The sequence below is a fragment of the Ischnura elegans genome, chromosome 13 (assembly GCF_921293095.1).
Source record: "Ischnura elegans chromosome 13, ioIscEleg1.1, whole genome shotgun sequence".
NCBI classification, from domain to species: Eukaryota; Metazoa; Arthropoda; class Insecta; order Odonata; family Coenagrionidae; genus Ischnura; species Ischnura elegans.
The window spans coordinates 8,015,680-8,087,768 of record NC_060258.1 but is presented as its reverse complement, the minus strand read 5'-3'; the positions used below and the strand labels follow the sequence as shown (position 1 = coordinate 8,087,768).

General features: G+C 38.7%; 1 protein-coding gene across 1 annotated transcript; it reads right to left on the bottom strand.

Annotated features, from left to right (window-relative positions):
- Window positions 1–12,374: 12,374 nt before the first annotated feature.
- Window positions 12,375–68,516, bottom strand: LOC124170151 (bax inhibitor 1). Its single transcript, XM_046548845.1, has 5 exons — window positions 68,318–68,516; window positions 48,788–49,035; window positions 43,164–43,390; window positions 26,311–26,481; window positions 12,375–12,914 (listed from the first exon to the last, which is right to left on the bottom strand). Exons 1-5 carry the CDS (start codon window positions 68,362–68,364, stop codon window positions 12,882–12,884), a joined length of 726 nt encoding a protein of 241 aa, XP_046404801.1. The 5' UTR covers window positions 68,365–68,516; the 3' UTR covers window positions 12,375–12,881.
- Between the last annotated feature and the right edge of the window lie 3,573 nt (window positions 68,517–72,089).

Sequence of the window (72,089 nt, the reverse complement as noted above, 5' to 3'; positions counted from 1 at the left end):
CCCCCCCTAGCATTAATTCCTAGCTGCGCCCCTGGATAGCACTAGATGCTGAAACCCAGGTCGTGCTATTTAAAATAAAGTGCGGAATAGAACCAAGATACAGTAATACCTCTTTACATCGTAATGGAGGGGACTAAAATTTGGGCAATTTGATGTATGGAGGTTCACTACAGAGAGGTTTCAGTGATGGGCACCATTTTTTCATACCCTTCGGAAATGAAAGGCACTATATTGTCTTTTAAACCATTACACTTATGTGTTTAAACACACATGCAAGCATAAGTGAACATATTTTTATTTAAACAGAAACCGAGTGCTATCGCATGATTTTTACTGTGATTCGAAAGAAAACGATGTGATCTCTCTTAATTCAACAGTCACTTGAAATGATAAGTATATTTGGATACCTTTTTTCTTATTTACTGTTAGGAATGCTCTCATATGGAACAAAATGGCCACAACTAATGACTAACGTGAAAATTACAGCATATTAAAGGTGTATAAAGAAAATAACTAATAAGGGTGAAACATTTATTGCTGAAAATGTCATTCCATGTACGTAATCACGGCTGCATTAATGGTCTCTCGTTGTCTCGGTAGGATTTGCAGAGGTAGTTAGGCAGTATCAGAAGTTGTCTCCTTGGTATGATAAGTGGAGGTTTTACGAATTAAAGAGGTTCACTACAAAGAAGTTTGCCCATAAATTTACGTGTAAATCTGACGGGACCGTATAAGGGGTGGTATGAAGTAAGGAGGTTTATGATGTAAAAAGGTTCACTACATAGAGGTTTTTACTGTAATTTATTTTATTTATTTTATTATGAAGCAGTTCCACAAAGTAACACCTGAGACCCTGTCTTATATTAAAAGAATGTTGACTTTTTAAATATGGTAAAACCTCTTTGCATCGTAATGAAGGGGACCAAAATTTGGGCATTTTGATGTATGGAGGTTCACTATAGAGAGGTTTCAGTGATAGGCACCATTTTTTTCATATCCTTTGGAAATGAAAGGCACTATATAGTCCATTAACACTGAAAATCTGTAAAATCTCATCTAAAAAAGAAAATCTGTAGATATCTATTTTGATGAAAAAAGTCACCATGAGTGGCCGTGGTTTTTCTGTATAACCATAGAGTAAGTATGTTCTTACTCTATGGTATAAATAAGTAAATATGTCTCTATGGATACCGTAAATAATAATGATAATCCAATGATTGTTTTCAACAAACAAAACGAAGGACGTACAGGTGCGTCTGCTGCACACAGTATTGGCAAAACTATGCAACCCGTGCCACGTGCGTTATGCAACCCGCTATTCAATCACTTTAATCACCCTTAATTCTCATCTAACATTCACATATTTCGACTTATTTTGCAAAGAGATAGATATATTTAATTTTTGGAGCATTTGAAAATGACAAAATTTTATTTATTAAATAGGGTAGTTTCCTTCATCAAAGAAAACGAAATGCATTGATTGCGATTCGTTACCCACCATTAGTGTATTCTTAATATACAAATTATTTGGTTTTGGAAATACCGGTTTAGACGAATGGCAATGGTCCATTGTTATCCTCATTTCAAAAAGGCCAGATTGGTGCCCATGCGATGCCACTCCACGTGACGTCACCCAGATTCTATGCGAGTAGATACCAGTTTTACATCATATGAGATTACCAATGCATGCGTGAGGCACAGAGTTCAGGGAAACATGTCTTAATAATCACTTATTAAAACTGGCTAAGGTCGGAAAGTTTTCTTCGTTTGATAAGGTATTAATAATCCTTATTTAAGCCAAGCACTACCAGCCAGCATGGTTCTCTGCTACCTGCTAGCATCCTGCGTCGTATCAGTGCTCAAAGCCTCGCCCCAAAGTCACCTCACTTGCGGCAGCGGGAACCAGAACGACATCACACGGCGTTTTCCCATCATTCCTACTTAGCTGTTGTGTTTTCGTGCGCTTGAAAAAATCACAAAAAATAGATATCGTCATTTAAAAATCTAAAAGTGTGAAATACGTACTCCAGGAGTATTAATGTTTCGATTTAGGCAATAAAAAATAATAGGAAACCACCCTATTCCTCAAGTTGGACGTTTAGCAATGATTTTATTATTTCATAGCCGTACTCTAACAAAGTTATGCATTTTCCATCTCTGGTATAGAATGAAAGAATGAATCATTATTATCTGAATAAAGTATATTCTCAACTTTAGGTGCTCGACTTTTTCTGGGTTGTGCAAAATAAAGGGATATAGAAAATTCTAGCATCGAACATGGGTCAATTACATGTATGTATTTCTTTTTCAAAGGATTTATCATCACTAAACGTAATATCTATTATGTATGTTCAAAAGAAGCAACCACGACAATTGTCCAAACCAGTGTCTTTGCACATTTTTGCTTCCTTCAGTTATATCTACACATTTCCACTGTTAATATACAAATAAACTATATATAACACTTTATTAGACAGAAATAACATTCAGCAGAGTTTTGAATGTGTACGAGACACATTTATCTCCGATTCCGAGACGATTAAGTTCAGAAAAATGAAAATACCATAAAAATTACGAAGAAATGCAAAAAAAAAAGATGAAAAAGTTGTTAGCTAAAAAATGAAAGGTGATTACTAGAAACGACAGCCAATACAGAATAGTACGGAATGTAATAGAGCAGCGAGAGGTTATTTGGAGTGCCCAGGACGTTCTCGGCTGATTCTGAGCGCATTTGAAAATGGGTGGTAGAAGGAAGGCAAACCTATTCACCGTGGTTATCAATGCGGCTAGTCCCGGGATACTTTAAACTAGTCTAGAGCGAACACCTCTTTGTGTTCTATGTCCGGGCCTGCTCTTCGGCTGTGGCGATGTGTGCACGATTTGGACTGCTTGTGGCATCATATGCTCTGCAGTCCAGCAACAACTTGTCCGGTAGTGTCCACAAGTATCCACAGGGAAGAATGACCCCTCGGTAGCTTAACTGGCTAAAGCACTCGACTGGAAATCGGGGGATCCGGGTTCGAATCCCGGTCAAGGCGAATGATTTTTTCTCTGTGGATTTTTCGCACAATGCGTTTTGTCGTTACAAACAACATTATCAAGTGTACACAGTTTTAAAGTTTTATTATTACACAACGCATTTTGTCATTACGTTTGTAAGGACGAAATGCGTTTTGTAATATTAAAACTCAGTAGAAATATCGCAATGTCTTATTTCAAAAATATTTTCACCTTTAGCATAAAATTTTAAGCGACTCTAATTCAGTGCATTAAAAATATTTCCGGAGAATATGAAGCATTAATAACGAAAGAAAACGAGTAACTGATCTGATACATTCATAATGAATGCAAACACTCTCATACCAAAAAATATGCGTGCAAGTGAGATTTTGAAAAATACCTTTCTTGTTGAAAGATGACATCAAAGGCCGCTTTCAGACGCGATGACTTTTCGGCGGCCGCCGTGATATCTAGAGAGATATATCATTATAAAGTGGCCTGAATTTCACAGCGCCGTTCTGTGAATGGCAGCCGGCGAAAAGCTGTCACATCTGAAAGTAGCCTCAAGGTAGCACTGCATGTATTTCACACCATAGACGGCACACCACCAGGCCGGATTGAAATGGACGCCTTGGTGACCGTCGACAACGCCATGCCGTCAACTGCACGATACGACTCGTTTGAAGACCAATGGTTGTTTGAAAGCACGGTTCCGTGCCGCTGTGGACGGCCTGAGCAAAGCCGGCTTGTCTGAAATCGGCATCAAGTGGCGGTGCGCTATCTATGCCGTGAAATATGCACGGTGCTACATTGAGGCAGCTTTCAGCCGAAACAACTTTTAGCCAGATGCCGTTTCCGGCACGATGCCGTGAAATTCAGGCCGCTTTCCGACGAGACGACTCTCTGGATTTCATGGCAATGTGCCGTGAACGGTGGCCCGTGGAAATTCGTCCCATAAGAAAGCGGCACATGCAGTAAAAAAAATTTACGATTTATTCTGTTACTTTAATACTCATGGTGCATCGGTTGCGATGGAGCAACTTCGAACACCGCAACTGGCTGGAAGGGAAGCGCTCTTATGTTTTATCGAAGTGCGTCTCGGTCGTGCCTTATAGATTTGTGTGGGCCTTCCGCATTCAAATGAACTCCCTCTTCGACATAAAATGGAGACATTTAATGGGCTGACGACAGGACCAAATATCTAAATTGGGTCAATTGGTCGCCAACTGAAGACCTGTGTGCAGCCACCTCTGGCGAAATTTCAGACGATTGATCTTGGTCTACCTGATCCTGAACTAGATTCATCACTCATCAGCACACACCAAAAATATTCACTGGACTTGGCTCGTATTATTCGAGACTCAAATCACCGATGGCGGCGCTGAAAGCAGTGACGTAATTTGCCAATATGGCTGGCGCATCGAGGTTATTGTTGTGATGATAACATAGGTGCAATAGGATGAATCGTCGAGCCACAGCGATAATTAAAGTAGAAATTATCAAAGAAGATTTTCTTGGCTTTGAGGAGATATTTCAATTCCCTCGGGCAACGACAAATAGCAGTTAAGTTTAAGGAATTAATAAATTTCAGTTGGAATACCCTCTACTATCTCACGGACATTACTCAAAGGGTTCCTAATGACCATAAATTAATTACTGCGATAAAAATTACATTATTCTCAGCCGACTAGAAAAGAAAAATTGCAATACGTCGGTTACCTCAAGTGCATTAAACAAACAAACCACCGTCCCAGTAAAAGATGAATTGTAGCAAAAAAATGGCAACTGAAAAGGCATTTCACAAGAATATGAATGCTTAAAATATATTACTTGCGACGTTATGATGGCTTAATAGCAAAAATATAATTGGAAAAATCAGTAAATTCCCAGAAATACCAATGATTTATCAACGTGGTTTCCTTAGGTATCCTCAGAGCTCTAATTCCTAATTCGGCCAATAGTTGGCGTATTGCTTGTCTGGATTCTCGAATTGCAAGAGGACAGATCCCACCAGAGCTGGCTGATCGCGATAATGGGGAAATGAATAACAGCAGATGGGGAACAATGGCCAACAGAGTGATCCGCGTTTAAATAGGAAGAAGACGACCAACAGTGGATTTGAAAACAATAACCAAGATTATCATGAAACTCTATATGGTTCACAATAAAGAAAAATTGGAAGATTACAGAAGGAGCAAAACATGTCCGGGAAATACTTACGAGTAAAAAATAACTCACATACGGGTGTATGCCGCGTGTCGTAAAGGAGATAGCCCCGACGTTTCGCGACCGACTGCTGGTCACTTTTTCAAGGGAATAAGGGACGTCGGGGCTATCTCCTTTACGACATGCGGCATACACCCGTACGTGAGTTATTTATTAATCATCATGAGCCGCGAAAGCTTCAATCAAGAAATACTTTTGAGAATAAAAAAGTACAGTTCTTGACAATTTCATTCAGAGCAAAGCGTTCTCCGCTCAACCAGAGAGCATCCTCATTGCAATGGTGAATGATGAAAGGGCCAAAGTGCGAAGAGTAGCCTTCATAAGGATAGTGCAGGCAAGAGAGACGTATTGGCCAGAGGAAGGCGTCAGGGCTTTCCACATCTCTGAGCAGTGCATTGACATTAGTTCATAGGCGGGCCATAGGGAGATGAGAAGATCCTTACTCTAGGATGAGAGATGGGAAAAGTGTTGTCCTATACAAACGGTAGGGTCATATTAGTGCAATCATGCCCATACAAGTACACCAAATTAAAATATATGCCATTAGTTAAGAAAATTTCAAAGTTTTTTACGTTTCTTTGCATTTTAATACAGGTTATTGTATAAAAAAGTGATTATTCTATCTATCTTGCTTACATCGACTATTTAAGACATGATTGGTGCAGAATCTGCTGAAAAAACCATTAAAATCACGACATTTATCGCTGAAATAGTGCAGAAAGCGGGCATGTGTTGCGGGTTGCCTAAGATCGACATCAATGGCCCTAGCGCCACTGTAGGATGTCAACCTACAGGGAAAAAACTATTTATCTGGATTGCTTCCATTTTGTAACACGGCCCTCAGTGTGTTGGCAACATGTATCATAATATATCTACATCAATAATAATATATAATCCAATGTATCATAATATAAAATGTACTCATGTAATTATAATAATGTAATTAAATAATAATGTAATTAATAATAATAATAATTTGTATTATAATAATGTAATTAATTCTCTTACGTAATTCCCCTCTACTTTTATATTGTTCATGTTTTTTCTTTCATAGCCCTGAGGATGATTTAAAATAAATCGAAACGTTGGCTATAAATTGTTTTACATTGACCTAGACTCCAAAAAATATTATAACATATATTAAACAAGATCAAGATAAGAAGAGAAAAAAAAAATACATAACCTACAGGAAATAAATTTTTTCTCTGTTCATTTGGTACCTCGGGCTACATTTCGACACATGTCGAACTATGAATTTCGGAAAAAAGTTGTTTTATGACCGCCTGTACTGTACAGGGAAACTGTATAGGAGGCCTAGGACTGAATGGAGACAAATTTGGTGTTTGGGACACCTGACAGTTAGAGCCATATTCAAACCAACATACATTTTATATTATGATATATTGGATTATATATTATTATCGATGTACATATACAATGGAACTTGGTTAGTACGTTCCTCCTTACTACGTTTTCCTCCTCAGTACGGCGATTTCTCCAAGTCCCGGTACCATCCGAACAAAATGTATAAAAATTTAGTCCAATTTTTATGATACTTAAAAACAACCAGTTGTCATACCCAGGGTTGATGTTATATTCTCCCAGTACGCTTTGAGAAAGAAGAAATGACTTAGCTTTACTTTCCTCTTTCTATAAATATATATAGGATAAATCACGGGAGATAGATGCCGTTTTCATGTAATTGTCTTCGGGAAATCTATGAAACATTGTGATTTTTACTCACATGGTATTGTTTTTCAATGTAGCGCACATTTTCTTCATTATAAAGATAAGAAAAGTTCAGGAAGGCGATCCTACGAGAACTACCGATAGTAATTTTAATTACGACATCTTTTCCACAGATTGCAATAACCACGACTGCTATTTTTTACTTTCCTCGTTAGCACGTTTTCCTGGTAAGTACGTTCATTTTTTGTGGTCCCTTCAGAAACGTACTAAACAAGTTCTACCGTATTATGATACATTTTGCCAACACACTGAGGGACGTGTTACAGAACGAAATCAATCCATACCAGGGGTAGCTATCCCTCAATCCTCGCTTAAAATGCTTATGGACTGTGTAAACCATGTATATGTTGTCACAGCATTTCAGCAACGTGTCACTGGAATCCACTGGGAGTAGCTGCAACGTAATGACTGCGTCTTAAAAGCCTCCAAACTTCCTCCCTATCGCATTTTGGCAACATCTTGTCAGAGTTATTGCAACGTGACACACTACATTATTGCAACACTCATGCAACCTTTAATGATTAGGGCCGTATTCTTAGTCGACCCTAAATATCCGTCCCTACATAACAAGAGGCCCCTACATGCGTTTCTCACAAGGGGAATACACGACCTTCGCATCGCCGATCGAGCTCAAATTTTGCGAATCGGTAGTTTATGGGTACAAATGTAATATGCCGAAGCGAGACGACGCACTTCTCGTAAAATTCCGAGAAAAAAGCAATGCAAGCAAGCAAGCCGTGGTCCCAAGGGGACCACGGCTTAACGTCCCATCCGACGGACGGTGTAATGCACAATTAGTGTAATCCACATTACACGCAGGGATTGAATTTAGGGATGCCCCTTAATTCTTTACCGATATTTGGATGTGGAAGGCCAGTACACTGCCTCACCACTCCAGTTAATCCTTTATTTACAATTTTCCGGATGGAACTCATCATAAAGACATGTAAAGCAAAGTGATTTGCGGCACCACGAACAAGCAGAAAAGGCTGATCTATCGGAATGTTGAACGCGTGGTTCGCAGCTAATATAATTTTTATCGATGAGCAGCTCCCAGCAATAGTGCCACGCACACGTTAACTCATCCGTAGGAATATCCAAGGATAGAGTCTCTATGTTCAAAAGAAGTGTGTACCACTAACGTATCAAAGCGATTAAACCAAAGGAAAATATCACTTGACACACTGTATCTTATGTACATTCACTCCAAGATGGCTCTCTGCCTAACAATCTACTATTTATCTCTCCTCACCATAGTATCAAATCAGCAAAAAAAATCAAAACAAAAACAAACATGCTCACAGACAAATAAAACACAACAAATAAACTCAAAAACAGAAAACAAACCAAACACATACAAAAGTGATTCCGGTCATAAATACACATACATCACCCCTTTCCGCTCATGCCCGTCGGCCGCGAAAAAGGGAAAAAATTTGCAAAACTTTCCCCAATTATTCGATTCTTCTATTACAGGTTAATCAAGTACCCACATAACATTATATGTTTCCGGGAAAATTATTGAACATGCATGTTTGCTTCGAAGCTCGCTGGCACGAGACAATTTTTCGTAAATGTAAATGACGTGTGTTTTCCTTCAAAAATTATGGACAGTCGTTGCAGTTGTGGAAAAAACGCCTTTTCTACTTGTTCGTGGTGCCGCAAATCACTTTGCTTTACATGTCTTTATGATGAGTTCCATCCTGAAAATTGTAAATAAAGGATTAACTGGAGTGGTGAGGCAGTGTACTGGCCTTCCACATCCAAATATCGGTAAAGAATTAAGGGGCATTCCTAAATTCAATCCCTGCGTGTAATGTGGATTACACTAGTTGTGCAGTACACCGTCCGTCGGATGGGACGTTAAGCCGTGGTCCCCTTGGCGCCTTTCGTTAAGAACAGGCTAATGCCGATGCCGGGTTTCTATCCACCCTTCATCCTCAGTTCCTAATCCCAAGCTGATCCATTCCTGATTTAAATATTTCAAAAAACTCTTAAAAATATATTCCATAGTAGTAACGAAGATAAGAAAACGAACTTTAAAAATTTAAACAAAAAAATTCTTAAAAATTAACACAAAAAAAGTCCCCAGAGCGAGCATCGATCTCGCTATCTTCACCTCCACAGTCGGACACCGTATCCACTGGGCTCTCACCCTATTGTTTAACATGGGCGTTCATAACAGCTTATATAGCGTACCTTCATTTTTAACGATTTTTAATTGCTTTTTTCTCGGAATTTTACGAGAAGTGCGTCGTCTAGCTTCGGCATATTACATTTGTACCCATAAACTACCGATTCGCAAAATTTGAGCTCCATCGGCGATGCGAAGGTCGTGTATTCCCCTTGTCAGTCGACCCTACATAAGTGGTGGGGGGGTGATTCCGTCGTCAAGTTCTCACAAATGACGTAGATGATGGCACAGTGCCAAGGTAGGTATTTTGAGGAGGCGACCGACAGCTGAGGTCATTTGCGCCAGGAGGGAAGGGTGAGGAAGGAAGGGTGGAGAGAAACCCGGCGTCGACATTAGGCTGCTCTTAACGAGGGGCGCCAAGGGGATCATGGATTGATGTCCCATCCGACGGACAGAGTGTTGCGCTTGAAATGTCCTCCACACAACACTCGAGCAGGGATCGGGCAGTCTTTGAAAATTCTCTGCCACTGCCGGGATTTGAACCCGAGCCCGCTGGGTGGGAAGCCAACACTCTAGCCACCACACCAACCCGATCCCCTGGCACAGTGCTAATTTTCCACTCTGGTGGCGTGTTGGGAACTAACTATGAAACTAAGAAAAGACGTCCGATAATTTTCAGATGTATCGTTAGGGCAACGGCTCAAGGTAAATTAACAATTGGTGTAGTCCGCCAGGTCGTGTCGGTACATCAATTATTGCCACAAATACTCTCATACGGAGCCAAAAATAGAATCATATTGTCTTCAAATTACTCCAAAAGCAGTCTGTACAAAATAGTAATACGTACGGAGCAAATATGATCATTGACGTGGGAACTTATGTTGCATCATCAAGGTTTGTCATTCGCTTTTACCTTCCATAGTTAAGTTTATTATGTGGCAAATAGTGGCATAAAAATACATTTTCTATAGTTATATGTAAACGTAGTATTGGTTTTCCAAAAGTATACCAAGTGCCAAACGTGAAAAATATTACTATATACTCGTAGAAACAAGGTGATGTATATCGCTATATTGTTCTTATTAGTTCAGTCAATTTTATAATTTATTTAACTTGGTGGTTATAAAGTGGTAGTATTATCACATTTCCGCTGTGTTACTATACATTTTAAAATGGTTCGTGTGCGATCCTCTCCCTTAATATCCATTGTAACGTAGATTCTTTAATCAAAGTGATCAGCAGACGATATTTAGCTGCCATGTTTTTGTAGGGTGTAGGGCTGGTTCGGGTACCCTACAGGCAGGTAATTAGGGCCCGTTTAGTTCCAAAATCGGCCAAATGTAGGGCTTGATTTGGCGTATGTAGGGCGAGATCGGTAAATGTAGGGGCTGATGACGTATCCAGGGTCGGTTGGCCCTACAGGGTCAACTAAGAATATGGGCATTTGTCTTTCACTTTATATTTTATCTGGTGATGGGTTGGTTTGATTCCTCGATTCTTCAATTCCTCGATTCTTGGCCAAGAACCGGAATCGAAAATGAGTACCCGCTAAGCTGAAAAATCGATTCTGATTCCAGTCGTACTTCCAACCACAAATTCATGCACGACCGCGACTCCAACAGTCATTTGTATTTTCGCACCACGTAATCGTAATAACAAAACACATTGCATATACAGTAAAACTTGGATTTTACGCACTTTGATTTTACATCCAGTCTCGTTTTTACGCAGCGACACTCAAGTCCGGCCGGAGAGCATAGGGGATTGCAATGGTGAAACTTCGATTTTACATCTTTTCTTGATTTTACGCAGTTTTTCGATTTTGCGCAGCATAACCCCAGCCCCAAAGAGGCCGCTAATCTTGATTTTACGCAGTTGTCTTTCGGCTTGTTTTACAAAATCCGACTGGAGCAATATGAAGTTAGGTTATTATTCCGTCTCAATGAGTTGCAAAAATGAATACAGGAACGGTTGAAATGACGTCGCGCTGCTGAGCGTGAAACTAAAAACATCGCGAATCTAATTATTGCTTCCCCGTGCTTCATGCTCATTTACCATAAAACCTCACCTATGAGACTTTTACTGGTTCCGGTTCTGGCTTAAATCAGAACTATATGTACAAAAAGGTATGACTAAGCGTTCTAAAAATAATGAGCAAGTGTTATCCTGAAAACTATACTCCTCCTCAATACCAACCCTTGATTTTTACACACTTTGATTTTACACAGTGCCCATATTTCGGTCCCTTCAACTCCGTAAAATCAAAGTTTTACCGTAGACTCTAAGTGGCACACTGATTCCAGAGGAGCAAATGCAGACTAGGGAGCCTGTGACAGCTATATGGTCAAGATACAGTGATGCATTTGGAAAAGTACCCAAAGTCACCGTAGCAAACACTGTTGAAGCTGAAGTGGAATCTTAGTTATCAGGGATGAATGCACCAACAAATTCCTTCCCTGAGAAATACTGGAAGACTTGCATCTCCTACCCAAGGCTGAAAGTATTAGCGAAGAGGTTTCTTGCCATACCGCCATCCCGTGTTCAGTGAAAGACTTTTTTAGTTTGGCAGGAAAAATATGTGATGTAAAACGCAACAGGCTTTATCCTGAGAGAGTGAAGATGCTTTGCTTTCTGAGCAAAAATTTAAAATCCGTAAACTGAGATTGAATTTGTGACACATTATTGATAATGATAATATATTTACAATAAAAGATAGATATTAAAGGAAATATGTACTTTTATTTTGTAATTAAACATGAGTGCTAATATTCTAAAGTAATACCTACGAGGTAACACCACTTTTCAGGTATGTTCTGTTTTGAAATTCAGCTATTATACTTTAATTACATAGTGATGATGTGAAAGATGCTTAGGTCAACTGATTCTTTCGCTGAGTAATAATTTTTTAAGTGGTTGTCTTGTTGCCTGGAATTTAGTGATATTTTTCTTGGAGCCTGTGGCATCAGAATCCATGGAATCGGTATCAGTAGGATCGGAATCGAAATGTCAGGATCGGAATCGGGATCGGAATCGTTAGAATTTTGGAATCGACCCATCACTAATTTTATCTTGACAAAACTCATGGATATTACACCATGTAATTGCTACATATTCTCAGAGCTCTACTTCCAAATTGGGGTCTTACTTGTCAGGATTCTCGAATAAATCAATCACTGTAGCCAACCCTTTCTGACGAAAAGAACTGCAGTGAACAACAGCAGTGCGGGACAACTGTGGACTATGCAGCTTTCAATAAACAATCCACTTATTTAAAAAATGTTTAATCAAACAATAAACCCGTCTTTAATACAACCAAACAAACTACAACATTTCTCATTACACTTTTTTTTTATCAAAGAGGTACCTACGACTTTTCTCTTAATTTCTTCGACACTTCAAACCCCAAAAGACAACGACTAACAGCCAATATACAATTGAAATACTTTATATACCAATATAATATGTCACAGTACATGTTTGTAACACAGAGTGTTCTTGCATGCTATTGTACATTATGCGACGAATTACATCTTGGGTCATTTTGATTTGAATTATATTCATGTAATTATTATTTAATCCTTATGTTCCTTCCGCCATTGACGAAGGCAATGATTCGTATTAAAAAAAAAAGGTCGGGATAAACTATTACACCTGTTACGTGGTAGGGCAATTACAGGATATTTTGGGAGTCCTTGCACACATTTCAGCGAAGACGTCTCGGCAAACAGACGAGACAGTGGCCTCCGCTCCAATCGTCACCTCCATCCCAGCACTAATCTTTCCTCTTGCGCTGGTTCTGCTCTTCCTGCAAACAAAAACAAGAGAAACACAACTGGATCAGCACAAAACAGGGTTGATAAAAATCATGATTTTTTTCAAAAAAATCATTTTTGTAGACTTTTTTGATTTAAATCGGATTTTATTGATTTAAATCGGATTTTATTGATTTAAATGAGATTTTTATAATTCTCCATTCATCAAAAATTCAGTTATTTGCAAAACTAACTATTTGGGCAGCATATTGGAGAATGATCGCATGCAGACACAATAAGAGGCAACATACTCTAAACTTAATACAAAATTTAGTCAATCAGGGGAGAGAACTATGGAAATGCCAATGGTATCAAATTGAAAATTACGCCAGCATAATATAAAATTGTCATTGGAAGTATCAAATGTACTATATTATGCGGTTCTAAAGCATATGAAGTTTAGAGAAATTCTGTAATTGCAACTTTGTATGGTGCCTACGCTTAGAAGTTAAATCAGAAAACAATTTTTTTCAACGGATACACTAGTATTCTAACCAAAGCCATTTTTTTTTTTTTTTCATGTAACATGCATTCCTACAGTATCATTTCTATTTAAGAGCCACCATTGTGCTGATAACTGTCGATTCATTGTATTAATTAAGAAATAAAAATCAAAATTATACACTTACAGCTTCCTTTTCTTGACTCATTAAAAATCAAACATACAGATCACATTATGATTTAAATCAAAGTGATTTAAATCAATCAACCCTGGCACAAAAGAAAGTCAACAAGACTGAAAGAAAACACTTGCGTGAACCATTTGCAAGTGCAAAGTATGGAGGATATTTTTCTTTGACGTAATACCATGTAAAGGCCTGTTTACACGGTACATTAACACGTACGGGTTAATGTCTAAATGTATGAACACGAGAATGAACGCCAAAATGCACCGTGTAACCACCCAACTTGTGCGAATGCATGCACAGAAAATATAACCTGTTCTAATTTGGTTCATGCGTTCGTACATGTTCCGTTCTGGTCCACAAAAATCATTCACGCAAACAGACATTAACTCGTACGTGTCAATGTATTGTGTAAACAGGCCTTAATACATGTATGTACCGACTTCAATTCAAACGCTGCGTCTAAAATGTTTCTATGTTAGCATGAAAAGTTTCTATGTTAGCAGTTTCTCATGACCTTTTGTAAATTATGGTAGCCATAAAACAGGTTCTCCTTAATGGCTACATAAAGTTACTCCTTTGTATGTAATCAATTCTATTCTGTAGTTTCTTCTTTTTGGAGTAATAAAAACTATTTATATTTATATTATTTTTAACATGGTTCCAACTCTCACTAAGTTATAAAATTTACAGTTTTTTCCAGGTTTTCACGGTCTAAATGTCGTCAAATTCACGGTCTGTTGATAAGCCATTTTAGGAAGAAATATTGATTACGTAACAACCACTGGCCGCACGTTAACTGAAAATTTATCAACCATGACAGACGCCATGAATGCAAACGCAGCAATCAAAGAGCTAGCAAAGCAGCAATGTCTCCTGACATCACGCATCGTTTGCAAAATTCAGATCCCGCTCAGTGGCGCCGACTCCATGGGGCCTGAGGGGGCCCGAGCCCCCTCAAAGTTTCGTTAGGGGGGCGGAGCCCCCTCAATAATTCAAGATAATATTTAAGTTATATTATGATCGGTGAAATCACAAAAGTATATTGGTACTTTTTTATTTCCCATGTTTGACGAGATTTACCTTTTAAAAAACATTCAACAATGTGTTAAAACAAATACTTATAAGGTAGTAAGCAGGTTAACTGAAAACAAGTGGTGTGAATTATGATAGTGTTTCGGTGCTGCGACACACTTTGAATATAACCTCTTCCCGGGGCAAGATCCCGGTTATAGGCCCCCCCAATATTTTTTATAAGTTGGCGCCCCTGTTCCCGCTAAAGGTTGTGAGAGGGAAAATGGAGGGATTAGGGAAGCGAAGAAGTGTCCGATTGTGCGAAAAATCCACAGAGGAAAAATCATTCGCCATGACCGGGATTCGATCCCGGATCCCTCGATTTCCAGCCGAGTGCTTTAGCTTTGTGCATTGCAGGTGACTCCGTAAAAGTTATCACTGTGGCTAGTCCCGATAGACTTAAAAAAGTGTCTGATTTTTTAACCAGAATTAATGAGCACTTTGTTTACCAGTCTTCCAATCACAGCCTCAAGATTAATGCGTCGTCATGGCAAACGGACCAATAATTGCACTTCCAATGTACGTGAGCAGATAAATGTGTCCACAACATCTGCGTGTGACTGACATTGACACACGATCGACGAATCGATTTATCTTTTGATCGGTCAATTGTATTTCTACAATCAAGTTTCATAGATTTTTAAGGTTTTACGACGATATTCACGGCTTATTCACGGTTTTAAGGTTTTCACGGTTGAGTGGGAACCCTGATTATTGTATGTATTTTGTTGATAAATTGTTTAAGTTTGTTGTGAAATGTCAACTTCAATTACTTATATATGGATTGTTTTCCTAATCGTTTTAACCCTTAGGCTGCGGGAACATTTTCATCTACATAATACCCCGCGAGCCGCCTAAAAGGCGTGTGGCAGGGGGTGTTAGGTCACCAGCCGTTTACAACTGAAAAAAAAATGAAGTGCTCTAACGAGGTTGGGACAAGCGTTTATTAAAGTCCTTTATTGTTCGGGGGAAAAACGAATTCCCATATCTATCCGTTCGGCAAAACATCTCTCTTGATTTATCGCTTCTATCGGACCTGGAAATATAGTGTGGCTCTAATATTATGTTCTCTGTGTCGCTCTTAAAGATATCCATTCTCAATTGTTCAAGCAATCTAAGCCTAGCACGCAGCCTGTAAGTCTCCAGCGGCTCCCAGCCTAATTCGCCTAACATCTGGGTAACACTGTCTGTACGCCCGTAGAAGTTTTTGACGAAACGCTCAGCCTTCCTTTGTATTTTCTTTAGTTCGCGGATTAAGCCTTTCTGCACCGGATCCCATGCGCTCGACTGGTCTCGGCTTTTGGAACGGTCTGCATGGTGAGTGTGGGCAAAAGTTTTTCAACGCTTGACTAGATTTTCTTACCACTGGCAGCCTTTCCTTAAGATTTTATTGCCGTCCTTTCCGCGGTTGCTTGAACTCGGCAAAACCTAGTGGCAGAGATTACAAAGGCATCTTTAGAGGACTGGGCGCTAGGGTGCCTCGTTTTTCCACTTTTCTTTAGGAGCGAATCGTAATACCCGGCAAAAGTTGCGTACCCGGGTGGGTATTACACAGATGCGATTTTTTTTCAAAATCGGTTAATATCTTCTGTTCGCCATTTTGTCTTGAAATTTCAAAATCTTTTAACGAAAAACGTTAAAAATGTAAATAATTTAAAATTGGCTTTGGCAAGCGCTCATTTTTTCCAATGGTGTACAGTAAAACCTCTTTACATCGTAATGGAGGGGACCAAAATTTGGGATATTTGATGCATGGAGGTTCACTATAGAGAGGTTTTAGTGATGGGCACCGTTTTTTCATATCCTTCGGAAATGAAAGGCACTAAATAGTCTTTATAAACCATTATATTTACGTGTTTAAACACACGTGCATGCATCAGTGAACATATATTTATTATTTAATAATTACAGAAAGCGAGCGCTAACGCGTGTTTTTTTTACTATGATTCGAGAGAAAATGATTTGATCTCTCTTAATTCAACAGTCACTTTAAATGATTAGGATAGTTGGATACATTTTTTCTTATTTACTGTTAGTTATGCTCTCATATGGAACAAAATGGCCGTAACTTATGATTAAAGTGAAAATTACAGCATATTAAAGGTATATAAGAAAAAAAAAGTGAAACATTTATTGCAGAAAATGTCATTCCGTGTACGTAATCACAAGTGAATTAATGGTCTCTTGTAGTCTCGGTACGATTTGCGGAGGTAGTTAGGCTGTCTTGGGGGTGTCTCCTTGGTATGATAAGTGGAGGTTTTATGAGATTAAGAGGTTCACTACAAAGAGGTTTGCCTATAAATCAGACGGGACCGTAGGGGAGGTATGATGTATGGAGGTTTATGATGTAAAGAGGTTCACTGCATAGAGGTTTTACTGTATAACATTGGTCTTTCCTCGATATTTTAGACCGAATACGTCAGCTATATTCCTTTTTAGTATGGAGAAAATGACCTTTTATCACGTCCCAGAAAGTAGTTTTCGTGAGTAGGCAACCTGCAACACACAGGCTCATTCTAAGCTATGCATGCGATAAACAACGCAAAATAGAGCCTCTGGAAAATCCATGAAAACATTGTGATTTTCGTTCAAATGGTTTTTTTTTAGTGAACTGCTAATTTTCTTGATTTTAAATGTGAAAAGAATTCAGGAAGGCCATCCTACAAGAACTTCTGACAGTAATAGTATTTCTGACGACCCTTCCACGGAATGCGTTAACTCCTATTTCTATTATTTACTTCCCTGGCTAGCACGTTTTCCTGGGTAGCACGTTTATTCATTGCTTTCCCTTCAGAAACGTACCTAAGAAGTTCTAATGTATTATTGAAAAGAACTCGGTCATATTGTAATAGAGAAACAACACAGCAAGCACATTATAAGTCATTGAGATAAGGTGAAAGGAAGAAATACGGAAGGCACTTATCAAGTAAGCTTGTTATGGGTTTCTTACGGCCAGGCCGACAAACGTCCAGAGCAATGACAAAATGGATGCCAAACTTTCAGCACTTCCATTAATGTTTTTATTCCATCATTTCAGAGTGTTTATTAAGGCCTTTAAGTATTTGAATAATGTTTTTATTCTTGGCGCTTCTATATAATGAGGAGAAATAACATCATACCGCCATAATTTGAAAATCATTCACATTTATGAACTGATGGCAAAATGACGGACGGAAGAAAAAACACAATTTCACAAGAATAGCGACGTAGAATAATATAAAAATGCCGGAAGGAACATCTAATATACATATTGTAGTCATTGGGTGATCAAGCCATAAATTAAAATTCATAAACGTTAAATTGCGTAGACCTTGACTAATTTCAGTTTTTCGTGCACATACCAGACAATTTTCTCTACTTAATTGGATTTTTAAACTAGTAACTACGCCTTCCATTTCCATCAGCTGCCGTGGTGTAGTGGTTAGAGTAAAGAGCATCGGATACGTAGGTCATGCGTTTGATTCGCCCTGACGTTATTTTTTTTCCTTCCACTGCAAGGATAAAGTACTTGTGTTATGCTTTATATCATCACTAGCTGGTCGCTTGCAGCTATTAATTTTTTTCTATTTACTGGAAAATCTGTAATCAGTTGTTAAGCCCTTATAAAGACTCGCTGAATTTCACCGGTAAGCTTTAAATTCATGTCGGGATGAGCCACGCAGCATGTGTAGTACGCTGTTCAGCCGCCTTTGGCGCTCCAACATAAGCGACTTACGTTGCCTGAGGATATTTCACGGCATTTCTCACCTATTCTTCCCTAACATCTTACCCTTGCCTTACATAAGCCCCTTAGCTTGCAATAAGCTGCTTATCAATTTTTTCCGTAAGATAACCATAATAAACGGTTAACTCTCTTACTTTGTGCTATGTGGGAAGTATTGCTCAATTCAACCCAGTTTTCTTGCAATTCTACACTGTTTCTTGCAGAAAAAAATTAAAAGACACTAGACAGGAGTTTCCCCCTACCCCACATGATATTGGGTGAGAATAAGCTCGACCCCCTCCGCCCCCCTGAATGCCCCCCACACAATAGGGTGGTTCCCTATTATTTTTTTATTGCCTAAATCGAAAGATTATTACTCCTGGAGTACCTATTTCACGCTTTTAGATTTTTAAATGACGATATCTATTTTTCGCGATTAAATGAAATGTGAAAATTTTCAAGCGCGCGAAAACGCGACTCGTAAGTATGAATGCCGGGAAATTTCTCCGTACGACATATTTCTGGTCCCCGGTGCCGCCCCGTGAGGTGACCTTGAGGAGAGTTGAGTGCTGATACGACACAGGCTGCTAGCGGGTAGCTGAGTACCCTGCTGGCTAGTAGCGCTTGGCTTAAATAAGGATTATTGATACCTTATCAAATGAAGAAAACTTTCCGACCTTGGCCAGTTTTAATAAGTGATTATTAAGAGATGTTTCCCTGAGCTCTGCCCCTCATGCATGCATTGGTAATCTCAGACGATGTATAACTCCTATCTACTCATATAGAAACTAGGTCCTTGTGACGTCACGTGGAGTGGCATCGCATGGGCGCCAATCTGGCCCTTTTCAAATAAGGATAAAAATGGACCACTGCCTTTCGTCTAAACCGGTATTTCTAAAATGAAATAATTTGTATATTATGAATACACTAATGGTGGGTAACGAATCGCAATCAATGCCTTTTGTTTTCTTTGATGAAGGAAACTACCCTTTTAACACTTTTAAGTCCTGGACGCTAATTTCAAAGCCCCATTGAAAAATCCAGCCATTTTTACTAAATTCGTGCATATTTTTAAAACATTAGCATAAAAACTACATTTACATTGGGGTCATTCCACGTCATCTCAACCCCTTGCGAGTATTTTCCAATATATGAGTGTTTGAAGTTAATGAGGCACACACAAAAATTCAGCGCACAAGTCAAATTATTCAAAACTACCATATTTGTGCCCCTGTAAAACCTAAACCAAACGAGTGAAGCTAGTAAAAATTTTAGAGGCTATAAACATGCTGCTATAGTTTTCAAAAATGATATCAAAACGATTTTCACTTGAAAACTTATTTTTCTATAAATGTTCAAAAATTGCACTTTTGACAAATTTCGACAAAAAAGTGACATATTCAAACACATGTACAAATCACATATATCAAATGAAAGCCATAAAAATCTCTTCAATAAAATAAAAATGAACTTTGCTCTTATTTATGAACGCGTTGAATAAAATTCATTGCAAACTTTTTAAATACATAATTCAACAATGAAAACCTACCGTTTTTGAAAAATAAAAAAGTTGCAACAAATGACGCTCAGCCATAAAATGCCATATATTTTTTTATTACGCTCAATTTAAACTATTTAAACCAAGGAAATCATAAAAGAACATTGTTCCAAGCAAAGCATTCAAAATCCCGGACGACAAAAAGGGTCACTGCACCCTCAACCGAACGGTTCTTTCCACAAAAGAATTTTCACTCAAAGTGGCCTAAAGGCCTGTTTGCACGATACATTAACACGTACGAGTTAATGTCTGTTAGTATGAATGATTTTTGTGGACCGAAACGGAACATGTACAAATGCATGAACCAAATTAGAACAGGTTCTATTTCCTGTGCATGCATTCGCACAAGTTGGGTGGTTACACGGTGCATTTTGGCGTTCATTCAAGCGTTCATATATTTAGACATTAACCCATACGTGTTAATGTACCGTGTAAACAGGCCTTAAGATAAGGTTACCAGTAGCTACAGAGGACTTTTCATCCTCAAGACATTAAGTGAACTCTTTTTTCCATCAAATTGATTTTTGAAATAACAGAACTAGGGATGAGTCTATTCCAAATGTCGATTCTCGATTCCACCGATTCCCGGGCACGGAATCGGAATCGAGAATCGATCGCCTAAAGTCGATTCCGATTCCATCGATTCCAGGAAGATAAATGTTTTGAGCATAGACTATAAGTTTGGGGCATAAATGCTGCCACACACCTAAGCGGCCGGGGTGTCAGCCTTGCCCGCGCGGAGGATACGCCCCGCACGCGGGTGCTGCGACAAACATACCTAAGCGGCCTCGGAAACATGAAAATGTCGGCAAGAGCGACAAACCGACGAACCCTGAAATACCTCGTGTTCATGAGTAACTCTAAGAGAAAAAAAAAATTGGAAACCACGGGATCGGGAAGCAAGGCATGCGTTTTCCGTCCTTTTATTAACCGCTGGTCACGGCAAATCAAATTGTTACGATTATGAATCACATTCGGAGAATTCATATGGACCACCAATTTTAAAGTATAATAGATCGAAATATATTTTTTTACTTTCGAATGATATTTGAAGTCTGATGATAATAAAAACGTACAGAGAGCGAGTTTTTCTGTGAAAAAAGTTTCTTATAAATACGCGCTGAGAGCGGTTTTTTTTATATAAGTAACTTTTTTAGACTAACACGCGCCTGCGTCAATAATAAAAAAAATTAGACACATTCGCGTTTGTATAGCCCAGTTTCATCAATGCAACCCTTGAGGAAGTTTATACTTGCTTGGCATAAGCCGCCGCGGCCTCCGGGCGGACTCGACAGGTTGCGTTCGGCCGCCACCGCGCACCCGCCAGGCTGCTCTGGTATGTATGGACGCAATGAACGCTACATTATTTGTTTACCCTCCGCGGCCAAACGAGAATGTAGCCACCGCGGCTATTGTTATTTTTAGGGATGGTCGGATCGGATACCTCGGATCCAAATACCCGCGGATATTGCCCTTCATCGGATCCAAAGTCGCGGAAGACATCGGATCTGGATCCGAAATTTTAAATAATAGCTTCAGTGAATGCAACGCCCCATAAGAGTGGAAATATTTCCGATTCTCTCTTCGAATGCGCCGTCGCATGCGATTCTTGTCCTACTCATGAACTGTTTTGTTTGAAAGCTCTCGCAGAGGTTGCAAGTAGAATTTCAGCCGTGGCCAGGATTTTCAGCATTTCAAAAGTAACTATGTCGCAGATTTCAGAAAACCACCCTCGGCCGTCCATCAGCCCGTGCCTCTGTTGTTTTTTTTTCGCATCCGAAATCACACGGACCAAAAATCATTGTCTTCTAAGGAAAATATCAAATCACACGAAAACAATTGAAGCGTGTTTCATCCCTACCTCGTCTCACCAACTGACCTTTTTTGGCCTACCTGCTTCAATTCTCCGTTTCTAGACTACAAATGCTAGGAGAGTGACTTTCTGGGAAAGTGTTAAAATTAGTTTAAAACCCATTATTTAGTGCCCGGTTTTTTCAACAATTTTCCCCCCTGGTTTTGGATCCCCCCCCCCCAATTGAAATTCCTGGCTACGCCACTGCTCCTTCCCCTCCACCTCTCCTTTACACGCTTTTGCTGCCCACTCCTTCCTCATGCTGAGCGGTTGAGCACCTCGTCGCACGTGACGTAAATACCGTTTTAAATACTTTTAATTGTGTAGCTGATTGCGCAGTTGCAATTTAATTTAATGATGCACCGATAAAAATGTCTTTCATTGTGTATAAACATTTTCATTAACAGGAGAACCAATGAATGCAGTGTGCGTGCACTATGGCGTAAATTATTGCGAGGATGTGCTAAGTCCAACTCACCATACTGAAGCATTTTCGGATGAAACACAAGTCCGTATGCGATGAGAAAGTAAAATTCGGGGGAAACGCGTGTGAGGAAAATTTGAATTCAGTCGATAGCAGGGGGGTAGCCAGGAATTTTGTTAAGGGGGGGTCCAAAACCAGGGGGGAAAATTTTTAAACAACAGGGTACAAAGGAGAGGTTTTCAAACTAATTTTAACGCCCTTCATAATAGAAAAAATTTCATTTTTCAGAGATTCATTTTTTTCCATTTTTGTAAATTCATGATTTTTAATATTTTGTTTCCTTTTATGACGGACAGTAATTGTGTTTCTATAATTTGGGGGGGTCCTCTCGCTACGCTACTGGTGAGTGGTTCATCCTAAGATTTTTCCTATTTTCATTTCCAAACCCAAGCGTAACAGTTTAGGCCCTGAATATGTAAAGATGTTTTTAAAAAACAACTTGAAAGCCCATAAAATAATTTTTAATTTATAAAAATATTAAAATGTGTATGAAAATCTAAAAAGCATTCCATTGATTGTATGCACCCACAATAAACTTGAATAATGACTTTGTGAAATCGCAGGAATTTGAAAATGCATTTGGATTAAAAAATATCCGATTCGAAAGATCTGGCTCCAAAAATCCTGGATCCGTCCATCCCTAGTTATTTTATTCCATTCAATTCTTAAATTTCAATGACAGCAATGCTGCAGATAAATCAAAATCCCACCTGCTATAAGGAGTAAGAATCGATGGAATCGGAATCGAGAATTGGGAATCGATTTGAAGGAATCGGAATTGGAATCGGAATCGAAAAAAAGTGGAATCGACTCATCCCTAAACAGAACCACTAGCCAGTAAACTCGAAAAGTTCCACGTGCAAAATATTACGGCTTCACATACACAAAGCCAATAAAATAGAAAGATGTAATATTGTTGCTGTAGTGTACGAGGTGTGTTCAAAAAATATCGCGACTTTTGTGTTTTTTCAAAAATTATTTATTTATTCATGAATATCTATGAGTTCTTGCCACAGGGTAGAACGGTCAATAAGGAATATTACCTGCAAGTTATGTGCAATTTGCGCGAAGTAATCCGCCAGAAACGCCCGGATTTGTGGAAGAAGAAAAATTGGCTTTTGCACCACGATAACGCCCCTGCTCACACATCGTTGCTTGTGCGCGACTTTTTGGCCAAAAACAACACACTAATGATGCCGCAGCCACCGTATTCCCCAGATCTGGCCCCCTGTGACTTTTTCTTGTTCCCTAAACTGAAGAGACCCATGAAAGGACGACGTTACGCTACGATTGACGAGATAAAGACGGCATCGAAGGAGGAGCTGAACAAGATAAAAAAAAATGATTTTTTGAAGTGCTTCGAAGATTGGAAAAACCATTGGCACAAGTGTATAATATCTCATGGGGATTACTTTGAAGGGGACAAAATAGATATTCATGAATAAATAAATAATTTTTGAAAAAACACAAAAGTCGCGATATTTTTTGAATACACCTCGTACACTTAGAGTGGCGCCCCTTCCACAGTCAGTGAGTTGGTACCGCTGAATGATCATTATTTCCGGTTGGCCCCCCCGGAAGTGTCGTCGGTGATGTGTTCAGATTGTAATGGTGACCGTTATAATTAAAGTCCTACTAGTATCTAATAATATTGTTTTCTTTTGAATAATAAAAGCCACTTGTTGCATTGAGAGTTAACATTAAACAATTATATACAAGAATTGCCATGAGAAAAAATTCCCCCAGATCGGGAATCGAACCACAGACCTTTGGCATTCCGGGCCACTGTGCAGACCACTACGCTAACCAGGGTCTTTAATTCCCATGGCAATTATACATATTTTTCTCATGGCAATTCTTGTGTATTTCACCGCCATTCACGCGGCAGGATTAGAAATATCACACATTTAATAATTATGTCCCTGGCAATCTTCAGAAAGATTAACAGGACGTAATATTTCGTCCATGGCACGAAAAAGTGTTAATGAATGCCCTCCTACAGCCTGAATTGCACAATCGTTTGTTTCGCCCATTTTAGTGCCCACTCGAGCGATGGCTAACGCTTAAGGCCGGGACAAAATGAATGCTAACGTGAGACGCGAGCCATTAACGGGAAGTGGTAAAAAGATGGCGGAAGGGAAAGCTTATTAAAAGGGACACAAGTACAGTTTACGGAGAGTACGTAAACCTGAGAGATGGGCGACTTTCATCTCTTCCCGTGTCCCGTACGCGGAAAGCCAATCACAGCGATACAGCATTGTTGGCGCCCATTGCTAAATATAGCAGTTGTTGTTGTGCTACGTGAGCTGAAGAGAAGTCAGTTAAGGTAAGCCATTACTTAATTTAATTTACGTGCATACCATCCTCGTCGATATCGAACATTCTTCAAAACTCTTCCTACACACAAACTAAAAGATGAAGACCACAAACAAAACCACTGCGCGGGCGTTAGTCAATTTTCTTTCCAGCCAATTGTGACCGTCAATTGTGACCATAAGGTGGCGTTCCTCGTCTCACGTTCTCCCAAATCCTGTATACCGTCTCGCGTTAGCGTTGATTGTGTCCCAGCCTTTAGCAATAAATTACGGTCGAATGGATGTGGGCTTGCCTGTACCCACGCGCCTTTATGTGGCCCACGCGTCTGTGTAACACTTTTCAGTTAGCATCACTTGCAGCTGTGCAGCAAATTTTGTATGATATCATTCTAATTTGACAGGGAAACAATGTGCAACACTTTTAACACTAGAACTACCGATGGAGTCATTTTGACTCCTCGTGATTTTTATTTCTCCGACCTGGCTAAACTTTTCCGATTTCTGACCTGAAATTCCATGACTTTTATTCACTTTGGACACAAAATAAGGCTTAGCGATTAAAATAGTTCTGGAAAATAAAATAGCACATGCATTCCGAAAAATCGCGAGGGGTCAAAAATGACTACATTGATAGTTTTAGTTTTAAGCTACTTTTATGGGTACCTCGGCAAGTGGCCTGCTTTTTTCCTTCCCTCGCAGGGGATGAGGGAAAGGGGGCGTTTTGTTCCAGTATTAATTAAAAATATGTTCCCAAGGCACAAAAAGTTCACAGAAGATTAACAAAGTTCAAATTTCTTGATTGAAGCTTTCGCGGCTCATGATGATTAAAAATAACTCACATACGGGTGTACGCCGCATGTCGTATAAGTGGAGATAGCCCCGACATTTCACGACCGACTGCTGGTCACTTTTTCAAGGGAATAGTGTTAGGATTGGGTTTTTGCTGCCTTTTTATATTTCAGGTGGGAGGGGTGGGCGGAGGGTGTGGGGAGTTAGGACTGGAGGGGGAAGATGACGAAATGTTGCGAATGACTGGGTTCCAGGTATTGCTGATTCTTAATCCGGTATCTCTATTGTAGTTGTTCTTGTTTTACTTTATTTCTATGGCCTCGCGGATGAGCCTGGTTTTAAAATGTTTTATCCTCGTGATGACTCATGATTTTTCGAAGTCGATCGCATGTCCCGTGGCTTCGTGCTGCGCTACGGCTGACTTTGAAGGGTAACCCAGTCGAAGAACACAAGCGGGCCATTCGACTGGGTTACCCTTCAAAGTCAGCCACCGGACATGCGATCGACTTCGAAAAATCAAGAGTCATGGCGAGGATAAAACATTTTAAAACCCGACTCATCCGCGAGGCCTTAGAAATAAAGAAAAACAAGAACAACTACAAAAGAGATAGCGGATTAAGAATCAGCAATACTTGGAACCCAGTCATCCGCAACATTTCATCATCTTCCCCCTCCAGTCCTAACTCCCCACACCCTCCGCCCACCCCTCCCACCTGAAATATAAAAAGGCAGCAAAAACCCAATCCTAACACTATTCCCTTGAAAAAGTGACCAGCAGTCGGTCGCGAAACGTCGGGGCTATCTCCATCACGACACGCAGCATACACCGGTATGTGACTTATTTTTAATCAAAGTTCAAATTTATTGGCTGTAAAAATTTTTTGCAAAAGGTTGAAAACTTGAGAAACGTCTCCGTCCCACGTCTCACGTTAGCGTTGATTGTGTCCCAGCCTTTATCCTAAATCAATCAATAGTGAGCGTTTGTTACCTTCTGTGTGAGGATGATGAGCAATCTCCGGAAGATGCCAATGAGGTCGATGAAGAGGTCCATGGAGTGGCCAATGTAGTCCGTCTCACCCATTCTCCTCTTCTCGATGATCAGCTGCGTGTCGTACAGCACAAATGCGCTCATCACCACAAAGCCAACCCACAGATTCAGCTGAAAAGAGAAACGAGCAACAGGATCAAAACCAACGTCAGATCATTCTTCAATAATAAATACGATACACAGGGTTCCCAATCCAACTTAATTATAAAATTCACGGTTTTATCCAAGTTTTAACAGTCTAAATGTCGTCAAATTCACGGTCTGTTTGATAAGCCATTTTAGGAAGAAATATTGATCACATAAAAATCATTGTCCACACATTAACTAAATATATAGCAAACACATTAAACGCCAGGAATGCAAACGCAGCAATGATAGTGCAATCTCTTATGACGTCGCCTATCGTTAGCAAAATTTAGGTCTGGCTAAAGGTTATGAGTGAGGAAATGGAGGGTGACAGGGAAGTGAAGATGTGCCTGATTTCTCGCCGGGAATAATAATCACTTTGGTTAAAGGTCTTCCAATCACAGCCTTAAGGTCTGTGTGTCGTCATGACACAAATACCAATAATTGCAGTTCGAATATACGTGTGCAAAGAAATGCATGGACAGTGTCTGCACGTGACTGACCTTGAAATATGATTGACATATCGATTTTTCTTTTACCTGTCTATCGTAGATCTACAATCGAGTTTGAGAGGTTTTTAAGGTTTCATGACGAAATTCACGGCTATTTCCAGGTTTTTTCACTGTACATGAAATTCACGGCTTATTCACGGTTTTAAGGTTTTAACGGTTGAGTTGGGAACCATGATACAGTAAGTCCTCCACATATGAGCAAGATGCGTTCCGAACCTTGTTTTCTAAGTTGAAAAACATAAGCGAGGAATTGTACTGTGTAGTTATCCAGCAGAATGCAAGACTGAGTTACAAATTTGCGTTCACTCACGACCTTGATCATGCAGCGGTTGAGTAGAAAACATTTTGCTGCTCATTGGAAGGAAAAATGACCATAACGATGAATACATTCTGGTTTCAATGATACTTTGTTATATGCAAAGAGTGAGTTAATCTAAAAAAAAAAATGAAACCAAAGCTTGCAACGAATGGTGTTGATATCCTGAGGAATGCAACACTGCAACACAATATTGTGAAAACACATTCAGAGCAGAGCACGTCAATAGGGTGGTTTCCTTCATCAAAGAAAACGAAAGGCATTGATTGCGATTCATTACCCACCATTAGTGCATTCATAATACACAAATTGTTTTAGAAATCCATGTTTAACCGAATGTTTATGGTCAATTTTATCCTCATTTGAAAAGGGCCAGATTGGCACCCATGCGATGCCCCTCCACGTGACGTCACAAGGGCCGAGTTTCTATACGAGAAGATAGGAGTTTAACATCGTCTGAGATTACCAATGCATGCATGAGGCACAGAGCTCAGGGAAACATGTCTTAATAATCACCTATTAAAACTGGCTAAGGTCGGAAAGTTTCCTTCGTTTGATAGGGTATTAATAATCCTTATTTAAGCCAAGCGCTAACTGCTAGCAGCCTGCGTTCCATCAGTGCTCAAAAGCCTCGCCCCAAGGTCACCTCACCTGGCGAAAGCGGGAACCAAAATGACGTCACACGGGGGCATTGAGGTTCTAACGTTACAATTTAGGTAAATTGTAACCAATCACAGGAATATTTTGTGAGTTGATCAAGGTTGGACTTGAATGGAGCCGAACCCAGGCTAAAGCAGGCGATCTCGCGGATACGGCAGAAGTGCACCCGGGGGCTTATCGGCACACGCCAAATCTTTGCCTGCTGCCTTAAAATGGAAAATGTTTTTTTACTTGAACGAAAAATTAAATAAGCTAAATTACTGTACAGCTTTTTTTGACGTTGGTTTTTCGCTGTATAGCGATCAGGTGGCAAACTCAGGTACCCATAAATTTTTGACATAAATTATGCAACCTGATTGACGTCGAGAATTTTGCTTCCGATTGTAAGACGAACCCTCTTTTCTGCAGGAGTTAGGAGGGGAAAAAACCTCGTCTTAGATTCGTGCAAATACGGTACGTGTCGAGATAAATGTGTGGACAGTGTCTGTAAGTGGCTCAGCCTAGAAACAGGGTTGAAATATCTTTTTTTCTTTTGATCTGTCAACCATTGTTTCACAATCAAGTTTACGAAATTTTTAAGTTTTATGATGAAATTCACGGTTATTTCCAGGTTTTTTTCACAGTTGACAGAATAGGGTGGTTTCCTATTATTTTTTTATTGCCTAAATCGAAAGATTATTACTCCTGGAGTACGTATTTCACGCTTTTAGATTATTAAATGACAATATCTATTTTTCGCGATTAAATGAAAAGTGAAAATTTTCAAGCGCGCGAAAATGCGACGCGTAAGTAGGAATGATGGGAAAAAGTCCGTGCGACGCATTTCTGGTTCCCCCTCCCGCCTTGTGAGGTGACCTTGATCGAGGCTCTGAGCGCTGATAGGACGCAGGATGCTAGCGGGTAGCTGAGTACCTTGCTGGATGGTAGCGCTTGGCTTAAAGAAGGATTATTAATACCTTATCAAACGAAGAAAACTCTCGGACATTAGCCAGTTTTAATAAGTGATTATTAAGACATGTTTCCCTGAGCTCTGCGCATCATGCATGCATTGGTAACCTCAGACGATGTATAACTCCTATCCTCTCGTGTAGAAACTAGGTCCCTGTGACGTCACGTGGAGTGGCATCGCATGGGCGCCAATCTGGCCCTTTTCAAATGAGGATAAAAATGGACCATTGCCATTCGTCTAAACCGGCATTTATAAAACAAAATAATTTGTATATTATGGATACACTAATGGTGGGTAACGAATCGCAATCATTGCCTTTTGTTTTCTTTGATGAAGGAAACTACCCTATTTACGGCTTATTCATAGTTTTTTACAGTTTTCACGGTTGAGTGAGACCCCTGCATTTTAGTCAGACATATTGATCACGTAACAATCACGCACGTTAACTAAAAATTTATTAAACGCGGCAGACGCTGTGACTGCAGACACAGCAATGAAGGTGCTATCTCTCATGGCGTCACCTATCGTTAGCTAAATTCAGGTCCGGCTAAAGGGTGTGTGAGTGGGAAAATGGAGAGAGCAGGGAAGTGAAGAAGTGTCTGATTTTTCGCCATTTTTAATGAACACTTTGAGTCACTAGTCCTCCAATCACAGGCTCAAGATCAATGTGTCGTAATGGCACAAGGACCAATAATCGCGCTTCGAATATACGTGTGGAGATAAATGTGTGGACAGTGTCTCTATGTGGCTCGGCCTTGAAACATGATCGACATATCAATTTTTCTTTTGATGTGTCAACCGAGGTTTTACAATTAAGTTTGAGAGATTTTTTAAGGTTTTATGATGACATTCACAGCTTTCTCCAGGTTTTTTCACAGTAGGCAAAATTCAGGGTGTTAAGGTTTTCATGGTTGAGTAGAAACCCTGCATTTTAGGCAGAAATATTCATCACGTAACAAACACGCACGTTAACTAAAAATTTATTAAACGCGGCAGACGCTGTGACTGCAGACACAGCAATGAAGGTGCTATCTCTAATGGCGTCACCTATCGTTAGCTAAATTCAGGTCCGGCTAAAGGGTGTGTGAGAGGTAAAATGTAGGGTGGCAGGGAAGGGAAGGAGGAGTATCTGATTTTTTGCCAGGGTTATTGAGCACGTAAGAGTAACCAATCTTCCAATCACATGCTCAAGATCAATGTGTCGTCATGGCACGCAGACTAATAATTGCACTTGGAATTACAGTTGAGGACCTCAAATCCGGAAAGCCTGGGACCAAATGGGTTTCTGGATTTCTGTTCTTGAGTGCCTTCCCAAAGGTATTTCCCATTTTTATTGACTCCTCTTTGATTAAAAGCAGGACAGGCGAATTCTCCATTTCTCTAAGTCATGTAATAAAGGAGAGTGAAGCTAATGACTTGTTTCATTACTTGTATTTTTAAATAGTAAAGTTTACATGTGGTCACCTACGCCACCTCTACGTAGATGCTTATGTAGCAAAGTAAGTAGTGAGCCATCCCGGATTTCTGATTTTCCGGGTTTCAGGATTCCATATTTGAGGTCCTCCACTGCATACGTGTGCAGATAAATGAGTGGACAGTGACCTTGAAGGATGATGGATTTATCGATTTTTCTTTTGAGCGTTCACTCCCAGTTCTACTATCATGTTTGAGAGATATTTTAAGGTTTTTACGACAAAATTCCCGGCTAATTCCAGGTTTTTTCACGGTTGGACGAAATTCACAGCTTATTCACTGTTTTAAGGCTTTCACGGTGGAATGAGAACCCTGCATTTTTCGCAGAAATATTGATCACGTAACAATCACGCACGTTACCTAAAAATTTAACAAATGCAGCGGTGAAGGTGCTATCTCTCATGATGTCGGATTTCGGGTATTTCTGATTTGTTTCTGGATTTCTAGTCTTCTGGGGTCTTCCCAAAGGTATTTCCCATTTTTAAAAACTCCTCTTTGATTTAAAGTAGGACAGGCGAATTCTCCATTTCCCTTAGTCATAATATCAAGGAGAATGAAGCTAATGACTTGTTTCATCATTTGTATTTTTTCAAAGCAAAGGGTTTGCTTGTGGTTACTCATGACACATCTGCGTAGATGCTTACAGGGGCGCAGCCAGGGATGAAGGGTATCGGGGGTTTTAGGCGTAACTGATACTGGGGTGTCTGGGGGTGTGGAATACCCACCAGGATAAATATAGGAGGTGCAGGGGCCCTACCCCAGAACATTTATCAGATAAATGGTTGAAAATGGTGAGTTTTACGGGTTTCGGAGGGATATTTTATAAATCTTTACAGTATTCTATAAGTACACCCATGTCTCGTATAGCGCAAGGGATGCGTTCCTTGGAGTCTTTGCGCTATACGAATTTGCGTTATACGAGAGCGTTTTATCATTGGGAAGATAGGGATGCGTTCCTGGTAGCATAGGTCTTGGGTATTGAATTTCCTCTAAAACATCTATATTCCCATGTAAAAAGCCTAAGAAAACATTATTTATAAAAATGTTTATAGTTTAAAGCATCTTTAAAGATAGTATGCACGCATTCAAAGACTTTTATTCACGTTAAAAAAAATTCTTACGTGCTTTTGTAATTCCCTCCTGTCGTGCGGGTAGGCTAACATCTGCTATCTCAGGGGTTCGTAATGCGTTGCCGGCAGTTAACGATTTTTCAAACTAGTCTAAAAACAACTATCGTGACACCCAGGCCCTTTTGTCGCTCATCGAAATGACAGGAAAATGCTACTTTGAATGCCATTTCATAGCTAGCGGAGTTTATGAATGATAAATCATTTTAATTTGAAGTCCTCCGAGTCATTAGTAGCTACGTGAAACAGTCTTTAAATGCCTTGAAACCTGACCCAGGTTTTCCTTCCATGAAAATGAATGAACGAGATTGCATTCTTTTCCAAAACAATATCGTCTCGTCAACACTAAAAACTGGTTGAGGGGGAAAGGAGCCACTTTCAATCACAGCTTGGAGTTCATCAGAAAATGTTGCGGTGACTGCGCTATCAACACTTGCATATTCACCTGATATCGCCGCACTGAAAATACCTGCTTGCCGTTTAAATTCTGGAACCAACCGGAGCTTTCACTAAATGTCTCGGAGCGATTACCACTCTCGTCTCTTTGTACTGATTCTCTATGAACTTTCCGTATGTGTAGACCGCTTGGTTGAAGTTGGTGCGGCTGAGGTCACTGATGTTTTAACTTCATCTTTATTCAGAATAAGGCATCGTGCGTTTAAACTTCCGCGCAATATCGCTTTGACGCTCTCCATTTTCAAAGCAATTGACCTCTTTCAATTCCTCTTCTAGGTTTATAGTTTTTCTTGATAAATTCTTGATTTTTCTACACGCATTCCTATTTTTTGCCATATTCTCTTGGTTTTTACTCTGTATGGCTCTATCTAAATCACCTTCCACTGCTGAACTGTATTCCTGAGACGCAGAAGGCCTATGACTGCGGGGAGGGAACGAAGCCATTGTGTTTGAGTCTCTATAGCGGACCCTTTTATGTGTTGATGCTATTCATGCGCAACTCGGCCACCGCTCCATTTCTTCCAAGTGAATACCGATGACCTTGAAGGCTTTAGCGTAGACGGCATAGACCCTCTACCTGGAAGTCAATCGCCAGATAACCTATGACGGCAAAAATACGTCTCAAACCGTATTGCTGAAAAAAAAATCATTTCCACTAGCCCCACGCTTAATTAACGATCTAAATTATTTATTAACATTCTGTTAAGGAGACGAGATAAATTACTTCGGTAGGCCGGCTATCTGGACCCAATGACGAGTAACACTTTTGGCCATGCACAGCAATGGATTTCGATTAATATATAAACAAAAAAGAAGCTTTGAGGCAAGCAATAATATTAATATGCGTAAATTGATAGAAATTACGTGTGTACTTAGTGCAAGTTCTAATTTTATCACGAGAGCGTTTAAGATTTTTGATTAGGCTACACTGCGTTGCAATGTTTCCCCGAGGAACGTATTTGCGCTATATCGAAATTGCGCTATACAAGACATGGGTGTAATAATAATCCAATTAAGTGAAATGGATTAAACTTACAAACTTCTATGAGCTAAGGGGGGGATTAACCCCCAAAACCGCCCCTCCCTGCGTAACTGGATGCTTATGCAGCAAAGTGATTGGTGATGACGTTCGAGAGGATTTCTGGTTTTCCAGTTCTCTGGATATGGGATTTGAGGTCCGCTACTGTGCGTGCAAAAATTTACACTCTTGAATTTTGACACCAAGAAAAAAGTGAGCATTTTCTATGAAGCTAAATAAGTATGGGCATGCATGCAATGTTGTGGCTTACATTGATATTCAAGTAAAATACTTGACTTTGCATATTAGGAATTAAGACTCGAATATATATTAGAGGTGGTAGATGAATAAACGATGCACATTCTTATCACGTTATGCACATTTTACCAGGTTTCCCACTCTCACTAAATTATAAAATTTACGGTTTTTTCCAGGTTTTCACGGTCTGTTGGTGGGCCGTTTTGGGCAAAAATATTGATCAGGTTACAATCACCGGCCGAATGTCAACTAAAAATTTAACAAACGCAACAGACGCCGTGAATGCAAACACAGCAATCAAAGTGCTATCTCTTATGACCTAACCTATCACTTAGCCTGAATCACACGATCATTTTTTTTCGTCGCGAAAGTGATCACTATCGTGATCACTAGGCGAAATGATCGTCGCCGGCAATTGTTTTCTGCAATCGCGATCTCGATGAGGATTCCCATCGCTATTTTTCATGACTTGTCCGGTCGCTTTTACTGTCGCTAAAATCGTCACTAAAACCCCATATCGGCCAATCGGAACGCATTCCCCTATGGAGCGATTGCAGCGCAACATTTGACAATTGTGGGAACTACATAAATAAACAAACACTCTATATGTTTTCGTTTTGCGGGTCCCATGACAATGAGCTGTGATATCGGAAATGATGCGAAAAGCAACGACAGGAGTGACCGTGTGATTCAGAAAAATGATCACAATACAGCGATCGCTTTTCGCGACGGGGAAAATGATCGCGATAGTGATCACTTTCGCGAGGAAAATAAATGATCGTGTGATTCAGGCTTTAGCAAAATTCAGCTCCGGCTAAAGGTCGTGAGTGGGAAAATGGAGAGAGCAGGGTGGCAGGGAAATTTAGAAGTGTCTGATTTTTTGCGATGATTAATCAGCACTTAGGTTACTATTCTTCCAATCACAAGCTTAAGGCCAATTTGTCGCCATGGCACATGGACATATATAGTAAAACCTCTTTACATGGTAGTGGAGTGGACCAAAATTTGGGCAATTTGATGTATGGAGGTTCACTATGGAGAAGTTTTAGTGATATGCAACATTTTTTCATATCCTTTGGAAATGAAAGGCACTACTGTCTTTTAAACCATTATATTTACGTGTTTAAACAAACATGCATGCATCAGTGAACAAATATTTATTATTTAATAATTACAGAAAGCGAGCGCTAACACATGATTTTTGCCAGATTCGAGAGAAAACTATGGCATCTCTCTTAATTCAACATTCACTTAAAATGATTAGGATAGTTGGATACCTTTTTTTCTTATTTACTGTTAGGTATGCTCTTATATTGAACAAAATGGCTATAACTAATGGTTGACGTGAAAATGACAGCATATTAAAGGTGTAAAAGAAAAAAACAAGCATGAAACATTAATCACTGAAAATGTCATTCCATGTAAGTATTCGCGGCTGCATTAATGGTCCCTAGTTGTCTCGGTACAATTTGCGGAGGTAGTTAGGCCGTCTCGGGGGTATCTCCTTGGTATGTTAAGTGGAGGTTTTACAAGATAAAGAGGTTCACTACATATCGAGGTTTTCCCATAAAGTTAAATGTAAATCTAACGGGACCATAGGGGTGGTGTGAAGTATGGAGGTTTACGATGTAAAGAGGTTCACTACATATCGAGGTTTGCCCATAAAGTTAAATGTAAATCTGACGGGACCATAGGGGTGGTATGAAGTATGGAGGTTTACGATGTAAAGAGGTTCACTACATATCGAGGTTTGCCCATAAAGTTAAATGTAAATCTGACGGGACCATAGGGGTGGTGTGAAGTATGGAGGTTTACGATGTAAAGAGGTTCACTACATATCGAGGTTTGCCCATAAAGTTAAATGTAAATCTGACGGGACCATAGGGGTGGTGTGAAGTATGGAGGTTTACGATGTTATTAAGTTCACTACAAAGAGGTTTTACTGTACTTGCGCTTCGAATTAAATTTTAAGTTCTTATGACAAAATTTCACAGCTATTCCCAGGTTTTTTTCACGGTTGACGAAATCCACGGGTTATCCATGATTTTAAGGTTTTCACGGCTGAGTGGGAGTCCTGGCAAACAAACCCTCTTCCCGTAAGAACATCGAGAATTACATGAACCCTTGGGCATCTCTTAAGTTATTACCGCTCCAGTTTGATGCTCAGACACTGTTCTCTTCACATTTTATTAAGAACAAGAAAACGAAAACATCATTGCATACAAACGGAGAGCAGCATTTATAAACACAAATAATACTTTTTTTCAAGGGAGAACCGTCCAACACAGGTCACTCGTTTCCGAGGGCAGTCCGAGGGAGCAACGTCACTCGAGTGACACCTTGGAATACCAAAGTAGCGACCGAGTGCAGTTGGAGTGACGAGTGAGGGAAATCAACACTCGAGTGACGCTCTGGAATATGGCACTATGTGGGTAAGGGTTATGGAGAGTATGCGATGTATTAAGGCATGGAAAGCGGTCAGTTTGTACAAGTGATGGCGATCAGAATCTTTTGGAATAACAACATGTGTGAATTTAATTTCCCAAAAATTTAATGCCATGGTGAGTTGTTTCCAATTTCTATTGTCATTTCTATAAAGTCCAGAGTCTTCATTCCCACTTCCACTGTAAACATTATTGATGGGTGTTAAGAGTTGAGCTTCACCACAAATTGATTTAGCTGTCTAACACTTCCCGTCCAAAGGCAAATGATATCCTAACGGTAGTAGTAATAAAAAGTTTTGAGCAGAGGGTCTTCAGAAGTGATAATTAATGATAATACTTGTTCCTCTAGATTACCCAAAAATACCTCCGCTAAGATCGGGGAAAGAGGTGAACCAATTGCTAACCCATGTGTTGAGTGTAACAAGTGTCAGAAAAATATAAGTAATTTTGGGAAATGAAGAGATTGAAGAGGATATTAAAGTCTTCTATGACTAGATCACTGCAGCCCTTCTTCTCCAATAAAAGCGAGCGACACTTTAGACCTACGAACCGTCCATTTTTTCCATTGATCTATCTCTTGGTTCACATTTTTTCTTTGAAGAATTGAGCTTTTCACAATGCTGATTAAACCCTTACACTTTATGCACTATGCTATATTTATTTTCTGAATATCCTGCTCTTATCCTCTATTTATTTTCGGTGGCACTTTTTAAATTGATTACAGTGGAACCTCGTTAAAGCGAGTACGGGCTATAGCGACACCCCCCGCTATTACGAGAGATAGCCGATGCACCGTTAATTGACCCTATAATAAGCGTGTTAAAAAATTCGTTTTTTACGAGGCCCTTTTGGTGTTGACTCTCGCCATAGCGAGGGTTTCACCGCCGGAAGACTTTTATCATGACTCTTTAACCTCTGTAATTGCTAGCGATCTGTAAGAAATGAAGTTGATGGAGTGCTCAGTCCTAAATTTATGTGGTAAACTGTCGTTCGATAAAGAAATAGTTAATTTTGGTGAAAAATATTGTAGCATTAGCATTCGCGAATGCTTCATCTTCTCTTGTTCCTCGGGCAGCAGAAAGCAGTCGGCAGCATACCCGCACGTCCATGAGTTGCATGAATAGAAAGCATTTGATAAAACACACCATGGCCAAAAAAAAACCAAACACGTCTAAGCGAGAAAATAAAAATAAAGGAGTAATATGAGAGTGTTGAAGTTAATTTATCTTCCTATTCGCTTGGCAAAATTACAAAAAAAACAAAAGTGCCCAAGGAATGCAGACGATGAAGAGTTATAAGGAGATCACAAATGAAAAAACGACTTCGTTTTCTTCCACTAATTTATTTTTACGGTACGACATGTTTCGACCTTGAGCGGTCATTTACGAGTACACCCATGTCTCGTATAGCGCAAGGGATGCGTTCCTTGGGGTCTTTGCGCTATACGAATTTGCGTTATACGAGAGCGTTTTAACATAGGGAAGATAGGGATGCGTTCCTGGTAGCATAGGTCTTGGGTATTGAATTTCCTCTAAAACATCTATATTCCCATAAAAAGCCTTAGAAAACATTATTTCTATAAATATTTATAGTTTAAAACATCTTTAAAGATAGTATTCACGCATTCAAAGACTTTTATTCACGTTAAAAAAAATTCTTACGTGCTTTCGAAATTCCATCCTGTCGTGCGGGTGGGCTAACATCTGCTATCTCAGGGGATCTTAATGCGTTGCCGGCAGTTGATGATTATTCAAACTAGTCTAAAAACAACTATGTGTCACCCAGGCCCTTTTGTCGCTCATCGAAATGACAGGAAAATACTACTTTAAATGCCATTTCATAGCTAGCGGAGTTTATGAATGATAAATCATTTTAATTTGAAGTCCTCCGAGTCATTAGCAGCTACGTGAAACAGTCTTTAAATGCCTTGAAACCTGACCCAGGTTTTCCTTCCCTGAAAATGAATGAACGAGAATGCATTCTTTTCCAAAAGAATATCGTCTCATCAACACTAAAAACTAGTTGAGGGGGAAAGAAGCCACTTTCAATAACAGCTTGGAGTTCATCAGAAAATGTTGTGGTGGCTGCGCTATCAACACTTGCAGATTCACCTGATATCGCCGCACTGAAAATACCTGCTTGCCGTTTAAATTCTGGAACCAACTGGAGCTTTCACTTAATGTCTCGGAGCGATTACCACTCTCGTCTTTTTGTACTGATTCACCATGAACTTTCCGTATGTGTAGACCGCTTGGTTGAAGTTGGTGCGGCTGAGGTCACTGATATTTTAGCTTCGTCTTTATTCAGAATAAGGCATCGTGAGTTTAAACTTCCGCGCAATATCGCTTTGACGCTCTCCATTTTCAAAGCAATTGACCTCTCTCAAGTCCTCTTCTAGGTTAATGGTTTTTCTTGATAAATTCTTGATTTTTCTACACGCATTCCTATTTTTGCCATATTCTCTTGGTTTTTACTCTGACGTATGGCTCTATCTAAATCACCTTCTTCTGCTGAACTGTATTCCTGAGACGCAGAAGGGCTATGACTGCGGGGAGGGAACGAAGCCATTGTGTTTAAGACTCTATAGCGGACCCTTTTATGTGTTGATGCTATTCATGCGCAACTCGGTCACCGCTCCATTTCTCCCCCGTGAATACCGATGACCTTGAAGGCTTAAGCGTAGACTCTCTACCTGGAAGTCAATCGCCTGGTAACCTACGACGGCAAAAATACGTCTCAAACCGTATTGCTGAAAAAAAAACTCATTTCCACTAGCCCTACGCTTAATTAACGATCTAAATTATTTATTATCATTCTGTTAAGGAGACGAGATAAATCTTCGGTAGGCCGGCTATCTAGACCCAATGACGAGTAATACTTTTGGCAATTGCGCAGCAATGAATTTCGATTAATATATAAACAAAAAAGAAGATTTGAGGCAAGAAATAATATTAATATGCGTAAATTGATAGAAATTTCGTGTGTACTTAGCGCAAGTTCACGTTTTATCACGAGAGCGTTTAAGATTTTTGATTAGGCTACACTGCGTTGCAATGTTTCCCCGAGGAACGAATTTGCGCTATATCGAAATTGCGCTAATCGAAATTGCGCTATACGAGACATGGGTGTACGTGAATTCACGGCTTATTCACGGTTTTAAGGTTTTCACGTGTAAACAAGCCACCATGTTGCTTGTTTAAATAATTTAAAATTAACAATGGTAGTGAGGAGGCAAGAATGGTAGTGAGGGATGCGGCAAGGAAATACACAAGGGGAGTCGTGGGTTGTGAGAGCTACGTATAAGAGGTGTATTATAAGATCGGCAGAATAAGAAAAAAAAGAGAGGACGCAAAGAAAAAGGAGGCGCCCACAAGAGAGAGAACCGATTGAAGGAAGGACGCGTGAATAGAAAAAGGTGGAGAAAAATGGAGAGAGGGATCATGGAGGAAGATATCAGGCAGAGAGTGTGGAGTAGTACTGTACCATCCGGCGGTGTTTGTGTGGAGACGTGAACCCGATAAGTAGACTTGAATGATTATTATAAATACACAGGGGGAAGAGTTAAAAGCCCATTGGAATATAAATGGAAGTTATGCAATCTGTTTGTTATAATGATCGATTGTAAATTGGGCCCAATTAGTCTTACCTCATGATATTCTGAATCTAAAAGTGTAAAAGTGATATTTTGTGCATGTTATTCCATAATTAAGTGTGTCTCTATACCCTAAGAGAACACGAAACCAAATAAATAGCAGGTAAGTAGGGTTGCATTAATTGGTAGTGTTACAATACTTAGCCGTCACGTTTTAGCACGCTTGAAATTTTTCAATTTTCCTTTAATCGCGTAAAAAACAGATATCGTAATTTAAAAATCTGAAGCGTGAAATTTGGTACTCCATGAGTAATAATCTTTCGATTTAGGCTATAAAATAATAATTAAAAGAAACCACCATATTATGGGCCAGAGACAATAGGTATGTATAACGGGGCGCATCACGCTTTAAAAATTTTTTGTCTCCAGAAACGTGCAATGAGAATAATGGGGAATTTTCACATTTTTTGAAAACTCTGTCAAAATGTAGTAAACCTCTAGGAAAGAATATCTACCGGGGGAAATTTCAATACTAGTGGTAGTTTTCAAGATGTTAAAGGTCAAAGTGGAGGAGTGGGGGGAGCGAGCGAAAGTAGTGTGTCCAAGAGGAGTGATGTAATTTCTCCCCAAACGGAGTTGCTAACGTCCGAGGCGTGGAGTTAGGAGATTGTTGCGGTATACGTACGCCAGGAAGACGGTATGTTTACCTACGTGAAGTCCTGTTAATAATCTCGAATAATAAATATTGCTTGGTGCCTATGTGTTCAAACACATCACGAAATTCTAATAAAATATTCGTCCTTATGTCGAATAATAAAGCGAGAAGAAAGAAGTGTGTTAAGGCGATGAAGAGGAAGAACGATCTGTCGACGAAAACGACGGGATTTGTTCGTGAAGATCACTTTAACTTAAGTAATTACAACAGAATTATGCTGAGAAATGACTTGAGCGTGTGGTGCGGAGGGCGTGCAGTTGCCCTGTTCGCACAGTACCCGCCTGTCGCTTGCATGCTGTTTTTGCTGAGCTAGCGTAGGTTGACGGCCCTCGTAGTACCCAATGTCTTATAATTATTCTTTTTTGAATTTATCAATGATTAATCATGATAATAATACTTAAAGAGTACATACAGTAGGCTACCCTCCTTCTCTCCGAAATCAATTGATTCTCATGCATAGTATTCCAACTGAACTCCCTCGACACCGTATTTGCTACCTAGGAGTGTACAATTTGTAAGAGCTCACTGGTATATAATCACGACCTCCTCCAATCAACTGACTTAGTGCCATAGGAGGAAATACAACCTGAGGAAGTGATGGAAAGCCAAGTTCAGTAAAAGTCCTGCCAATGAAAACCAGAATCAAAGACTGTTAGTGTTCAGAAAAAAACCTTCAGTATACTCTGTTTTTCTTGGAAGAAAAGGCAGCATTGTATTTAAGAATAAACTGTGAAAATTATTTTATCGTCAATTTGCTATCAGGAAAGACTGGGTTACCTGCTATTGTTATATTCAGGAAAATTAGACACAACAAATTCTTCAATATTTTAGCTCAGAAGATCTCAATGTCTCACCCTCGACAGCGGCACGATATTTTTCTGTTTCCATTATTCCGATGGCTAGTCTTTTGAAAAATCTGGTTTTTTGGGTGGACAAAAATAAGATGTTGCTTAATATAGTTTAATCTGAATTGGATCATAAAAAATAGATGAGTACCCACTGCAGTGAGTGACATTTTCTCTTGTATGAATCAGTCTTTTTACTGCGATTAGTACAACAAATTACGCTTACTTTATCACGCTAAGATAGGTATAAAGTAAAGACTTGCCAAGGAAACTCTAAACCCGTTTTTTACAGTAATTATTGCATTATACTGCTGATAGTGAAGAAAAATAGAAATAATGTTTTTAAACGCAATTATTTCAAAAGGAATCATTTTTAACATTGCTATACAATTAATGAACTGTTTATAGCTCAAATATTTCTATCTAAACTCAATCAAAAATAAATAAGTCATTTGATTCTTCTTTAGAAAATTTCAACTCGAAAGGTTATGGTGACCGGGCAATAGATAGTGTCATTCGCATAGACGGGATTTCTTGAGCAATTCCAAAAGACTGTGGGGTAAAAGTAGATCGCGCGTTCGAACTAACTGCTCACTCATTCAGTGGTAAAATTTGAGAGTTAATTAGACCACCAAGAATTTCCAAGAATGTAAAGAGCTCTAAAGATGAAGTTAAGCTAACTAAGCAAATAGAAAGCTTTAGGATCCATGTGGAGAGAGTAATAAGAAACGTCAAAGAATACAAGTTGCTTGTCCTTCATTCCTGCATTGATAACCATTTGGTGCACAAAAGTAGGATTAGAGGATAGTTTTAAAAGACAATCACTTCTACCATAACGATATTCGGGCTCTGCCTCAATGATGGGGAAATTTTGTAGGAAGCGACGGAAAATACTTTGAATGCATTAATAAACAATGCACACATTTATAATCATTTAAAAAAATAAAGTTGTATTTTTCATTTAAAAAACAACGATTGCATACCTGATATTATTTAACATAAATGATTGAATTTTGGCATAAGTTTGCTAAATAGCTTATCATTATTTTGTAGTCATCTAATAGAAGTTTCATAGCTAACATTAAAAGCTGTATTATCTTATGCTAATCGTTAAACAGCCATTATGAAAGTGGCTCCAAAAGCACATAACCTGTCAAAACCTGCACACACTTCAGACAGTATGCATACAGAACACACCTTTAAACTGTACAGGTGCATAATGTGTACAGAAAAATTACCTTACTATCTGTGCACAGAGAGTATTTCACAACATACTGAATCAACTATCCGATATCATACTGAAAGCAAAAACTCATAACTCGTACCATATAAACTATATTTGCACTAACTAGATGCATCAATATTTCATGCAGAAATTTTCAACGGAGGCCGAGTAGCTACTTCTGTATTCGTAAAAGCTGGTCCAGTAATGGCATAATAAACTAGAAAAACTTACCGCGAAGCCTTCACTTCATTAAATTTTGCAGCCAAAAAGTCCGGGTTACTTTTAAAATATAATGCCATCATTAGGGAATTCACCTCTGGGAGATTATCGCAACAGCCTTTTCACGAAACCGTCTTCCATTTCGCATATGTTCGATATATTCTTGTTATAAGAGTACAGAAAATGGATAGAATATGCTTGACGTTACTAAACACCTTCATAAAATGTCTGAGAGAAAACACGGATTAAAAATATGCCGAAATATTAACTTACTCAAAGAGTACTTCATTGTAGCTTCTGCGGCCGTGCACGCAAAACGAAAACACCGTCGGGAGAAATGACGTCACCAACAATCAAAGCTAACTTCGCGTTTGCAGACGGATTTCACTGTTTTAAATGAATTTCATGATGAAATCAATGGTTTACGAGAAGTTTCATTGGTGAAAATGGATTCCTGGTGAAAATTGCTATAAGTATCATGTATTATTTTGATGAAAAAAATTTCATGCAACTTCCCCATTGCTAACAAAGATTATAGGTCTCCCAGCAGAGCAATCTTCAAGGAATTGCAAATTCTACCAATTCCTTGTGTTTTTGTATTTTATTTACTATTATGTGTGTAAAAAATAACTTTAATAATTTCATCATGAATAGTGTTCCTCATAATTACCCCACTAGGTCACAAAGTGACTTGCATTACAATTTTGTACGCACTAATGGTAGCTAAAATGGGCCCAAAGGAAATGGGCATCAAACTGTTTAACAAACTGTTACACACGGTTGAGTGGGAACCCTGTAAATCTTACATAAAGCTAGAGATGTCCTTTTCACACACAGCACCAAACATCGCTCACTCACCTGGTGGATGATCATGGAGCCAAAGAAGAGGTTGCCAATGGAGAGGAGGACCATGGTGGACAGCACTGACCCCAGGAGTCCACCGAGGAAGAGGTATGAGCCACGGCGGGCGTACAGCGCAGACGCAGAGAGGGAGGCAAAGAGGACAGCGGTGCCAATCAGGGCCGTCACGATGATGCTTGGATTGATCTGGATGACCAAGTCGAGCAGCGGACCGAGTGAGATCCCTGCAATGACGGAAAAAGACACCTTTAGTTCGTCTTTCTTCCTCTCAATTTCTAAAGTCAATTAGTGTCTTGTAACATAACCAAAATCAAAAACAGTTGTAATAAGGGGGTGTCCATCAATAGGGTGGTTTCCTATTATTTCTTTATTGCCTAAATCGAAAGATTATTACTCCTCGAGTAAGTATTTCACGCTTTTAGATTTTTAAGTGACGATATCTATTTTTCGCGATTAAATGAAAAGTGAAAATTTTCAAGCGCGCGAAAACGCGACGAGTAAGTATGAATGCCGGGAAATCTTTCCGTGTGGCGTATTTCTGGTTCCCGCTGCCGCCCTGTGAGGTGACCTTGAGGCGAGTTGAGCGCTGATACGACGCAGGCTGCTAGCGGGTAGCTGAGTACCCTGCTGGCTGGTAGCGCTTGGCTTAAATAAGGATTATTAATACCTAATCAAATGAAGAAAACTTTCCGACCTTAGCCAGTTTTAATAGGTGATTATTAAGACATGTTTCCCTGAGCTCTGCACCTCATGCATGCATTGATAACCTCAGACGATGTATAACTCCTATCTACTCGTATAAAAACTAGGTCCCTGTGACGTCACATGGAGTGGCATCGCATTGGCGCCAATCTGGCCCTTTTCAAATGAGGATAAAAATGGAACATTGCCATTTGTCTAAACCGGTATTTCTAAAACAAAATAATTTGTATATTATGAATACGCTAATGGTGGGTAATCAATGCCTTTCGTTTTCTTTGATGAAGGAAAGTACCCTATTGCGTGGGGTGATTTTGGTGATTTTTGGACCTCTCCTCACCCATAAGTGCAATATCGTGAGGTTTGGCTTGACCCATCTAATCTCATGTAAGGTTGATCAAAACGCATATTTTCCGTGTAAATGCACCAATCTACGCTTTCTTGTGTTGGATTCATAAAAAAAATTGTTCAATTATTTTTATTTTAAAATTAATTAATACCAGCAATTAAGGTTACTAAGATCGTTTAAAAAAAATCGCAACAAAAATTACGTGATACTTGCCAGGTCCCCCCTTTCCCTCTCATGAGATTGGGAGTGAATCCCCCCGACAAATACCTCTCGCAATCAATGGAAGGCCCCCAAATAGAACAGACATGGATAATTTCAGCAAAATTAATTTTTATTAAAAAAAAAAACGGCGCAGTCGTGGGACTGGCCGACAGAAGTGAAAACTGAAATAATTATTATCCATTTATTTTATATATAGATTTAATATTATTAAAGAACTAATTTTTCCAGTAATACTCATTTTTCAACAAAAATTGATATTATTTTTTTCAGCAAACTGTTTATTATTAAATATATATTAAAAATACAATGTGTATGAATAGAAAGTAACATCATTTATATATTAAATATAATATGCTTTGATTTCTTTTATTAAATATGCTTCAAACCTATACTTGTTCACTATGCACATAAAAGAAACTGCCTCAAATTGTACTGACCAGTATTTTTATAGCATGTACACTAGGGCAGATCGGAAAAATCGATTTTTTTCAAATCCATCTGGCCCAATGAAAAAAAGTTGTGGGACCGATCAAAAATAAGGCCTGAAAAATTTGAGACCTCTACGTGAACCCCTGACCCTCGCTCAAATGCGATTTAGGGGGAGGGTCAAAATTCTAAAAATGTAATATTTTATAGTCGTTCCTTATAGATTTTGCCAAGTTACTGCCCTAATAGTGCAAAACATTTCGTGCATTTCGACGTATCTTCCACCGTTTAGCCACAAAATGCCTACTTTGAGTCCGCGTCCACGAAGAAAATATTCCAACGCCCACACAGCGTCGCGGATACAAGAACGGCGGACCGATCCCCTCCCCGCTCGCTTCTCCCCCTCCCACGCCTCGAATACAGCTAAATTCATCCCACGTGTGCTGCTACGAGGTCTTTCATCTTTGATAATATAAATCGGAAGATGGTAGAAGGTAAAAAACGATGCGTAGAAGGGACGACTTGTCTCTTATTGGCGCCTCGTAGGCGTTAAAAAAATCCATGTTACCAACTTTTAGAGAAACTTTGGTTTTATGACGAAATTCACGGCTATTCCCAGGTTTTTTCACGGTTGACGAAATCCACGGGTTATCCATGATTTTAAGGTTTTCACGGCTGAGTGGGAGTCCAGGCAAACAAACCCTCTTCCCGTAAGAACATCGAGAATTACATGAACCCTTGGGCATCTCTTAAGTAATTAACGCTCCAGTTTGATGCTCAGACACTGTTCTCTTCACATTTAATTAAGAGAGAAGAAAACAAAAACATCATTGCATACAAACGGAGAGCAGTATTTATAAACACAAACAATACTTTTTTCCAAGGAGAAGCATCCATTTTTTCCATTAATCGATCTCTTGGTTCACATTTTTTCTTTGAAGAATTGAACTTTACACTATACCGATTAAACCCTTAACACTTTATGCGCTATGCATTGGCGCAGACTCCATGGGGCCTGAGGGGGCCCGAGCCCCCCAAAAATTCGTTACAGATGTGAGGAAAAAATGTGTCATGCTTGTCGATTTTCCCTGGAGTGTCCAGATATCGAGATTCGAGTGAACATGGTTCTAATGTTGATCATATGACTCATCTAAAATGCTTAAAATGCTAAAGCTAAATGGTAAAATGCTGAAAGAACTGGGATGGGATACACTAGAACGGAGAAGAAAAATAAATAGGCTTTGCGCACTCTTCCGCACACTGAAAGGGGAAAAGGCATGGGGGGAACTTCGGAGGAAGATTGAATACCCCAGCTATATTGGTAGGCATGATCACCAATTCAAGATGAAATGCCGGCCGCAAAGGACTAACGTAAAGAAATTCTCGTACCTTAACAGGACGATTACGGAATGGAATAAACTCCCTGCAGAACTGTTTAAGCCCTACCCTAACAACGTAAGGATTTTCAAAAAGAGGTGTAGAGGATTAATATTGGAAAATTAATATCACTGAATTTTAATACTTTCCAGTTTCATTTTGGTAATGTATTTCTCATTTGCTATATTTTTGTTTTTCTTTTTATTTTGTATAACCTGTTACCACCTGGCAAATAGCCAACTTGTAACTTGTACTATATAATAATAATAATAATAAAAAACTTAAAACTCACCACTTATAAAATTTACTGGGGCAAGGTCCCTGGTTTGGGCCCCCCCAATATTTTTCGTAAGTCGGCACCTGATTTTCTTTGAAAAATTGAGCTTTTCACAATGCTGATTAAACCCTTACACTTTATGCGCTATGCTAAATTTATTTTCTGAATATCATGCTCTTATCCTGTATTTATTTTTCTGTGGCACTTTTTCAATCGAATGTTAGGTAATGAAATGATATTTTGTAGTCTGTAACAAAAGTAGTCTGTAGTTTTATGACGAAATTCACGGCTATTCCCAGGTTTTCTCACGGTTGACGAAATCCACGGGTTATCCATGATTTTAAGGTTTTCATGGCTAACAAGGAGACATCGCCAAAGTGATACTCGGGATCTGGATGTGGATGTTATTAACTGAAACTATATAGGTAAGGCAGAAAAAGTGTCACAGCTTTCTTCCACATAGGCTCGGGTTCGAGAGATATTCGCTTGTAAAGATTTAACGCAGCATGACATCCCTTGAGTAATCGCTACCTCTTAACTACGGCCGTGTTTTCCTCTCACCTAACTTTTGAAATCACTGTTACATTTTATCCCCATTCCTTTTTTTTTAGTTACTTCGCGATTTTTAAAATTTAATATCAACTTATAGATTTTAAACGAAACTCCGAATTGTGCCTTACCACGGCGATTACTCAAGGGATGTCATGTTGCGCGAAGTCTTTACATGCGAATATCTCTCGAACCCGGGCCTATGTGGAAGAAAGCTGTGACACTTTTTCTACCTTACCTATATAGTTTCAGAAAATAACATCCACATCCAGATCCCGAACATCACTTTGGCGACGTCTCCTTGTGAGTGGGAGCCCAGACAAACAAACCCTCTTCCCGTAAGAACATCGAGAATGAACCCTACGTAATGGATGTTAGTCCAAGGAACATAACGTCATCATTACGCAGTGCATTTTTTCCACACAGAGATACTGTAACTGGCGCGCCTAAAGTCATTTGATACTAATGCTGCTTCATTGGGGCTTTTCTTACACTATTTTGAGCATCAGTCAAGCGACGGTCTAGCGTTGCGTTAACCTGCCCCGTGTACGGGCCAAGTTCACACAACAGACTTAGACCTAAAAACATTTTTTTTTACGGTTAATAACACAAATAGCCAACAACTGAATGCGTATAATTTTTATTTCATTAACTTCTTTAATAAACCACAATTCCCTAAATTTCTCAAGTTAAAACGTAAGAAAATTCATTGAAAATAATCCGCGTAAACGTGCTCCGATCCTCCGTATGTAGATTCAATAAAGAAAATATCTTTCTGACAGGCAATTTTGATACTCGTTTACATAGTTTTATTGAATTTGTATCCTTATTTTATTATAATAAATTAAGCATGATCAAAAACGATACAGCCACCGTTGATTTATAAATGGTGTAACTAAACTGTAAGTTCATTGATTGTTAGGCAGTACAAAGTATGCCGGGTCAGCTAGTTATTTCATAAACACTTCACGACAGACAAGAGCATTGTTGGGGCCCAAGGCGATCACCAGCCATCCAACCTGGACACACTGCCCCTCGTATGAGTAATGAATATTAGTCCAAGGAACATAACTGTAATGTATTCAATTTAATATTTTATGTTAATTTCTGTTCATGTAAAACGGAATGTATTTCTAAAAGATTACCTGGAGCCCTACCGATTGTTGAGTAGTTGAATAAACAAGCTTGCGAATGGTTAATGGTTTTAGAGATTGTAATTATTCCTTTCAAAAAGTATCTGAGTAAAAAAAGATTATAGAGGTAATAATAAATGGGTGAAAGGAGTTGTTTTCAAAATTTTAGGCCAAGTGAAATATTTAATAAAATTAAGTAATGAAATAATATGGAAGTGTAATGTTGACCAAATAGTAGGTTTGCAGAATGAACAGTTAGGGAGAGAAAAATTAAACGATTGAATTTGTTATCGTATTTTGTGTCTTTTTTTTCTCTTTCTTTATTATTAATGTGTTTTGTTTATTTTCAAGTTAAGAGGGAGGAATGTAATGTATTCAATTTAATATTTTATGTTAATTTCTGTTTATGTAAAACGGAATGTGTTTCTAAAAGATTACCCTTGAGCCCTGCCGATTGTTGAGTTGTTGAATAAACAAGCTTGCGAATGGTTAATGGTTTTAGGGATTGTAATTATTCCTTTCAAAAAGTATCTGAGTAAAAATAGTAGTACGGTGGAGACATCACAATAACGTTGTTATTATTACGTACCTGAGCAGAAACAGAAGGTGAGCAGGAGGGCCAGGCGCGTCTGCTGTCCCTTGCGGTTCACGGGGTCGTGTGGTGTCATGAGCAGTCCAATGAGCGATCCGAGGGAGAGCAGGAAGGGCATAAAGCCCGTCGTGAGGAACTGCAACGGGTGATTGGTGAGCGCCAGCACCGAGCCCACTGACGCAGAGATGCACGACATTGAGAGGCAGGCATAGACGCTCTTCAGATGCGTCACCACCGGCTCCTCCCTTCAAGCAAATAACAATAAAGACACTCAGCGACACACCAACACTTTGAATGATCAAATCGAAACTCCAAGGTATGTGATGTAAGGGGTCCATATTCAGGGTTCCCATTCTAACTGAATTATTTATATTCAATTATATTTCTTGGAGTTTAGGTCAATGTAAAACAAGTTATAGCCAACGTTTCGATTCATTTAAAAGCATCCTCAGGGCTATGAAAGAGAAAACATGAACAATATAAAATACAAAGATGACAACGATATACAATATTTTTACATAAAAATGTTACGATCGCGTTTTTTTTTTTAATCAAAATTAATGGTAACTAGGTGTGGCAATACCTTAGTAACACAACATCAATAAATATGTACAAAGTTAAGAGGTATGTCAAAATTTTTTTTGTTTTGTATTCTGTTCTTATATATATACAGTAAAATTCGGTTATAACGCGGGTCTAGGGGGACATAGTTTACACCCGCGTTATCGGACAACCGCGTTATTACGGGAAAATACGTGGGAAGCAATAAAAAAACCCTTAAAGGTAATTTTTATAGCCAATTTATTTGCGTAATACATTATTAAAATATTTATTTTATGATTTAGACGCTCTACTTTAACGGGAGTTACTAAAATACTCGGATATTTTCTCTTGCCGCGATAGTTGATGGCGTTTCTTTGTCACGTAATTTTTTATGCTTTGCAAGTGCAACAGATGAATATGTACTATCGCAATCACTTTGTTCCTCCAACCAATTCATCAATTCACTTATATTATGTAATAAATGGCCAATTTTTGGCATCTCGACCTCACATTCGTCTTCTTCATTCTCGCTCTCATCTTCCGATGATGCAACTGTTTTTACGCGGCTCTGGACTGCAGCCACAATCTCTTCGTCACTCTTATAAGCAGATACAGGAGTTTCCTCGTCTTCGCGAACCCAGGCCTCGAGATCACTCACAAATAGTTTATTAGAAAGAACATCTGAAGCTTCACGTGCGTCCTCTTCCGTGAAACCCAAAAACTCGTCTTCGTCTTCCATGCTATCGCCCGCTGTATACTCGCACTTTGACCAGCAATTTAGGATTGTAGCTGAAGTTATTTTCTTCCATGCCAATCCAATATTATAAGCCATATTTTTCAGGGTGACTGTTTTCAGATGTTCTTGTACCTGCAGTTCTGAATTTATGACACTAGTGAGCAATTCCCGCCGATAATGGGCTTTAAATGCTCTGATTATCCCTTGATCCATGGGCTGAATAAGAGCTGTCGTATTTTTTGGTAAAAACGAAGCCACTATTTTGCCATCCCTCGATATCAAGAGCTCAGAAGACGGATGGGCCGGACAGTTATCTAACAGAAGTAGTGCCTTCTCTTCTAACTTTTTTGATCTTAAGTGGCTCTTAACCGATGGAACAAAATCTTCATTGAACCATGATAAAAAAATGTCTCGAGTCATCCAGGCATTCTGACTGTTTTTGTAATTTATGGGTAGTGCTATCATATTAACGTGCTTGAAGCACCGAGGACTTCGATTTTTACCAATACACAGAGGTTTTAACTTGTGACTTCCTGATTTGTTTGCGCACAGTAATAAAGTCACTCTTTCTTTGCTCATTTTTATTCCGGATTTATTTGCTGACTTCTTAATATCAAGTGATTTTGTTGGAAGCAATCTGTATAGTAGAGAGCGGTTTCATCGCAGTTATACAATTGCTCTTCAGTGTACTCACCCTCATCAATCATCTTGTGTAAATTTACTTTTTGTTTTTGTGTAATTTATCTTGTGGGACTTAAGTCCCACAGCTGCCCTTAAGTCCCTCTAGCTGCTTCACTGTCACTGGAACGAGATTCTCCTTGCATATTAACTTGCGCTATCCCGTGGCGAATTTTCCACCTCGATAGCCAGCCAGCAGAAGCAACAAAATCATGAGCCCCACCAATTTGTTTATTTAATTTAATTGCCTGTGCTTGTAAAAGTGGACCAGATAATGGAACACCTTCACTGCGCTTCTGAACAAACCACGTAAACAAACATTCATCCACATCACCAGCAGCACTCAATCTAGCCTTTTTCTATCAAGTCCTATTTCGTCATCCACTTGACCAACAAATGATCGTAATTTATCTTCTTCTTTCATCCAACCACGAATATAGTTCTTTCAGGAACACCAAACTCCCTGATTAAACTTGATTTTGTATCACCGCGTTTCACTCTGTCGATTATGCCCAACTTTTCTTTAATTGTGTAAGTTTTCCTTTTGGCAGACATCGTTTTAACCCTAAAATCAATGAAATTTTTCGTAAAAAAGTAATTTTCATATTCATATTAAGCCTAAGACAAAGGTAAAACAGCCTATATTCATCATTAAATGCTCGAAGCCTGTGGGCATTGAGTACCTACCTTGGTTTGAGCGCCGCGGTGCGAACGTACGAATGAGAATTATCTCAATCTCCCAGAATCTCGAAAATTATTATAGCCGTGCAACACTTTTTTCAGCTCGAGTTTACAAGACACAATGACCGATCAGGCATTACAGAGTTTTTTTTGGCTACGAAACAATGTATGGAATACGTCGCCAACCGCGTTAATACAGTCGCTTGAAGCTGCGACGCGCCGGTAGTCACGCCGAGATAAAATTCACCACAAAGTTACCTACCTCAAAAAAAGGTCAATGTAATCATCTCGGGGGACATGGTGAGACCCGCGGTATATCCGAAACCGTTGTAAAGTGAGGCGCGTAATAACCGGAATTTACTGTATATGAATAATATAAAGGAACTTCTTCTTGCCCTAGGGTGGGCACACAAAAAACTTAGAGATTGATAGAAAAACGAAAAATAAAATAAAAGTGGGGAACTTACGGGGAAAGGTTGTTTCTACAAATCTTCGATGGGACGCAGCCCATCTTTCTCAAGTGAGGAGAGGAGGGAAAGTGAGGAAAGGGCATAAGGAAGGGTGCAAAGCAGAGGGAAGAGATGGAGGGAGGAAAAACGGTGGACGGGGATTGGTCGTGTTCTTTCTAATGGGCGCGGTTGATTCCTGGTCCAGAAAACGCACGGAAGCCCAAATACATGCCTGCACCAGATCCTTCAGCTCTAGGGGGGTGGTGGACGGGGGGAGGGATGCCAATATTCCTACTTTGTAGCACTCGTCAAATAATGATTTAAGGGAGGAGGCATGAACGGCAACTGTGTATATATATGTGTATACTTTAAATTATATTACTGTTTAAAAAACGCGATCGTAATATTTTTATGTAAAAATATTGTACATCGTTGTCATCATCGTATTTTATATTGTTCATGTTTTCTCTTACATAGCCCTGAGGATGATTTTAAATAAATCGAAACGTTGGCTATAACTTGTTTTAAATTGACCTAAACTCCAAGAAACATTATTAAATGTATTAAACAAGGTCAAGAATAGAAGAGAAAAAAAAATAATGATAACTAAATTATAAAATTCACGTTTTTTTCCAGGTTTTCACGGTCTGTTGATAAGCCATTTTAGGAAGAAATATTGATCACAGAAAACTCACTGGCCGCACGCTAATTAAAAATATAGCAAACACGATAAATGCCGGGGATTCAAATGCAGCAATGAAAGTGTTCTTATGACGTCGCCTATCGTTAGCAAAATTTAGAGCTGGTTAAAGGTTGTGAGTGGGAAAACAAGAGGGTGGCAAGGAAGTGAAGAGGTGTCTGATTTCTCGCCAGGGTTAATGGTCCCTTTGGTTAAAGGTCATCCAATCACAGCCTTAAGGTCTGCGTCTCGTCATGACACACGGACCAGTATTTGCGCTTTGAATATACGTGTGCAAAGACATGCGTGGACAGTAGCTGCGAGTGAATGACCTATATTTCTTTTGATCCATCAATCGTAGATCTAAAATCAAGTTTGAGAGGTTTTTAAGGTTTTGCGACGAATTTCACAGCTATTTCCAGGTTTTTTCTCGGTAGACGAAATTCATGGCTTATTCACGGTTTTGAGGCTTTCACGGTTGAGTGGGAACCCTAATATTAGCAATGAAAGACACTTTGTTACTTCCATAATTTATTTAAAAATTAAAACTAACTAACTACATACCTAGGATTTTTTTATCTTACAGAAGCCAGAGACCAGATTTTGAAGGAAGGGTATTTTGCAAACTTCAATTTTTTTATCCGAATTATTTCATGCGGGGAATATTTAGTAATGGTCATTTTGGAGTTCTGAGCTGCAGAAAAAAATCACAACTTTCAATTCAACAGGAATGGAGTTACAGATGAAAATAAAAATATTCATGTATTGAAAGTTGCGGCGATGAAGGGAGTCATTTCCAAAGGTCCATATTTCATAAACTAATGACAATAGGATGGTTTCCTATTATTTTTTATTGCCTAAATCGAAAGATTATTACTCCTGGAGTAGGTATTTCGGGCTTTTAGATTTTTAAATGACGATATCTATTTTTCGCGATTAAATGAAAAGTGGAAATTTTCAAACGCGCGAAAACGCGACGGGTAAGTATTAATGCCGGGAAATCTCTCTGTGTGGCGTATTTCTGGTTCCCGCTGCCGCCCTGTGAGGTGACCTTGAGGCGAGTTGAGCGCTGATACGACGCAGGCTGCTTGCGGGTAGCTGAGTACCCTGCTGGCTGGTAGCGCTTGGCTTAAATAAGGATTATTAATACCTTATCAAATGAAGAAAACTTTCCAACCTTAGCCAGTTTTAATAAGTGATTATTAAGACATGTTTCCCTGAGCTCTGCGCGTCATGCATGCACTGGTAACCTCAGACGATGCATAACTCCTATCTTCTCGTATAGAAACTAGGTCCCTGTGACGTCACGTGGAGTGGCATCGCATGGGCTCCAATCTGCCCCTTTTCAAATGAGGATAAAAATGGACCATTGCCATTAGTCTAAACCGGTATTTCTAAAACGAAATAATTTGTATATTATGAATACAGTAATGGTGGGTAACGAATCACAATCAATGCCTTTTGTTTTCTTTGATGAAGGAAACTACCCTATTGTCATGGAAAAAGTAGATGGCAAGAATGGAAAAGGAATGAAATACGTAAGAAGGATGGGAAAGATATGAAATGTGTAGGTATGAAAAGATTTGCTGATAGGAGAATTGAGTGGAGATCTGTGTAAAGCTAATTTTAAGATTGGTGACCAGTGATGATGTGATGATGATTATGATGGAAGGGTATGATAAGGAATGAAGAAGATGGAACAACCTTGTAGGCCATATATTCAGACATAATGGCATGATGAAGAAAATTGATAAGGGACATTTAGATAGCAAGAATGGAAGAAGAAGATCTCAAATAAAATAAGTGGAACGAGTGTGCTGAGCCCACTCCCAGCGGGCTTTCCCCTCTCTTATCAATGCAGGTCCACAGAGGGATAGGCGCATTTCTAATTTTAAAATGTAGAAAAAAAAGGCAGGGTCTTATGTACGAATTTAATTGGAATGTTCATGTACAAATTGAGGTCAGAGGACCTCTTAACACGTTCCGTGCTCATGACGTAGCGTCTACGTCATGGCAGTCACTACCCAGTGACTGATGACGTAGACGCTACGTCATGATTCCCTTTTGCGTTATATTCCGCCCTGAGCGCCAGCCACCGCTGTTAGGGTATGGGAGAGGGTCAGTCACCACTCTTCGCCTGTTTGCCGTGCGGAAAGCTCCGAAAAAAATTTTTTTCGATTTTTTCTGTGTTTTTCTATTTTACCCGGTTTTGCTCTGCAAGGACGTCTTTGGGGGTGGCTTTTTACAGTGTATTTTTTGATTACTTTAATTTTATAATGCAAAAAACAGTTGTATATTCTCATAATTGTTCTTATACCTTAAAAAAAAACTTTTACAAATATTCAAAGCGAAATAATAAAAAGAAGCTTTTACATTTGACGAGGATAGGTAATTACTTTATTACAAGGTATTTTATCTTTCTTTGTGACTTTTAACGCAATGATTAGATTGTGTTTATTTAATTGGTTTTTACAAGAAGGAATACAGATATTTTTCCCTTGTAGCTATTTTCATTTTTAACGTCAATTAACGCTATCGTGGTAGATTGCTTAGCTGGTTGCCTAATTTCGGACACACTCCAGGTATGTGTATTTTTATCCTTACGATAACAATAAATGCTTCCGTTCTTATACTTTTTAAGTTTCAGAGTGAATTTTATTTGCTATGATTTCATCATGGCAAAATTTGTTGTTATCCCTGTTTATTTGCTGCTATGCATGAAATAATATATTTCCATAAATTTTACAATAACTTCAGTAAAGTCCTGGTTCCACATTGCAATTTATTTTTACTATTTACATTTCCTGCACAATAGCCAGACTTCCCCATCCTTATGTTCACTAGCATTTGAATTAGAGACTCATTACTTGATTTTTTCCATAATATCCGAAATACTTACAAGCATTCTATTTGGCATCCTCCCCAACAAAAAAAATGCCTAAGAGAACAATTTCCACTAACCCAGTCACATACCGCCGAACTCGGAGAAACTGATCCGGCCCGAGGATATATACATCCGAGGATATAAAATGGGCAATACGTGTCCTGAAGGAAACCATAGAAGAATTTCCCCACTTTTTGGCCTTATTTTTCGTGCTAGAATTATCCAAATCTCCCGTATCTCCTATAATTGAAAAGCTTGATCTTTATATGACTTGCATTGGTTCAGGAGAGAGAAGTCGCTTGATCAATTCATGTCTATTCTCCAAGCCGTTCAAATCAACAAGAACCTATCTACGTTCTCTGACTCTAACACTTCTCTGGCCCACTGATTATTCAAAATTAGCCCCATATAGACGCATTCAAGGAAACAGTGGAAAAAGTAGTGAACCGCTCACGTGACCTAAGTTTGGAAGAGTCTATGATTCCATGGAGAGCTAGGCTGGGATATAGTGAATATATGAGGGGAAAGCGCTACAGGTACGCAATGAAGTTGTATATGTTGACGGAAGCAAAGGGTTTGGCGCTGCAGGTTCTCCAACTCAGAAGTGTCTGGAAAAGGGGAGTCGGAGAAGATGGTAAACAAATGATGGAGGATCATTTTGACTGAGGCTAATCCTTTCATATTGATAACTTTTATAACAGTGTAGCCAGTTCTAGATTCCATCCAAATGGGAAACCTAACTTGACGGGGACACTGAGGAGAGGCAAGAAAGTTATTCCTCTTTTGGTGCTCTGCTACGAATTAAAGAAAAGTGAGGTGGTGGAGGCCTTTCATGAGCATAAAATCGGTATCCTAAGGTGGACGGATTAGAGGGAAGTGCGGATGATCATCGCTGAATTCAGTGCAAAAAATGAACGAATCTACGAAAAGGCGAGGGTGCACGCCAAGAAAGCCACAGGCGGTGGTTGAATATAGCAATTAAAATTGTGGCATCGATCATTGGGATCAAATGATGTCTGACTTTCCCATTGAAAGAAAATTCATCTAATGGTACTAAAAATTGGGAATCCACCTACTGAAATCACTGTTGCTGAAACGTAATTTTTATTCAAAGAAAAATTTTGAAAAATTCCTCTCATCGACTTTCTAATTCCAGTTATAGAATCTCTTATGACAATATCTGTACCTTCGATCCCTTTGAGGAGATAGTCATCCTAGTCTGCCTCAACCAAAACCAAGGGCTTATTAGGACTTACAGGTATATAGGATTTCCCCGATTATATGAAAAACACGATAGACAGAAAAGACGAAAACAGAAGAGATGTAGGCAGTGCTTCAAGAATAATGTCCACCAGGATACATCATATTATAGCCCCACCTGCCTATCTGATCCTCGATTGTGTCTCGACTGTTTCCAGAAGTATCACAAGAATTTGTGATGCGGAAAATTATTTACCCAGCGGGAAAAAAATATTTTTTAATGTTTACCTTTTATATTTTCTATTTCAATATTTATTTAAAAAGATATTATTTTATGCAAAGTGTTTAGTGACTGAAAAATTATTCTAAAAATGCTGGTCAATTTTTGATTTGTAAAACAATATGTTTCATTGCAACAATTCTTCGTTTATACAAATTTCCCCTTTCATTTATAAACCAATGTATATCATTATAAAATCTTATCCAGAGGATATCATATCGTTCATAATAATTTTTCCACCATAGGGAGCAACACTTTTGCTGGAAATATTGGTAATACTCGCAATATTTTCTTTTGAGCAATGAAACATTTAAAATCGTATTTAAATGTATCATTTCCAGATTATAAAAATAATGTTTGCTGCATTACTATTTCCATTATTTTTTTCCAGAAAGTGATAAAGTCTGAACGGGTTTTCGCTACAGTACTGACAAAGAGCAAAGAAATGTGGGAAACATGTAGGTGTGTTGCGGGACGGTATCAAAAGTTTGACAGGATACTTAGAAAATTTAAATTTCAAATTTTTATCAAATGAAGGGTTATTTTTTTAAAAAAAGTGCGAAAACATGTAGCAGGCATCACAAATCATAAGATCACGTCGTTAAAATAATAATAAAAAAATACAAATTTTTGCCAAAAAGTCAGCCACAGGGCATTTTCTTCAAAAAACGGTCAGCACGGAATGTGTTAAAACACAACATTGGAAGTAATTACACTATCATCTGTTAAACGCACATGATAACTCACACTTTCGTATCAACAGGAGACTTGAATGTGAAATCAGCCGCATTTTGATAATAGTTATTTAAAGAATGCGAGATATTGTTGCAAATGAACAAATGTATCAGTTTGTGCTCCGTTAACGTCCAGGAATATTTACCGGTTTTTTGTTTTTTTTTTATTATTTAAAAACCAATTTTAGGAAACAATAGCAATATGTATTTAGGAAGTAAGATATGCCGTCGCATGTTCTCTGTTAAATTCTGTGCATTTTGGTACCTCATTTGTAGTTTGGTTGCGTATAAGTTGAGAAAAAGGTAGTACAGTATACAGTAGAAATAATATAGAAGATTGATATAAGAAGCATTTTTAAGAAGAAATATGTAGGTGTTAAAAGATAAGCTGATAGGAAAATTGAGCGGACAGCTGCGTCACACTTATCTTAGGATTCTTGACTACTGATGACGATGAACGGTGAAGTAAACAGGGTATTCGAAGAATGTTCAAATCTTTTTAACACAGCTTGCTGGGAGGTTTTTTCTTTGCCTTCTAAGAGATTAAGTCTGCGCACCTGGGCAGGGATAAGAAATAGCAAAAACAAATTCACCTTCAAATTTCTTACAAGGATGTTATCTTTTCCTCAAAAATTCTTAGAAAAGCTACACTATCTGTCATTGGCTTATCTCACATTATCTCCTATACATACAGTGTGATGTGTGACTGACTGACTTGTTCACTTCTAGAAGGGCTGGAGAGTTGAAATTTGGCACACATGCGGGGAACGGGAATGATTCGGAGTAAATACCCGAAAACCGGAGGTTTACATAACACTCCGTTGCTAGAATATCAAAATGGAAGAAATTTTGCATTTCCTGGAGATGATTTTCCTTTTTTTAATTTAATGCACGCAAACCCTTGGTACCATGCGGACGGTTTATGTCAATTTCGAAAGCTGAGGAATGTGCCCAAGCACTCATGTAATGTTTTAAGTTAATGTTTAAGTTTATTGCTTCCAAAATGGCGTCCAAAAATTGATTTTTCAGAAAAAAATTCATACTTTCCGCTCTCCTCGGCCTATTATTATGAGTTGTACAGCAAAAATGATTATTCAACATGCTCATATGGTCCTTTACAGTAGGTTGGGAACTACCTGTTCCCGTCGACCGAGATTTTCCACAAAAAAATTAAACAATTCCAAAAATGCCATTTCCAAAAGATAAACACTACATTTCGTCAACTTTTACCCGTCAGATTTATTTTAAACTTTACAATTGCATGAAGCAATAGATAGCAATTTGGAAAAAGTCAATTTTTTTCAACTTTTGCCATCCACTCCCCTGATAAAAAATTTAAAATGGCGGACACTTCCAATTTTTTCGGGCAGACATTTGCTATTTATTTTGACACTCCGAAAATATGGATGCCATCATTTACTTTTTACTTCATTATGAATTTTAATGAATGTGACCATGCAATCTAATTATTTTTTGGGGGATTTTACATGAATTATTGCAAAAATTTGGACTGAAAATATATTTAATGACATAATTACATTATTTCCAATACTCTCCATCTCCTCAACATACATTTGACATATCGACGACGAAAATGATTATTATGCATTGCCATCTACTCCACAACCAATCAAACTCCAATAAATTTTATTCGTAGATGCGCTAAGCGTGATAGCGCTTCCCTTCCCCCTGGCTGGCAAAGCTAGGACTTGGGATCAGGAGCAAGCTTTATCCTTAGGGAGCCCACGCCGAGCACCAGGAGTCTAATCTCATCTCCATCTAAATGAAAGATTATTACTCCTAGAGTACGCATTTCATGCTTTCAGATTTTTAAATGACGATATCTATTTTTCGTGATTAAATGAAAAGTGAGAATTTTCAAGCGCGCGAAAACACGATGGCTAAGTATGAATGATGGGAAAACTACGTGTGACGTCATTCTGGTTCCCGCTGCCGCAAGTGAGGTGACCTTGGGGAGAGGCTCTGAGCACTGATGCGACGCAGGATGCTAGCAGGTAGTAGAGTATCCTACTAGCTGGTAGCGCTTGGCTTAAATAAGGATCATTAATACCTTATCAAATGAAGAAAACTTTCCGACCTTAGCCAGTTTTAATAAGTGATTATTAAGACATGTTTCCCTGAGCTCTGTGCCTCATGCATCCATTGGTAACCTCAGACGATGTAAAACTCCTATCTACTCGTATAGAAACTAAGTCCCTGTGACGTCACGTGCAGTGGCATCTCATGGGCGCCAATCTAACCCCTTTCAAATGAGGTTAAAATTGACCATTAACATTCGTCTAAACTGGGATTTCTAAAACCAAATAATTTGTATATTATGAATACACTAATGGTGGGTAAGGAATGGCAATCAATGTACATTTTTCGCTTTCTTTGATGGAGGAAACTACCCTATTCACCACTTTACACGACACCGCTTTTGACTGCGCCTTCGTACAAACGTCAGATTGCGTAAGTACGTGCCCCGTGTCAAACAGCCTTCATACAGAGTCATCCACTCCACAGCCGATCAAACTCTAATAAATTCTATTCATAGATGCACTTAGCGTGATAGCGCTTCCCTTCCCCCTGGCTGGCAAAGCTAGGACTTGGGATCAGTTATTACTCGTATTAAAATTGTCTGAACACCCACAAAATTAGACAGTGAAGCCAGATCTGGGGATTGTAGGGAGCGAGCTTTATCCTTAGGGAGCGCCCACGCTGAGCACCGAGAGTCTAATCTCATTTACCACCCACACCAAGAGATTTCAACACACCCATCAACCCAAAAACTCATGGATTCCTTTCGAATTTGGCATAATTACACCCCTTTTCCCAACTGATGATGGATGACCTTGAACACACTCGAGGCCCAATCACAGAAGAGTGGCAGGTGTGTAGGAGTCTCTCTCCGACTTTCGTGCAGTGAACATCGCTCTCTAACTCGCACTTTGACTAAACTTTCCCTATAATAGCTGCAAATAGGTTAGTTTCCTTCATCAAAGAAAACGAAAGGCATTGATTGCGATTCGTTACCCACCATTAGTGTATTCATAATGTACAAATTAATTGGTTTTTGAAATACCGGTTTAGACGAATGGTAAGGGTCAAATTTTATCCTCATTTGAAAAAGGCCAGATTGGCGCCCATGCGATTCCACTCCACGTGACGTCACAGGGACCTAGTTTCTACACGAGAGGATAGGAGTTATACATCGCCTGAGGTTACCAATGCATGCATGAGGCACAGAGCTCAGGGAAACATGTCTTAATAATCACCTACTAAAACTGGCTAAGGTCGGAAAGTTTTCTTCGTTTGATAAGGTATTAATAAACCTTTTTTAAGCCAAGCGCTACCTTTCAGCAAGGTACTCAGCTACCCGCTGGCAGCCTGCGACATATCAGCGCTAAGCCTCGCCCCAAGGTCACCTCACCGGGCGGGAGGGGGAACCAGAAATACGACGTACGGAGATATTTCCTGGCATTCATACTTGAGCGTCGCGTTTTCGTGCGCTTGAAAATTTTCACTTTTCATTTAATCGCGAAAAATAGATATTGTCATTTAAAAATCTAAAAGCGTGAAATACGTTCTCCAGGAGTAATAATCTTTCGATTAAGGTAATAAAAAAATAATAGGAAACCACCCTATTGATTCAATGATTGGGTTATTGATACAAATTAGCAGCCCAAACTGTGATATGTGTGGGTGAATGGAATATCGGACGTAAAAGTAAAAAAAATTCATCGGGAGGAAAAATCTGAAAACTTGAAAAAGTCGATTAGTTTTCGAGATATATCGACTTGAATTAACATGGGAGCCTTATGAGACTAAAACATTTTAGGTTTTTTTCGGTATTTGCAAATGCGTCAGGAACATGAAAAACCTTTGACATAAACTAGATTTTTTGGTGTTGCTGTCATTGCGACGAATTGATATTTAGTATATTTTATGATTTTTTGAAAGTGCCCCATGCTTTTCTTATGGCACTAACTTTTTAATTTTTTTGACCAACTTGCAATCATCGCGGGACAAATTCCTTGAAACGCAAGATACTAGATTTTTTGATTGATTTTTTGGCTATCTTGGAATTTTCATGTGTCGAAACAATAGGGTAGTTTCCTTCATCAAAGAAAACGAAAGGCATTGATTGCGATTCGTTACCCACCATTAGTGTATTCATAATACACAAATTATTTGGTTTTTGAAATACCGGTTTAGACGAATGGCAAGGGTCAAATTTTATCCTCATTTGAAATAGGCCAGATTGGCGCCCACGCGATTCCACTCCACGTGATGTCACAGGGACCTAGTTTCTACACGAGAGGATAGGAGTTATACATCGTCTGAGGTTACCAATGCATGCATGAGGCTCAGAGCTCAGGGAAACATGTCTTAATAATCACCTACTAAAACTGGCTAAGGTCGGAAAGTTTTCTTCGTTTGATAAGGTAATAATAAACCTTTTTTAAGCCAAGCGCTACCATCCAGCAAGGTACTCAGCTATCCGCTAGCATCCTGCGACGTATCAGCGCTAAGCCTCGCCTCAAGGTCACCTCACCGGGCGGGAGGGGGAACCAGAAATACGACGTACGGAGATATTTCCCGGCATTCATACTTGAGCGTCGCGTTTTCGTGCGCTTGAAAATTTTCACTTTTCATTTAATCGCGAAAAATAGATGTTGTCATTTAAAAATCTAAAAGCGTGAAATACGTACTCCGGGAGTAATAATCTTTCGATTAAGGCAATAAAAAAATAATTGGAAACCACCCTATTCCGAGGAATAAACGATTTCGATTTTCCATTGTAGAGGTGGTCGAATTTTCAATCTTGGATTTCGGCGTTGAGACATGTGCCATGTGAAAATTTGTACACTTATTTCCATGGACAGGCAACGCTGGTCGGCTGTATTGAGGGGAAAGGGGAGGGAATGGAGGGGAACGGTGAGGTGGAAGAGAAAGCACTTCTGATTGGCTACTCTCTCTTCCGCCCAGCCGCCAACAGTTGGGAAAAGGGTATATGTAAGGGTAAGTATGTAAGGGTAGAAAAGGGTATAGAAAAGGGTAATGTATGTAAGGGTAAGGGTCTCACAAACATTATGCGTCACACACTGGCAAATTTTTATTTCATTAGAAATAAATGTCCTGAAAGCTTTCTAAAGACAATTTATAACGCCTTAGTAAATACCAGGCTAAGCTATGGCATTTTTTGTTGGGGTGGCGCATATCTAAACTCCTTGAAACCTGCTGTTTTTTTACGAAAAAGAATTGTACGTATTATTTTGAAAAAGGACAGATTTGAAAGATCCTTCCCACTTTTTCTTCATTTGGGTTTGCTTCCGTTGAGGCATCTATATATTTAAAAGGTCCAACGATGTTTTTATGCTAGAAGTGGCAACTCTAAAATATTTCAGTCCCTGCCTTCTCCCTTTACCCAGCGTAAAATAAGTGTGCCCTTACCACAACCAAATTTGACTTTGTTTAAAAGATGTTTTTTGTACGTAGGACCAAAGGTTTTTAATTTGTTACCCCAGTCATGTTTTCTTTCAAAGTCTTTAAAAAAGTTTTTGCAAAATGTACATTCTTGGCTTCTCACTAAAGAAAGTGTAGAACAAATATTGTTGTAAATGAATTATAAATAGTACTTTAGTTGTTTTTTTTTCATGTACGCACTTAAGCTGTGATTGTATAGATTATCAAGGTAACACAAAATGAGCTACACTATATGTAAAGCATAAATATTATTATTTTGGATGGTAGCCTCAAACAGGTTATCCTTCGCGGCTACCTTAAATTACTCAAATTTGTTATTGTCATGTAATTTTTGTGTGGAGTAATAAAATTATTTATTATTATTATATGTGACCCTTCCTAGAAAAAGATAACGATGGAGTAGATTAAAAAAATCACAAGGCAACCACTTCCTAGCCATTAAAAAATTCACACCGATTTCCTTTGGATTACTAAGCAGGAGTCACTTTCCAAAGGAACTCCCACATTTTCCAAGGAGCCATCCAGTCCTTACTCAAGCATTTCTTGGTAAATAAAAGCCCACGGTAAATAAATTACTGACAACAAAACAGCTGCTGAGTCAGTATAATGGTTTGTGAAACACCTGGAGACAGTAAAAAAACTTGTGCACACATCCGGGTGTCAAGCCACTCAGGGAAGAAAAATTAATGCATAATTTTCTAGGGAAATTTGGTAAAATTCAAAGGTTAATCTTAAGCCATTACTGAGATAAATTAGAATTTTAAAACACCCAAAATTACTTCCATACAGGCGGTCCTCGACTTTCGTACAATTCACACTTTCGTATGTTCCAAATTGACACAAAATACTTGACTTTCTTTCGCTGAATTCGGACTTCCGAACACTTGTCAGTTAATTTTTTTTTCAATTCCCGCAGTGTTAACTGCACATTCCAACATTCAACTATTTCATATAGCAGTACATGCTGACAATACGAACGTATACAATCAAGGGCAGAGATCGAGAGAGACTTTAATCACGGCGATTTCTTTGAGAAAGGCATTGGTCCTTCATCAAGAGAAGAAGAAAGCTGAGGTTCAGCCTTCATTGGAGAGATTTTTGTTGTTGTTGTTCACCAGACGCCATCACACAGCTTTCAATAAAATTAATAAATAAAAGTGCTGCTATCTTATCGAGTTTTTCAGTTTGAGTGCTCTTTACTTCATGTAGGACATATACACCTTCAGCAATGATATTCCTCGAAATATCCGAATTCCATGTCTTTTATCTTTTTTGAATAACATGTGAAATACATACATGCGATCCCTAGATGCGCTGTAACAGGATGTCACCCACCAAGGAAGAGGTGTAAAAATTTTGATGTAACAAGAGTGAGGGTTCAACAATTGCAAGTGTCCATGATATATTTTATTGAATGAGTTATTCATTAAAAGAAAAAACATTAAGTAAAGAACTCATGACCTTCACTATCCAATTTTCTTTCATGTATTGCAGCACTTGGGTGTGCTATGGTGGTGAATCAATTTTTAATAGTAAGTTTTGACATGAATTAAGTGGATTTCGAATTCTTACTTAAACTACAAGTGATAAAAAAATCACAAAAGTAGCGCTCCTTACACTTCCATAAGCTTCCTTCCATCTTTCCTTAAGGCCTGGTTACACGGTGCATTAACCCATACGGGTTAATGTCTAAATGTATGATCGCGAGAATGAACGGAAAAATTCACCGTGCAACCACCCCAAAATGTACAAATGCATGAACGCATGAACGGAAAATAGAAACTGTTCTAATTTCGTTCATGCATTCGCACAAGTTGATAACAAAGCCACCTGGTGGGAAACGACACAATTAGTTGTCATCTGCAGGGCTATTCAGTAACTCTTTACGCGTATTTGTACTGTATCGTAAGTGCTTGAATCCTACCACAAACTCACCATTTGCATCTACACTAATATTCATATAGAATATCCCTGTATGTATGCCGGACATACCAAGATTATGCCTATGGTATCTTATTAGTTGTATTATGCCGGAACAAAACAATCGATGAGGTTATAACAGAGTTTTCAACAGGACATTTGTGAAATACAACGGCTATCATACGACTTATAGAACACATTTAAACATAATTTATATCATACGAATTAACGACAATTCTATCTTTTATACGTCCGAGGTGGGAATGCACTGGCCCACCACAAAAATACGACTAACATTAGCAAATTCATAAATCAACCAGATCTCTAATTAACCAACATCTTTTCCATCAACAGCAAATATCTTCTTAACTTCATAACCGTCCCGGACAAAAGTAGAACAAAGTATTAAAAATATCTACTTCCAACTAGTATTAACTTTGATTACGTTTTGAAATAAATAGAGTACTATTGAGATAACATCAAGCGAGCGATAACGATAAATATTAAATATAAATAAATATTACTGGCACGAAATGAAACAACTTCGGCAACTACAATGAACACCACTGCTTACACGGTGCAAATATATTACCAGTACGTGAAATTTCTTGGTCCTACAGGAAACAACGAAAAGGGAATTATTTTCTGGTAGGTATCGTCTGCTTCCTACCTAATGATACTGTTTACACATTTAAATTTTGCGCTCTTTGTAGGGAATAAACAAAAACTAAACGCCTCGCGTTACGAGAAAATGTGTGAAAACTTGTGCGAACGCATATACCGTGTAATCGCTCATTCATGCTTCTCGTTACCTGTACGGGTTAATGCACCGTGTAACCAGGCCTTTAAAGGCTGACATGCCATTGTGCAATCTAATGTACGTACAAAGGTGCAATCAAAATTGTGCCATGTAAAGCAGTGAATTACCAGAACACATGCGAGAATGGGTGGCATGCAAGACTGCAAAATAGGCCCTGCTCTAATTCCAAGCTCGCATTCTCATAATTTAAACATGTTTTCAGTGCTAACCTGAGCAAAGACGTGCCCCGTATAAAATGACCTTTAGATTAGAGTGTATAAAAATAAATATTACCAGATATTCTTGCTTACTTCTGCAAGATTTAAATTAACTGCTTTAATAATAAAATCCCTGATTAGGATTTTTATTAAATTCAAATGCCACACAGTGAACCAGCATTTATCAAAAATAAAGTCATTACGACAGTTGTGTGTGTGTATCAATGCAATACTTAGATGAATGCATAGGTTATTAAAACAGAACAAGATACAGATTTCATGCCATTCACTACTAAATTTTCTGATGGGAAATGAAGCACTTACGCATCAAGGTGGGTGATCATTTTTCAAGCGAAAGGCTGAACATGAAACTTTTTCGTATACCCTCATGAAAATGGTGCACATGAAGACAGCCGGGAATATTTTGATTGATTTCCACGATTTTAATCAAACTTTTCTTATATATTTCAAAATGAATGTGTTGAAGCTATTTCTTTCTTATATGCACTCCTTCTATTTAACGATATCTATAAAAATATTCCCCTTAGATGTTATCACTTCTGTACAACCTTGGAACAAAACATAATTTCAATAGTTATTTAAATACGCCCGGCCAATAGACAAGCCCGCTGGCACTTCAGGGTCAAATTAATATCTTATGAATTCAAATTTGACCTAAAATTCTACAAAATCACAAACGTAAGTATTTCTACTACTTCCACGGGCTTTACACCAAGCCTTCGATTAGGTGGCGCCAAATATCACAATATCGCAAAAACACAGAAACTAATACCGATGCGTGAGTTCTTTGATTTATTACCGTCCATGGGTGGGTTGGTTAAAAATAACACAAGATTAACACATTTCACAATAATTACAAGGCAAGGCAAATGATCACTTCCCAATCACGAGGCTAAAATTGAATGAATTGACTGACAAATTCATATTTTACCTTCAATTCACCAAGAATTGTAAAATTAAGAATTTATTATAACTTCGAGAAGACTGATATCACAACGGTGATAAGATAGTATCAACTATCGGAACACCATCAAGCCCCCTCCAGCGTGACTAGAAATTGACACGGATGTCGAAGGATGAATATATGGGCTCGAAAAAGACAAACATCTTGACACCTAAACCACATACGATTGGAAAAATATCCTAAATGTTCATGACATGTTATTATTTTTTCGATGAAGCACATAGCACCTTCACGCAAATGACGACAAACATTGCGTCACCACTTAGTTACCGGCGAAATAATTTACACACCCGCGGTAACGGTATGAGCTGTTGGCAATTCCCAGTCCACCTTGACGAGAATTACATATCCTTGGAATATGTCGGGATTCCACATGAATGGTGTCGTGTATATTTGCGAGGAATACATTCACTTAGGTGACATAGCCAAAAATGGCTAAATGCATCACCACCGCCTGAGACATTATTGGAAATCGCCATAAAAACTATATTTAGATTCCCTATCTACTGAATTGTGGCTTCTGGGGCCGAGGTACAACACATGGAGAACAATTAATTTACGAATGATTACTATCCTAGTTACACCTATCTGAACGACTTCTAGTCGCGATAAAAATTACTTATTCAAATAAGAGAGAAGATTTAAACAAACAATGGCCCACGAAAAGTATAAATATAATTTTCAGTTCCGGCCGTTATCTTCAAATTTATATATATGTAAAGTAATAACACAATTTTTGTTGACTGTACCACGGCGACATTAGATATTCTAGCCAATTATTTATATGGAGTGAAGTTTCTAGAAACTTAGCTCACATTAAACTCTCACGTTTTCGAGAAAGTTAAATCGGGGAAGAGATTTCTCTTTATGCTAGCTTCCCAGAAAAAACATGGAATGCCTACGTGACTGTTATAGAACTTTTGGCTATAGCAAACAAACACTACCATTAAATAAGGCTTTGAAAGAGGTTTTAACATTAAATATACACCAATGAGCATAACGTTCATGATAAAACACAGTACATGATTAAAATCCCATCAGCGATGGCGGATGGAGATCAACCTTGATGTAATTATTGCCTCTACATTAACACCTTCCATAACAGAGAATTGGAGTTTCTGACCGGTGTATTGCGGATAAAAGCGACTAGTATTTGCAAGTACAGCGTCCATAAGTGTGCTTTCATACCCACAAAAAACATTGTTATTTAAGGACGGACATATTTCAAGACATGTACCAAAATATACTCACAAATTCATGGAGAAGGTATTCACAAACGACTGCACCGTTGGCGCCATGTTAAATAGTAAAACCAACAAAATATCAACACTTTGTAATCTGATGACGTGCAACTCCAAGAATAACTGCACTGAACACTGAAAATTTCTCAGTTTCTGAGGTGACAGACCTTGTTGCTTCCGACACGTAATTAAGCGAGATAGGTTCTGCGCATGCTCAACATTTTTCGAATCGCCGACTCACGCAAGAGCGCTTCGATATGAAAACGTCGGAAAGCTGAATCATAAATGTCATCATACGATAAGTGCAATCTGCCAGTCATGGCTTTTCTAGAAAGCTACACGCTGTGTTTGAAGACGTACACATATTTTAACTATCGCGGCCATTTAAATAATCGAATTTAAGGAAGGCAATACAACGTAATTGTAAGGTTAATTATTTTCGTCAAACGAGCGAAATATGCTAATTTAATTCTCGCTTCGCAGGCTCGGTGTTTGTTTTGTCTTCAGACACCATCCAACCACTTCGCACTTTCACGCACATCATCATCTAGGTTATCTAGCAGTTTTAGGGAATGTAACGGTTGTCTCAAAAATCCTCCAGCTTTATCTCGATCTATCCGCGGGCACTGGAGCTTGGCTACAATAACATCTTATAGGGTTCTAAATTTTCTGGTATTTTCTCTCGTGTAGTGTGGGAAGTAATATACAAATTTCACTTAAAGTAATAGAAGTAGAATTAATATGGAAATGGATGCTTTAAAATCTTCTGATTTTCTGAGGCTGCTGCGGGATTTTTTAAAGTTACACTGACAATACACGTCGTTATTAGTGGGAAATTCAGTCGTTGAGCGTGCGTACAATGCTGATGCAATAAACTTCAGCATTGAGTGGAATCATATTTTATCCAATTGCAATACTGAGTCAACGTTGTATCTATGAAACTACAAATATGAGTGGAAATTGAATTGATAATCAAAGGTAATGAAATATTTTTTAGGAATTGACAAACCTATAGATTCAATTTGAACATGCACACATACATGATGCATCAATGCAATTTCAATTAAAATCTCTATATGAACTTAAAAGGTATGGTTTCTTGAAATTAAAAAAAGAACAGCTTCCTTATAAGGGTTACTGCAACACATTTTACGTTTTTAAAGTATAATAACCCAGCAAATTAAGAAGGGGGACAAGTCTTGCGGTTGTGTTCGACGAGCGGCAGCATTTTACCATGGAAGAAGTAGGAGTCTTCCATGATAATACTTATTCAAGCGAATCAATAATTAAATCCATATTGAATGTGATGACTCTGAAAATCATAAGGGGCATCTTAATCATGTGATTTCGGCTGTAATGAGTGCGTTGAAATATTGTGATGATGGATACTTTTAAATTTAGCGCGTGATGGAGTCCGTAATTTTTTAGCGCCTTTTCACCCAAGAAGAAAGTAAATTATGTATTTTAAATACCGAAATTTACTTTAAACCATTATAATTGCCTTTTATTTAAATTATACTACACATAAAGTTAAAATATTTGGTGAAAGCGTTTAGAAGCGTCACCACGGTCACGGCCCAATGGGATCGCTAGAACGTGTAAACAAAGTCCGCTCTCCGAGATGAAGGGACGCTTTCTTTGTTGCGATCACAAGATTTCGTTTGATTATGAGCTAAGCTGGGCTATAATTTTGCAACAAGTCATCTACGATAACATTTGAGTAACATCTGTTGATATAGCATTCAGGGAGAGGGGGAGTGATCGATGAACACTGATGAGTGAGCGAACCACGGCACCCTGAGCGATCACAGTATGCTTAGTGAGAGCTTAGTGCTTCGTGAGCGCTTCGGTGGGGAATTTGAAATTATAAATATAATGGCGTTTGTAAATCAATGTTCAATCAAATTAGTAAGGGGACGAATTGATGATAGGAAAGATTGCTGTGGACATTATTGCTACTATATAAGCTGATCTAGAAAAAAAATGAGCGGAGGAATAGTAATATATGTGCATAAAATTGACTTCAGAGCATCGAGGAAATTCCATGTCATTCATGCACTAGTAAAATCATTTTAGTTTGTAAGCAGCGATGGATCTCTGGGGCTGTAGCCCCTCCATTGGATCGAAACACACTCTAGGTAAAATCGAAGTATTTGGGGGATACCACTTTGTATCAAAGTGCTTAGTTATATTTTCCTACATACAGTAAAACCTATTTACCGTAATGGAGGGGACCAAAATTTGGACAATTTGATGTATGGAGGTTCACTCTAGAGAGGTTTAAGTGATAGGCACCATTTTTTCATATCATTCGGAAATGAAAGGCACTATATTGTCTTTTAAACAAACAAGGATGCATCAGTGAACATATATTTATTATTAAATAACTGCAGGAAGCGAGTGCTATCTCGTGATTTTTACCATGATTCAAGAGAAAACGATGTGATCTCTTAATTCATCAGTCACTTAAAATGAATAAGATAGTTAAATGCCTTTTTTCTCATTTACTGTTAGGTATGCTTTCACATTGAACAAAATTGCAGTAACTAATGGTTAACATGAGAATTACAGCATATTAAAGGTGTATAAGAAAAAAATAAGCGAAAAACATTTATTGCTGATAATTTCATTCCACGTACGTAACCGAGGCTGCATTAATGGTCTCTATGTGTCTCGGTACGATTTGCAGAGGCAGAATTGGGCAGTCTCGGGGGTATCTCCTAGGTATGATATGAGGAGGTTTTATGAGATAAAAAGGTTCACCAAAAGAGGATTGCCTATAAATTTACAGGCTAATCTGACGGGACCGTAGGGGTGGTATGAAATATGGAGGTTTATGATGTAAAGAGGTTCAATGCATATAGGTTTTACTGTATTTACCTTCTTTATTATGTTGAAATACAAATTATCTCTAAAGGGCTTATTTTTTTGACGATTTTGGTATGATATAATCCGGTGGCAGATCCAGAGAAGGGCATTGGATATTCAGTTTACGCTAGATAGAATTGTAATCTTAACCCCCCCTTGTCCCTATCGTGGATCCGCCACCGACAAGCGGTATTGCATGAAAGTGTAGCAGGAACATATTGCATTTAAACATAGTGCCATGAGATACCTCTCTTTATGACAAATGAAGAGAAAAAAATGCCAGGACTCGTTGATATCTACCTCTCATTTGCCGTTCTGACACCAAGTCAACAGTATATTCTACTGCAGTAGGAAAATTGATTTCCTATAGGAATCTTTTTCGTATAGGAAAATATTTTTCATATACGAAATATTTTTCCTATAAGAAAATGGTTGAGTTCCCATTGTCAAATTACTACAGGAAAAAAGATTCCTATAGGGAATTTTCAACAGGGTGCAATCGTGTGCCAGGTATCTTCCTGCATCGTTAAAACTGAGGACGTTATAATTGGGCAGTTCCCTTAATCAAAGAAAATGAAAGGCATTGATTGCGATTCGTAACCCACCATTATTGTTTTCATAATGTACAAATTATTTGGTTTTACGAATCCCAGTTTAGACGAATGCCAATGGTCTATTTTATCCTGATTTGAATAAGGCCAGATTGGCGCCCATGCGATTCCACTCCACGTGACGTCACGGGGACCTAATTTCTACACGAGAGGATAGGAGTTTTACATCGTCTGAGGTTACCAATGAATGCATGAGGCACAGAGCTCAGGGAAACATCTCTTAATAATCACTTATTAAAATTGTCTAAGGTCGGAAAGTTTCCTTTGTTTAATAAGGCAGTAATAATCCATATCAAAGACGAG

What these genes read in the sequence shown, in the direction of transcription:
- LOC124170151 (XM_046548845.1), bottom strand. Translation starts at nt 68,364, where the DNA reads ATGGCGCCAACGGTGCAGTCGTTTGTGAATACCTTCTCCATGAATTT. An exon ending in AATACCTTCTCCATGAATTT is followed by an intron (nt 49,036 to 68,317) that starts GTGAGTATATTT and finishes ATTTGCTTGAAG; the next exon opens with GGAGGAGCCGGTGGTGACGC. An exon ending in TCATCATCCTCACACAGAAG is followed by an intron (nt 12,915 to 26,310) that starts GTAACAAACGCT and finishes TTTTGTTTGCAG; the next exon opens with GAAGAGCAGAACCAGCGCAA.